A 72,089-nucleotide genomic window follows, 5' to 3' on the forward strand; every position below is an offset into this window, starting at 1 on the left:
ATAGTAATGAAATCTCGTCTCCTATTTCCTGCCTGAGAGGTTATAAAGTCATCTGTCATTCCCTGGGATGAGCTCCTAGGTCCCTAACAAGTGCAGGAATGCATTAAAAGACGCTATCAAGAAAACAGTTCTGAAGAGAAAACAGTTCTGGCAGCCTGAGAAATTGGATTTCTTTTTTTCTTTCATCTTCTTCTCCCCCCGCCCCCCATTCATTCAGTAAAACTTCATTGACTTCTTCAATGGTCCAGTCACTGGGAGTACAAAAATGAGTAAGATAGAGGGGTTTCTTCGGAGAGAATTTCCCAAAGAGTGGGAGAGAAAAACAGATACTCATCTTAATAAATTGGGGTATATTAAGATGCTGTAGGTACTATGATAAATGTTCTTACAGAATAGTCAAAGTGATTCGGTGGAGTATAATTAACACTATTAGCTTTGTTTCCTTAAAACAAGAAATGGGCAGTATATGAAAATGAAGAATTCAGCACATCTACAGAAGTTGGGGAATTCAGATGTCTTTAGAGAACAAAGTTATCAGGACTTCTGTTTCCAATGACTCCTTGATCACCGAGGATCTCAATTCTTGGAACGGAGCAAAGTTTGCTTCAACTGTAAATCAGCACAGAGTAGAAGGTATCCCATGAGGTATTTAGTTTACAAGTGCCAAGAGAAACTGACAATCCAGAATTCATTCTCCATTAAGGAAAAAAAAAAAAAACCAACTCTGAGTTCATTCTGATAAGCTGGACATGATGGCTGCCAGTCTTACTGCAATACTCTGATGGTATACCTGGCATTTGAGAGCCAGGTTTGTAGAGCTGGGGAATATGGAGTGATGAGCTACTTTGGCGTTGCAGGAAGATTAAGTGCTTGTTATTTTTCACATCCATAGAGTGATAAGGCTGGAGTCAGAATTGAAACTGAAACCACTTTGCAAGTGTCTATCCCTGAGCCCTGAGTGGGTGGACACAATAGCCTCATTGATTTAACAATCTGGGGAGATACTGGGTTTGCCTAATCGTGGGAGAAGGGGAGCTTACCTAATGGGTAACTGGTTTTGTTTTGCAGCATGGAGGCACACACATTCTGGCGAGAACAGTTTCTGTTCTGCCTGGGGAATCTTTGGGTGGCTCCTTGCTGGATCCAGTCACCCAACACCAGAGGCCAGGGGGAGTAGCTATTCTATTTTTAACTCCAGCTAAGACAAAACTTTGGCTGAAATAAAACAACTGCGTGGATGACTTCACCAAATAAGCCCTCGTAAGAGGTAGTATCAGCATCTTGCATTACTTTTCATCTCACCTGGTCCATCCCAGACCTGCACCTATACGGCTAGAAATTCCCAAGTTCAGTTGCCCCGATGTTTGTTTTCTATCCACTGCCCTCCTCAGGATTGTAGGGCAGCAACCGTGACCACTGGGTCGGCAGCAGAAGCTTCCTGATCCTCTGAATCAAAATCACAACTTGAAGCTGCACTCTGGCTGCAATGTAAGCATTGCCCCTAGTTCTTCCAATGGTTCTGTAAGCATCTAGTTCTAGGGACTTACCCTACTCTGCTTGACATTCCTAGAGCAACCTCTGCTTTTCTGACTTGAGCTCTATCTGACTACAGATGTTGTCAGCAGATTGTCCATGTCGTGAGTTGAAATGGTAGGTGGGTTGCATCTAGAAGCTAAGGCCTCAAAAGCAGCAGAATGAAATCACACTTTTGTATTTAAAAATGAAAAAGTCTCCACTGTCAATATTTTGCCCTGTCTTTTCTAATCTTAGAGAATGAAGCTTGGTTTATTTTCATGTCGCCTTTCTTGCCATCCTATCACCTCACATTCTCTTCCCTCTACCCCAGAGTAACCACAGCACTGAGCTTGTTTGCCTTCTTCTCAGCCCAATTCTACAGCTACACTTCATGTATTATACAAACAGCATCATGTAGACACTTCCTCCACCTCGCGATTTCCCCCTCAGCAGCACACGTTTGATCCGGGTGAATGTGTGTAGATCCAGGTCAAGGGCTTAACTGCCTCAGTGTTTTCTTGTGATTATTCCATACATTACTCATACGTTCCTATAGTGGAGAACATTTAGGCTGTTTGCAATTTCCTGCCCCAATGTTTATTGTATCATTAAAACAACAGTAAAAGGAGTTCTTGTGCAACAGAATGCCGGTTGAGCACTGAATTTTAGAAAAGCTAAGCTATGAGGCACACTTTTTAAAAATCCCACTCTCAGTATTTTTTCTCATCAGACATTGGTTTAATAGTGACACGGTCACATACTCTAAAAACTGGGAGGCATCTACTTTTAAGTGATCACCCAAAACAGTGTAAGTGAAGAGGTTTTTCTTCGTTTCTAATCATGCCCTCCTTTTGACTCTCTGAAGTCACAGAGCCAGAAAAGGATCATTCGCATGAATATTTATTTGTGAGTTTTGGATATTTAAATTGTACTAATGCAATACTTGCTTTTCTAGTATATGCTTGGACCCACATCAAAAGCCAGTGGTATTCAACTCTGCCTTCTTTGGGCATTGCTCCTATATACTTTTTACTTAGGCTCAATGCCAACTTTCTAAAAGTTATTTGGAAGGCATGTGTGTGCACACAGATGTGCAAGAGTGGGAGGAGGAGGTAGGTGGGTTGGAGACAGATCTTCCATTTGCTGGTTCACTCCTGAAAGTTTTGCAACAGCCAGGACTGGACCAGGTCAAAGCCAGCATCTGTGAATGGAAGCTGGGTCTCCCATACGGATGGTAGGAACACAGTGAGGTGAGTGTTAACTGCTGCCTCCCAAGGACCGTGTTAGCAGGAAGTTGCAGTTGGGAGCCAGAGCCCAGTGTGGAACCCAGGCCCTCTGGCATGGGGTACAACTGTTTCAAAGCTAGGCTAAGGTCAGCTCATCACTCCCTTAGCGATTTGGCCTCTAACCTGTGTGGCCAATGTTGTAGATGCTGTCCAGTGTAGACGCAAACAGGAGTATTGGGTTGCATTCCCGGGGGCACGCTCTGTGCAGAGATGTGCCTTTGCAGAGCGAAGATTCTGATCAGCATGAACATGAGTCATGGTAGTGGATTTGCCTCCGCTCCTGCTGAGTCACTGGAACAGAAATCGTTTGCAAAGTGCCTGGCAGATCACCAAATGCTCTGGCTTGGACTACTGAGAACTGACATTTTGTAAAGTGGGAAGAAAATGGCCCTATCTGAGTGTCTCTCTGGAAGTTGTGCATCAGCCGTCTACAGGAGTCTGTGCAGTTACTGCTCCCTGGCCTAGGAACACCCACTCGAAAGTCACCCCTGTGACTGGCGCGTCCTGGTGATTCATCTTGCACAACTCAGCTCCAACCTGAAGCATGTCCTGAGGCACTGGCTGCTACTGGCCAGCTCAGAGACCATGGCTGCTGGCCACCACTGCTACCAATGACCTAGCCCAGGACACTGCGATCCCTGTCCACTTTCTCTCCAATGACCTAGCCCAGGACACTGCGATCCCTGTCCACTTTCTCTCCAATGACTTAGCCCAGGACACTGCGATCCCTGTCCACTTTCTCTCCAATGACTTAGCCCAGGACACTGCGATCCCCTGTCCACTTTCTTTCCCACTGTCCAGTGCAGTCACCTTCTGTACTTAGCACTTGGCACATAGCAGGGCTCAGTTAATGTTTTTAAGAAGATGCTTTCCTGCTTAAAGAAGCACTAAAAATGTTGATAATTCTAACCACATTACAAGTTACAACTTGCTGAGCACTTGTTTTATGTTTAGCATGGACATAAGTGCTATGAAGGCATCACACCATTCAATTCTCCCATCATTTCTGCTCCCATCATGCAGCAGAAAAGACTGGAGTTCCCCCGCCCCTTTTTTTTTTCCGAGTAGAGAACTATAGCACAGAGAAGTCAAGAAATGTGTGCTTAGCCACACAGCTGTGCAGTGAGGGGTTAGGTATTGTACTGAAGGAAATGAACACCAGGGGCTGTGTGCTTAAGCACTGGGCTGCAGAATCTTCAGTGTTTCCTTCAGGAACAGATGCCAAAGAACATTCATATGGGTTAGGAAAACGAAGTGTGCATGGAGAAATCAAAGCTGTAGTGACAAAATGAAAATATCTCAAGATGAAAAGTTACATCTGAATGAGGTAAAGCTGTTTCTGTTAGCTAGGAAAGACATCTGTGATGCACAGTTAAGGAACAAAGTTGTAGGTTAACCACGTGCTATGACTCCTTATGGATACTTCAGAAATAAGCATCTAGATAAAGACCTGGCTAATCCCAAGTAACTGCAAACTGTGTGTAACAGGTTAATTTAGTGTTGGCTTGCTCAAAATAACATCATATTCCAGAAAGAACTATAACAGAAAACCCCCTCTCCATGATGTTCGTAACAGCAGCATTTTCCAAATTGTCCAACACAGAGAACAGGTGTCATCGTATCATACCAGATTACCTCCACCTGAGGGAACTTGAAGATATATCTTCAAGCTCAATAGTCTATAGTCTTTGACAGTATCTAATATTCCATTGATTCCATCAGTGAAGCAAAGCATTGAACAACAAGCCTGATTCTGCTACCTTGAAGGACATGCTGGGTGATCAGGTCTCCAGCTGCCATTGAAGAATTTAGCTTTAGATATTCAGATAAGACAATTTTGTTTACCAAGATGTTGAACCCTGCTATTTCTACCTGCCTGGACAATTTGTACAAACGATGTAATTTGTGGTAGACACATTCATCTCCTGACATCCTAAGAGATTGGTTCTAGGACCTCGATGGATACCAAGACCTGTGGATCCTCAAGTGTTTTACAGGAGGTGGTGCAGTATTTGCATTGTAACCTACAAATTCTCCCATATATATACTTAAAATCACCTCTAGAATGCTTACATTGCCTGCAATGTAAGGCCATACTAAAAGTTGTTAATGCTGTGCTTGGAGGAGGATGACCAGGAAAAATGTCTGTGGCTATTCAGTGTACACACAGCACCGTGTTTGTGTGCATTTTTGATGGCTAGTTCAAGCTATCCATGTGGAAGCTATTCTATAGAGCGCTGATCGAATTTCTTCCTTGCAACCTGGAATGCCAGAAAGTTGTGGCTTCATCACACAAATCCACACAGTGCTAACACGGCAAGGTCCAATGGTAATCCTGCACAACGGCTGGTGTGGTGGCACAGTGCATGAAGCCACTGCCAGCAAGGCCATGATCCCATGTGAATGTCAATTTATGTCCTGGCTGCTCCACTTTCGAACCAGTTCCCTGCTAATGCATGTGGGAAAACAGCAGAAGATGGTCCAAGTGCTTGGGTCCCTGCCACTCATGTGGGACACCCAGATGGAGTTTCTGGCTCCTGGCTTTGGGCTGCCCTAGCCCTACCTGTTGCAGACCCTGGGGGAATTGAACTAGCAAATGGGAGATCTCTCTCCCCCTTCCTTTCCCTCTCTTTTTTGTCACTCTCTCAAATAAATGAATCTTAAAGAAAAAAGACAAAGAAAATCCTGTACCATAAGCCTTGAGCAGATTTGCTTGGGCAGAAGCCCTGCATTTTCGTGGAAGTACAGCGTGTTCTGCATGACCACCCCACTGCAGCTCCACAGGGAACACTCTGGAAGCATGTGCCTAAGTTTTTCCAGATTTGGCCTTGATGTGTTTTTGTGTCTTGTGTGAATCCTGGTGCTTTGAGAAACCATGGCTGTGGTAGCCCTGACTCCAACCTCTGGGGCCCTTGCAGTGTGTCCTGAGCACGCGGGTGGTCCCAGGGCATCCGCACGTGGGTGGTCCCAGGGCATCCACAATACTTCCCAGTGTGGTACTCATGCCAAGAGCTCAGACTCAATCTTCTTTACCTCCCTGTCTCCCCTTGGCAAGCTCCATCCTCATCCTCTCTACCTTCCCAAGCATATGGAACGCATTTCTTCCAGTTGTTTGAATATCTGTTTACTCATTCGATCATCCGTGTCATTTCCGGGACTGGGTCCCCTCAACAATTTCTTGCCTCCTCATTAGGGACTGGATTTTTCTGCTTCTTGGAGTTTTGATTGGAAGCCAGATGTGGTCTTTTTTCTTTTTTAACTTTGTTCTGCATTAGATATTGCAATATTCCTTTAAATGTTCCTGAGCTGCTCTTCATTTTACAGTTACGTGATCTGGAAACAATTCAGTCTTTGAGTCTTTTAAAGCTTTGTTGGGCTTGGCCAGAGCAGGCCTTAGGCCCGCGTCTGAGGGTGCTCTGCCCCCGGTGCCTGTATGCTCCGAGTCTTTCTGCTCTAGTCTGTGGAAACACAAACTGCATCCAGCTCTGTGAGAGGCCGTGGGATGGTCCTGCCTCTTTGTTTCATGTGATCCAAGACCTGGCATAGGAAGATCACTAAGGTGCTCTCTGGGACTCTCCAGAAGTTTCTAATTGTACAACTCCCTCTCCAGGCAGCTCTCTTTTCCGTGGCACTCTGTCTATGGCTGCCTGTTGCCTTGGGCTCCCCAAATTCTTAACTGTGTCACCCATACTCATGGAGACTCCAGGTTTGATCTGAGTTACACCTCATTGTGCTGCGGTCTCAGAAGGGGCAGGGAGTTAGGGGACCCACAGGGTTCACCTGCTTATCTCTCTTATTGTCCTCCACTGCCTGCTATCCTCTGTCGAGAGCCCACCGATTCATGGATTTCATTTTTGTCTGTCTAGGGTGGGAGGGTTTTTCCATCATGGTCAGAAATGAACATCCATGCTTCAGTCTGTCAAGCATTAACAAACTTTTCCTCACTGAGGACAGTGCCTGATACAGAGGAATAGTTAGACTTCATCTGAGTAGTAGCTAAATGGGCAACTGGTCTCTTCTATGAAGCTAAAGATACCTTCCGGAGTGGGTGCTGTGGTGTGGTGGATAAAGCTGCCACCTTCATGCTGTTCTAATCCAGCTCTCTGCTAATGGCCTGGGGAAACAGCAGAGTATGGCCCAAGTGCTTGGGCCCCCTGCACCCAAGTAGGAGATGCAGAGGAAGCTCCTGGCTTTGGACTGGCCCAGAAATGGCTATTACAGCCATTTGGAGAATAAATCAGTGGATGGACGTACCCTTGTATCTCTCTCTCTCTCTCTCTCTCTGTCTGTCTCTCTCCTTCCCTCCCTTTCTAACTTTCCTTTTCAACTAAATAAATAAATCTGTTAAAAATCTTCATTATTCAGATTGCATCCTTGTTACTAAAATTCAATAGGAATGTAGTGGGTGAGTCACAGTGCCATATAGGACTGCTTGGGTTTAACCTCCAGCTCTCAACCCTTAGTGGATGCCTGAAACTGCAGTTGGTATTCACCCCAGCGTGTCATGCTTTCCCTTGTACATGTATGTCAGTAATGTGTTATAATTAGCTGCAGTAAAAGATGAACAGTAATAAAATAGGCCATTGCAACAGTACATCACAATTTCTCTGAATCTCAGGACTGAATCCACCCTTAGCTAGTGTGAGCTGATACAGTGCCTGAGAGATAAGACAAAGTGACAGGAATACTGTAGCCATGGTGTGTGTAATAGTGGTGTGTGTGAAGCTGTGGTGTGTGTAGCTGTGGTGTGTGTAGTTGTGGTGTTTGAGGGTGACTTCAACATAAGCACTGCAACACTACTACAACTGATGTAAGACAAAGCCAGTTCTAAGTGCCTCTTAGGTCAGTTTGATGAACACCAGGCAGAAGGTGCGTATGCTATGCCACGGTGAAGCCAAGGGAAGTTAGTTTTCATCTTTGAAAGACATTCAGTTTCTATTCAGCAACTGTTTTTTTTTTTTTTTTTGGTAACTTAAGTATCCACCAGTCAAACAAACCTTACATGGCTTCTTCTATAAATACTCAGAAAGTTCTTATTTTCCAAGGGTCTCTGAAAACTTTCCTACTCTTGCAAAGTTCTTTGAAGTTTTCTTTTGGCTCCAGCAAGTGTGTACAGATAGCCTGAGATGGAAATTTTCTTTCCCTGTGCAAATTAGCTGTACAACCTCAAAACGAGGACAAAGGAAGTACTTCAAGTTCACTGCTGGAGCACGTTCCCTGCAGGAACAACGCCAAGCTACAGGTTCAGGAAACTTGGTCAGCGCTCATTTATTCTCCTCAGCTAGTGTGGAGCTCTTAAGAATTTTTAAAAAAATGATTTTAAAAGGTTCATGCAAAATGGGAAGGATATGAATAAATGGACAAATCACCTGTCAATGCAACACTAGAACTCTCATTAGTGTTTTTGTTCTGAATTCTTCTGTATTTTTTTTTAAGATTTATTTTTTATTGCAAAGTCAGATATATATATATATTTATACATATATATATATATATATATATATATATATATATAGAGAGAGAGAGAGAGAGAGAGAGAGAGAGGCAGGGAGACAGAGAGGAAGATCTTCTGTCCAATGATTTGCTCCCCAAGTGACCACAATGGCTGGAGCTGCACCAGTCAGAAGCCAGGAGCCCCGGCCTTCCTCCAGGTCTCCCAGGTGGGTGCAGGGTCCCAAGGCTTTGGGCCTTCCTCGACTGCTTTCCCAGGCCACAAGCAGGGATGTGGATGGGAAGCAGGACTGTGGTGATTAGAACCAGCGCCCATATGGGATCCTGGCACATTTAAGGTGAGGACTTCAGCCGCTAGACCATTGCGCTGGGCCCTGTATCTGTTTTCACTCACAGACTTGTAGATATATCTACATCTGTTTGTCTCTACAGCCACAACAGCATTTTGAGATACTAATCCATCTTCTTATTGTGAACTTTGTTGAATACCAAAAGGGTCTTTAAAAAGTTCTTGGAATAATGCATATTATGAAAGCACTATGCTTGAATTTTAAAACATTTTTGCAAATGATTTAATATTTTAATGTTTCCACAAACTTTTCGAGTTCTTTTGTAGCTCTCTGAAATATCCTGAATGAGCCTTCACACACTGAACTCACTCATGCACCAAACATTTGATTGAAGAATCAACAATGTTAGGAACTGGCGTGTCTCTTCTCTGTATATGCACCTTGAGAAGACACAAGCACCCAGCACTTTCCACCTCCAGGACTTGGGAAAGGGAGGTTTCAGATTACACAAGCCAAGAGTTTTACTTTCTGATGGAGATCCAAGAGCAAGACTGGAAATCTGGAAGCACAGGAATGCATTTGAACCGATGTTTCTAGCCCTAAGACTAGAACAGCATTCCTGGTTACGGAATGAGAAGAGAAAGCATATGGGACTCAGACACTGAGGGTCTCACAGAGGGTTTACTGGCGCTGCCCAGCTGACCCCTGGCCCTTTCACTAACATGCATGCAGGCTTCTGCTCTTCCCATAACCATGGTTATCAAGCTTGTCTGTGCACAACCTTTGAGTGGAGATCTCATTGAGAGATGCCTAGAACTCACTACTGGATGGGCCTGGCCCTATGAATGTTGACCCACATTTCATATTATTAGTTTGCAACCAGTGTGGCATTCAGCACTCTGCCAGTGGCCTATAAACTGTCCTGTTTTCTGAAGACCAAGAATCTCAGCAGTGCTGTCCAAGTCACCCAGCACAATCCATTTGGAATGGGTGGATGGGAAAGGAGCTACTCAAGCTATTAAGCTTGTCTCTTGGCCCTTCATTCAGCAGACCAGACTCTTTCACCTTACTGTGCTTGCATTAAAGTCAAGGCCAGGGAAAGCAGTCTGTACCAACCAAGACTAACCCATTGATTTTATCAGGAATGCAACTTCTAGGAGGATAAGGATCTCCCAGGGAAGAGGCAACTCCTAGGTCCATGTCTCCTCACCCTCCTGAAAAGGCAGCTGGTGCAACGGGAACACCATTAGTCTCTTTCCTGCCCAGCACCAGGAGCTGCATGGTTTTGGGACCCCAACAGATGCTGTCACGGGCTAGATTGTGTCCTTTGATTAGAGGGTCCCCTGGGTCAGGCTGTGGAAACTTTTAGAGTTTCATTTCAATTATTAAAGCATAGCAAATATGTAGAGAACATTCAGTTTAAAAAAGCCTGTAAAAGCCACTGCTATTACGGACTAAAAAAAATTTTTTTTATCTCTCTTGAGGAGCCAATCTGAGGCAAGAATCCCAAGTGTTAGAATCCATTCGGATAATGTATAAGGCATGGATCAGCCACATTTAGAATGTGGGCTGCTAAGGGCAGCATCTGCTATCACTGATAAAGGGGCAGATCCTTTTGTTTATAGTGGCTGCTGCCTGGGATCCAAGTAGAGTCTCCAGGTCCAATGGGAGAACATGGGCAAAGGTGAAAGCAGTATGGATAAGCATAAAACTGAGAATTTGAGACTGTCCTCATCCTAAGAACACACATGCATATGCATGAACACTCACAATCCTTGCAATGTAAATGTGGAGAAGTTATCTGAACTACCCAGTACACTTTTATATATAAAAAAGTCATGTATCAAAGTTCTGCTTCTTGGTAAGGTGCACTTCGCATATGTAAAAGCATAGAATCATAACCAAATACTGGCCAAGTGAAGTTCCACATGAACCTGTCCAGTTCACAGTGAGTACTGCCACTTGTACTCATCACTGCGACCGGCCAAGGAGCCTACACCTGTCTGCTGGCAGCAAACTGACATTGCCCACCTTTGAACTTGACACAAGTGGACCCACACTGTCAGCCCTTTTCGGTATCTGGTCTCTTCTGTGTGTCCTGACTTTCCCACATGTTTACATGTGGCTGTTCATTTCATTTATCCAATGTCAATGTCCCCTCATATCAAAACACAACAGGCTCCCCGTTCTGTTGTCAGAACACTTCCTCTGCATTTAATGCTTGGCTATTGCTAAAAAGCACTGCCATGAAATGTTCATATGCTTCAAGAATAATCTTCCCTTTATTTATCATAGCAAGAATGTGACTGTTTTTATTCAAGAAGAAAGTGTTGAATGTATGGCAAAATAGTTTCTTGGGACTCTAAGTTGTATTTCAGTAGTAACATTTCTTAGAACAACAAAGCACTGGGGTGGAAATGGACATGAAGTGGGGTGGATATTGGCCAGACATGGGAGATCTGCAGAGGAAGGTCAGCCAAGGCCATAGGACAAGGTGCTGGGACACAGAGAAGGGTACTAAAGACTGGAGAAAAGCAAAACTATCCCAAGCGCTGCTGTCCTGGACAGGTCTGACTTGGCAAAAAGTGCTCCAGGGAAGCACGCGCGTAGCACCTGACCTAGAACCATACTTCTTCAGAGTGCAGAAAAGAAGGCAGAAGGGACCATTTCCTGGTCTCTGAGCATAGACAGCATGCTCTTGTCTGGACCTTGGCCAGTGAGGCAAAGGAAGATGACAAAACTATCTGGAGACTTAACACTTACAAAAAAAGAAAAGAAAGTCTGGCCAAGTTGGTGTTAACTGTGACCTTTCCTGAAAGAAACAAGATTGCACTGTGACTTATTCAAAGCCAGCAATAGAAACTACATTTACACAGTTTTTACTGGATTTTTTTTTTTTTTTAGAAATGTATTTATCTGAGAGAGACACACACAGAGGTGTTCCAGCTGATGGTTTCCTCACCACATGCTCACAAAAGTCAGAGCTGGGCCATGCTGAAGCCAGAAGCCCAGAACTCACTGCAGGCCTCCCAGCTGCTGACACAGACATACTCACCTGAACCATCACACTAATGGGAAGTGGGAGATGGCAGCCAAGACGGGACTCACACACAAGCACAAATGGGAGGTGAGCTTCCCAAGCAGCACTGGTTTCTAATTTTTTTTTAATTTAATAGATAACTAACATTAATTATTAGAATTGTACAGTGCTCTCACATTTTGAGAAGTTTAAAGATTTTTCAAAACATTTAAATTCTTTTTAAATATGGCATTCCTTATATGCCTATTTAGAAAACAATTTCTGAACAGTCTCTCTAAAGTCACTGGGGTTATCTGTTACTCATTCCTTAGGTAACTTGCTTGCAGTGTTTGACAATAACGATAAACACAAAAAATTGATAAGATGATGTTTGTTTGCAGTTACCATTTAAATCACATGAGTATATTGACCAAGATCAATCACAAATATCAACTTTCAGGTATTTGAGGAATCTTCATACTGTCAGATATGAAGATACAAGGCAGTTTGCATCTCTACTTCCAAAATAAAGATGGAGTCCCAATGAAACTGTTGGATATATCTTGACAATAAGATGCTGGACTCTCTGCCATTGTCCATACCTATAATGTCAGGACACACTCAAATAGCAAAATGATGGACTTAAAACTATACCATCGTAATAATATGCGGGAAAACAGTGAGGGGGAGAGGATAAAGGGAGGGGAGAGGGAAATCCCAGAGCCTATGGAACTGACCCATTAAAGCAAATTTTTTTGGATGATAGCCATTTTAGCTGGGGTGAGGTAAATCTTCACTATTGTTTTTACTTGCATTTGCCTGATGGGTAGTGATCCTAGCCTCTGTTCAAAGGATAAGGCACAAATGGCCAATAGATACATGAAGAGACACTCAAAAGCACTAACCACCATTCAAAAATCAGGATGGGAGTATCCTCAGCACTGTGGATAGCATCACCCTGTGATATGGCTGGGTCTGTATTCCTAGTTTACTTCATTTATGCATTTATTTGAAAGGCAGAGTTACATAGAGAGGGAGAGAGACAAAGAAAAGTCTTTCATTTGTTGATTCACTCCTCAAATGATCACATCAAAACCAGGAGCCAGGAGCTTCTTCCAGGTCTCCCATGTGTGCACAGGGACCCAAGCACTTGGGCTGTCCTTTGCTACATTCCTTGGTCCCAAGTAGGGAGCTGGAGGGGATGGGGAATAACCAGGATTCAACCTAGGATCAATATTGTGATGTCAGCACAACAGGCGATAGCTTAACTGGTACACCACAGTGTCAGCCCCCTAATATTTTAGGACAGTGGATTCATACATAGGTGACCAACATGGCTTAAAATATCTCTTTTCTGTTCACACATTTGCACAAAGATAATTTGAAAAGTTTTTGAAAAAAATGAAAATATGCAAACTTTCCATGAAATTTGTGAGTCCTATACCAAATTGAAAATCAATTTTCTAGATTTCTCTGTAAAGACTATCAAGCACCAATTTTCTTTTAAATTCATCTGTTTAGCAGCATTTTCCTTTGTGGTCTTTGGAAACAACTGATTGTAGATGTTAAAGGGAAACAAAATAATTTAGAAGGCAGCACAGAACAGCATGAGGATAAAACAGGAAAGAAATCAAAGAAGTGATTCCTTGAAGTCTGTGTAAAACTTCAGGCTTAAAATTGTTGTCAGAAAGTGCACATTTGATAGCTATGGGTTAAGTGAGTAATTGGCAGAGTTTGATTAGAATCAACAGAGAAATGTGTTGAGATCAAAATACCACCACAAGGTGATCCCAAAACCATGTGAGGTTTAAAACTCTCCACAAGCTTTAATTTTCCCCTTCTCAGTAATTATATTTTTCATAATTGTCAGAGATGATTAATCTTAAAGTTCTAAGGCTACAAATCAACTTTCATGAAGGGAAAAAAAAAAGAAATTAAATTGCATGATTTAGCACAACGCTGACTGCCACTGTATGAACCCATGTGGTTACTCTAAGAGCTCATGGAAAAAATGGAATTGAGACATGTTTATTTTATTATATAGATGCCAGCAGGAAGTAAAGCCTGCTATACTCAGCCTGTGATGCTGGCATTCCATGTGGGCACCGGTTTGAGTCCTGGCTGATCTATTTCTGATTCTATGGGAGACCTAGAGAAAGCTCCCGACTTACGCCTTCACACTGGCCCAGCTCTAGTGGTTGTGGCCATCTGGAGAGTGAATCAGCGGATAGAAGAACTTTCTCCCCATCTATGTCTCCCTCCTTCTCTCTGTGTGTAACTCTTTCCAGTAAAAGATAATAATAAAAAAAGAACAATATCTTCAAAAAAATATTTTGGTATTATTTAAAAAACCCATGGTTTTCTCATAATACATTTTTGAACTTTTGTTTATTTGAAAGCCAGAAAAACAGAGATCAATCTTCCATTTGCTGGTCCAGTCCCCGAATGCCTACAACAGCCAGAGGCTGGGTTGGGTAAAGCCAGGAGACAGGAAATCTATCCATGTAGCTTCCCAGTGTGGAGATTAGCAGGAAACTGGAGCTAGGAGTTAGGAATAGAGAGTCAGCACTTGAGTCCAGGCCCTCCCATGGGAGATGTGGGTGCCCTAGTGACATCTTAACTGTTAGACCAAATGCCTACCCCATAGGCTTTGAGAAGATCCCTGATATGCATGGGGTTTCAAAAAGGGTTTTGAGGTTCTTGTGTATTATCTATGGACTTGATATGCTTTTGAAAATGGTTCTGGAGAAAATAAAGTCCATCCTTTGGAACAAAATCAGCACACTTTAGGATAGATCCTCTGTTAATATCACCCAGAGAGAATCAGTAATAAAATTCAAGAGGTAGAGACAATTGGCAGAACTCCCCGGGTCTTCCCAGTCCCTGGCTGGGTGACTGCCTTAGGATCCTGCCCACTCTCTTGAATATCACAAGCCTACGAAACAGCTGTTCACAATTACGCTAATTGCCCTTTCTCAACAGCATGCTGAGGCCCAGGAGCTCCATGCTTACAGATAGGAGTGCTGTCAAGTGCTGTGGGCCCTCAGAAGGTGCGTTCATAGGAGTTACTCATCCAGTCGGGTAAAGCATCTGTCAAGATGAAAGTTCTCAAAGCAGTAACTACAGCTGCATAATTCTCTCATCTTTCTCTCCTTGCTTGAGGGCATTTGCTCATTATCTGGGTAGGATTTTTTTGAAAGGCACAGTGACAGAGAGAGGGAGACAGATAATCCATCTGCTGGTTCAATCCCTGTATGGTTCTGCCAATACCTAGGGCTAGGATAGGCCCACGCCAGGTCCCTGGAACTCTATTTGGGTCTCCCATATGAATGGCAGGGACCCAAACACTTGGACCAAATCTGCTGCCTTTCCAGAAGCCTTAGCGGGAGCTGATCAGAAGTGGGCCATCCAGAAGTTGAACTGGTGGGATGACAGCACATAGTATGGCTTAACAGGCTGTCCACAACCACAGTTCCCTCCTTGGATTTTGACACATCTATTTCCAACGCACCACCAGAAAAGAATAAAAAGGATGCAAGTTTACTAACTGGGCCTTTAGGAAAGAATAGTTCACAGTCATGGCTTAAGCTCCCAGGTATCGAGGCCACCAAAGTCTATCAATGAGAACTCTACCCATTTCATTCCTTGACCAAGATATTTCGTTGGGACACAGATAGTCTGCTGAGCTAAATAAGACTTCGAAAATCAAGAACTTTAACTTGCTGAACAATCCTTAAACTTGTTACTATTTATGAAAAACAAAATTTAGCCAAAAACCAGGTTCATTGCAAACTTCCAAGTCAATCAAAACAAAAGCTTGCTAACAAAGTGTGTAAAGTTCCTGGAAGAGCTACTTAAAAAAAATTTTTTTTTTCTTGGAACCATAAAATATTTTTTTTGACTTGAGAAAGGAATGTATAGCCAGTACAGTCTTGCCAACTTTGCTATTGTCCCCATGCTGTACAATAGTATGAACATCACTCACTCTGCTTAACTGAAAATTGGTAGCCTAACAACAACGTCTTCGAAGTGATATTGTTACCAGAAATTTACAGCTTACTCAGATGGTTAAACACTAGTGCCTCTCCAGCTTGGACTTGGGAGAGTGCCAAGAGTAGTGGAATTTACCCCCTGAAAGAACTCCAGCACTGATACTGATCTGAAAACTTGGATTACACTTCAAAGCTCACTGGCAATTAACCAAAAAATATTTTTATCATTAGAACAGCATTTATACTTAATATTTTTTTACTATTTCCTGCTAAAATCATTGTGTGTATGTGTTATGAGTATAGAGAATTTAAACTACTAACATTTTGCTAGCTCTGTCACTGTTTTTCAAGTAAATGAATACATTACAAAAAAAAAAAAAGATGGGGGCGCAGCACAGTAGCTTAGTGGCTAAAGTCCTCACCTTGGACACACTGGGGTCCCACAGGGCATCAGTTTGTGTGCCTGCTACTCCACTCCCCATCCAGCTCCCTGCTTGTGGCCTGGGAAAACAGTTGAGGATGGCTCAAAGCTTCGGGACCCTGCACCTGTGTGGGAGACCTGGAAGAAACTCCTAGCTTTGGATCAGCTCAGCTCCAGCTATTTTGGCCACTTGGGGAGAGAATCAGTGGATGGAAGATCTTTCTGTCTCTTTCTCTCCGTAAATCTGACTTTTCAATAAAAATGAAAAAAAAATGTTCTGTTTTGGTACAGATTAAATCACTGCCTACAATCCCTTTGTAGTGTAGATTTGAGTCCCAGTCTCTCTGCTTCCTATCTAGCTCCTTGCTGTTGAGCTGCACGAAGAGCATAGGAAGGCCCAAGGACTCGGGGCGACCGCCACCCACATGCGATACACCGTGATACCTGGGCAGAGTTCTGAGCTCCCAGGTCTGACCTGGCCCAGCTCTAAACACTGTGAGGCAGTGAATGGAAGCTCTCCCTCCATGTCACTCTAAATAACGAAATCTTTTAAAAATGTTTACATTTTGGATTTTTCTTGTTTTTTGTAATTCCTCCATCTATAGATGAATTCATTTTCCTAGAGTGAATTTTATTTAATAATTCTCATTCAAATCAATTAATAATCCTCACAGTCACTGTAAGGTGTTTATCGACAACTGCTACTCCACCAACTTGAAGAAGACAATAATGAAGTAGAAAATTTCTGATACCAATAAAGTTCTCTATAAAGCTACAGAAATGTAAACATCAACCTTATAACTTTCACCCATGCAAACTTAGGAAAATAAAACATTCCCAACCCACCTTGTTTTTCATAATTCCTGGACAGTCCAGCGTGTATGTCAGCATCGGGGCAGTTAAGGATTTATCCCAGCAGAGATGAGGTTGTTTTCCTTCTGTCTCTGCCGTTTGAGAGGGGAGAGTCCAGGATCGTGCTTCGTGGTTCATGGTGGTGTAATTACCTCTTCCAGCAATGAGCACCTCTGCCTCCCTTTCTGGCAAGGACAAAGTGTTATTTGTTTTCCAATAACATGCTTCTCAAGAGTAAGCAATACCTGGCCCTTCCTTACTTTTGATCATTTCCTGTGGACGAAATGACAGTGCAGAGGAGCTTGAAGAAGATACTAATGGTTGCAGCATCAGGGAATTAGAGTCCTAGATGGAATTTTCCTAAAACACAATCTCCAAATACAGGGAAAACCCTTTGAGCTGAGACGTGTTTTGGAGCTAGGAAACCTCTGCTTACGTGAGAGAACTAACTGGAACCACCTGAACCTTGTGTAGCACAGATTTCGCGTGTTTGTCTTAACAATCTTGGAGGGAGAGAGCTTGGGGTGAGATGGCTTATTGGCCGCGGTCACCGGAGCCCTTTTAGTTGGATGTTTATATTCCCAATGTGAACATGGTAATCAACATAAATGCACACAGCTGGAAGAAATTATAAACCGTGAAGTAAATTAACTTTTATTATACATTTTTATGTTCCCTTCTAGTCTCTTTCAAACATCAATGACTTCTCAGTTTCTATAGTAACAATGAAAGAGAACATTCTACACAATTTGGTCCACATGTGAGGCAAAGGTAGCACCGGCTGGTGCAAAGTAGCATAAAGTGTGCTGATGGACAGTTTTCTGAAAATGCACAGGTCTGCTCCTGGTGTCCAAAGAATGAGGGAATAATGTGACTGGTGAGGCCTAACACCTGGAAAATATTTATTCTGTGTCATGACTCTAGAGTTCATATGAATCCTTTTCAAATCAAATCAAAAATATACCGAGAGTATTGTGTCAAGCACCAGGTGTCTACTCAGTTGCTTTAGCCTACAACTTCCCTTTTCATCTTGGAAATACAGCCATTTAAACACTATGAAGTGTATAGTTCAATGGCACCAATGTTGTGCAAGAATCACCACCTCCCACTTCTAGAATGTTTTCATCATCCCAAATTAGAACTTTGTATCTGTTATTCAGTATCTTCCCATTCTCTTCCCCTCCCACACCTCTGGAAAACTCAATCATACTTTCCATCCCTATGAATTTTCCTATGGTTGTTCTTTTTGGGTTTATCTCATCTAGAAGGTTTTCAAGATTTATCCATGCTACAACAGGTATCAGAATCTCATTCTTTATTATGTTTAAATAATAGTCCTTCATGTTAAAAACTCCGTCATTTGTGCACGGATCCTGGACTGTTTCCACTTTTTGGTTATTGTAAATAATGCTCTAATGAACAGTAGTCTATAAAAGCATGTTTGAATTCCTTCATATTTTTGAAAAATAAAGAATGATTAATTCTTGACATTTGCACGTAATATATTAACAAAACTGAATGGCTTTCTTTTCATTATTGCCATGGATGAGTATAGGGCTTATTTTATTTTTTATTTTTTTAAAAATTGATATTAGGTGGACAATTCTGACTTTCCTTTTCCTTGTATCCTGAGATAGTATGTACCCCCATCTCACTGTAGATGCTGCATCAAAGCACACAATGTGTGGGCATATTTCCTGAAACTCTGAAGCAATCGGACCTTCTCATTACCAACAAGGTCCACATCAGTAATGGGCATATTTAATTTCCTTCCAACTTCTATTCTGTTAATAGGTACAGAACAAGACAGCTATAGAGTAAAGAGAGATATATAGTAAGGGAAAAAAGGTGGTTTCATCACATTAAAACATTTTTGTTCCCTCAGCATTTTCTACTCATAGGATTTTGAACATAATGACACTAACTAGCTTAAGATATTTTTGGCTAAACTTCATTTAAAAATTCCCAACTGGTTACGCCATAAACATTTGACCCGTTATTTTTTCAGTTTCAGAGGAAGCTGAGTTTGCTCACATATCAAGGAAATAGATTCCAAGGACGGAGAACCAGATAGATCACAAGAATTGCAATTCCCAACATGCAATGTTTTTGAAAAATGAATTTGCAGGAACAGTGAAAGTTGTAGTCTTAACAGTCAGGCAGGATGTAAAACATGTAAGTCACTTGGGGTACTTCTTGTGAGTGAAACCAAGACCAAGCTTGTTTTGCTTTTGATCTCTGTTGTTGTTCTTAACTGCTTAGAAAACAATTATTTTGATTTTTCTATAACTTAAGAAATGATTACAATGACATTCCAAGGAACTTTGCTTGCTGCTGGCTTCCTCTTGTCTGATGATGTGGGCTGATATGCCAAGCATCCTTGTTTTCTCTACTCATGGATATTATTGTCCTGAACAAAAAGGCCAAATGGTAATTCATAGTGAAACGTAACTCAGACTTGAAACATGTTGTAACTGATACAGACATACGAGTTAGAGGTATTTAGAGTCTTTAAGCTTGAAGGAAGACCCAGAAGGAGCAGGCCCTGATATATTCATGGATGGGGGCAATCACAGCAGGAAGGAAATTTTGTCTGGGATACCTGAATTTCTGCTAAAAAAATTCTGCAATATAAACACTTGTTCAAGTTACAGTTCTAATGATGATTTATGATGTTTCTTTGATTCCTGAGCAGCTTAGCTATTTCATTAGCTGGCCATGGAACTGTTCCTTCTGGTCTTGAATACAAAGACTGAATTAGTCTCAAGGTAACCACTTTATTCATCCACTTCTAATATTATAATTTATTTTATTATTGAGTTTTTGAAAAACAGAGATATGGAAGACGGGCTACAGGCACAGAAAGATCTTCCATGCATTAGTTCCCTCTCCAAATACAACAGCCTGAACTGGCCCAGGCTGAAGCCAGGAACCGGGGACCTCAGCCCAGATCTACCATGTGTGTGGCAGGGTCCCAGCTTGAGCCACTACCTGCTGCTGCCCAGGGTGCACATTAACAGGAAGCTGGAATCTAAAGGGCAATGAGCACTTGAACCCAGGCACTCTGCTATGAGATGCAGGCATTTCGCAAAGTATTTCAATAACTGTACCAAATACCTTCACCATTTCTAAATGTTCACACTCTTTCATTTCCTGCTTGGGATACTTGATTGGTGTCTAATCATTCTTTTTTTTTCCTTCAAATAGCTAAGATATGGCCCCAGGCCAGAGAGAAACCAAGTAGCACATTTAAAATGTAACAGGCAGAAGGAAAACTCTAGTCGCAGTGGGCAACCAGCCTGACTCTCTCATCAAGTCCTTAGCTCACTGTCTCGGCCCATGAAGCTGTGTTCCCCACATCCTGCATGGAAGCACAACTGGTGACAGCACCTGCTCCAGCCCATCGTGTTCTCTAAACCACACAAAGCCTTTTCCCAGCATGGCAGAGGGCCTACTACAGGTCTGTTTATACTGCCCATGTAACCGCAGTCTGGGTGAGGATGGGAAGATGGGAACAAACTCTGAAAGGCTGCTGTTGGGAAATTTTTTTTTTTTTTTTTTAATTTCAACCAACTGGAAATTGCCATACCAGTAGCATGGAGGTTAGAAGAATATGCCACAAAGTAGAGGAGAAAATACCCCGCCCCTGGGAAATGGAACCATTTACTGCTATAGGAATGTTTCATAATTAATGCTAGTTAAAAGTATTAGTGTCACGTTTTGCCCTTCATTAACAAAGACTAGCCTCAGGAGAAATATTCTTATCAGGGTGCCAAGAAAGGGTCAATGGAGGGCTAGGAGATCCTGGGTTGTGACACCGAGTTTAGGCCATCCAGAGGAGACACATACAGACAACAGCCCAGTCCATGGGAGGACGCCACTGCCTGTGCTCCTAAGCCCAGGCACAGAAGTGACTCTTGTGTATAAACATTACAAAAATTGAATTTAATATATTGTGTTTGTTACTTTGGTGCTTTCTATTGCTTCTAAAGCAATTGAATATGTGACAAGATCCAGACACGTGTGGAGGTTCCAATAAGACAGGGTGGCCAAAACTGATCCAAAACAAGTATGGTTAGAAAACAGTATCATATGTTTTCCTTATCTGTGATAACAAATACAAAGAGTACAAAAACACGTCATCTATATGAACGCAACTGATATCCTCAGGTTTGATCACTATTTACAGCTTCTGTCTAAACTCCTGAGGAATACTAGGTTACCTGCTATTTGTTAATTTCCTATTTTGTGATGTGTTGATATCTTTAACTTAATGGAGTGTCAAGGATGTGATTGTGAAGTAAAATCAAAATATGCCATTATAAAAATTAGAGGGGAAAAGATATACAGGGCCTGGTGTAATGGCCCAATGGCTAAATCCTCCTCTTGCAAGTGCTACAATCCCATACAGGCACCAGTTTGTGTCCCGGCTGCTCCATTTCCCAACCAGCTCCCTGTTTGTGACCTGGGAAAGCAGTGGAGGATGGCTCAAAGCCTTGGGACCCTGAAACGATTTGAGGACCCAGAGGAAGCTCCTGGCTTCAGATCAGCTCAGCTCTGACTGTTAAGGCCATTTGGGGATGGAGGATTTTTCTCTCTGTAAATCTGATCTACCTTTCCAATAAAATAAATAAATCTGTAAAATATATATATATATGGAAGGAGTAGGGTGTGTGGGGGAATATAGGCAAGAGAGAGGATACAGTGGGAAGTATTGTTAGGTTTCTTAATCAGAATCATAAAATGTGTGACGTTCACTCACTTTATATAGATTCAAATACCAAGGACTCTGCCACAGAGAGGCTCTGTGAGCACACTGCTCATAGAACCCGTAGAGTCAAGCTAACAGCCACAGAAGAACAATGGGGGCTACAAACCTTTGTCAAAGTGGCAGGCTTCAGTAGTCAGAGATGATTCCAGAGATTTTTTCCAACCTAAACAATTAAAGCATTTTAAAGGCAGATGTAGCACTTCTGGGGAATTTCCTCCAGGCTACAGACTGGCAGGTGGAAGCTGTAGCAGAGCTGATGTCCGTGAACTGTCCAGATCCCATCCTTTGCATTTCACTGCGAGTCACTAAGGCCGTTTCTCTAGTGGTGACTTGGGGAAATGGATCACTGAACTCAGCACCTCTGGGAGTGGGAGTTGTATTTGTGGAAACTGGATTTTCCAGCTCTTTCCAGATAAAAACACCTTGGGTTTTTAGTTTTGGTTGCATAGGTAATGGCTGGTCAATTTTAGTAAAAAATTCTCCTAGAAATGTGTTTTGTTTTTTAAACACTTATTTTCCATTGTATTTGAAAGGCAGAAGAACAGATAAAGAACTGAAGATATCTTCCATATGCTGGTTTCACATCCCAATGCCTGCAACAGCAAGGGTTGGGCCAAACAGAAGCCAGGAGTTCACCAAGAACTCCATCCAAGACTCCCAAGGCCTTGAGTCAGCACTGCCACTTGCTAGGTTCTGACTACCATGGAGTTGGATCAGACAGGATCATACAAGCCACTACCTAGGATCCATGACCAGAAACAATACCTTGTCAGCAGCTCCTAAGACAAGAGCATAAACACAGTCACTTAACATACAGAGAAACACTTTCACTGGGCTCCTCTTGGTTATTTAACACACCATTATCACTACAAAAAGGATGAAACAGCATAAGGAGTAACTGTTCCGCTCTCACTGAAAAGGACAAAACAGGGTGCCTCTACTCCCTCGAACATCCACAAACTCCTTAGCGAGAGCATTTATTTGCATAACTCATAAAATATTGCTCATAGGAATTAAAATGTATCGGTAGAGTTGCAGAGGCTTTTTTTGTTTTGTTCTAGGATTTGAAGAGATTTCATTGCAATGATTCATTATCCATCAAGGATAGAGGATCTGGGATAGAAAGTAAAGATGTGATATTTGATATTTTTTAAACCTGTCTTACAATGTCTATCAGTCAACAACAAGTTAAAGAGTGATGGTTCTAAAGGCAACATAAATATTTGTCATAAAATTTGGGACTACAGAATATAAGAACAGTCCATGTTACGATGGTTTTTGAAGACCTTCTTGTAACTACTTTAGTCGATTTGTATTTTTTTAGCATGGATAGTACATTGATGATAGTGTTACTTACATTTAGAGATTGGAGTTGACTGTCTATTGCTTGGTAACTTAGAATTTCTCTTTTTTCCATTCCCTGAAAATAGAATTTTAAAAAGCGGGGTGAGCTGGAAAAGGAACTTGAAGTTCAACATTCCAAGAACTGATTTTTCAGTGCAAACAAACCTTAAGGTAAGCTAATAACAATAGGATTTTTCTTTCATTTAAAATAGAAACGGAGACACGTCGGGTCGCTTAAAACTATTTGAAAAGTAGTATTTGTCATTAAGTCCGAGGTGTCAATGAATTAATAAGAAATATACAAAATATAAGTAATCTAAATTTTGAGAGAAGTGAAATTCTGTCTTTTGCAACAAAACAGATGTAACTGGAGATCATTATGTTAGTGAAGGGCGTTAACCCTCTCTTGTAGGTGTCCTTCAGAAAACACCTTTTCTGATTTGTGGTAACTAATGCACAGAGTACCAAAAAATGTGCATAGAAATGAAATTGACAGTTTGAGATCCTTCTCTATATTTTAGGTAACGGTGGTTTCTGCACTCATTTCTTGCTTGAATTCTCTCTTTAGTGTTATTCCTTATTTGTTATTATTTAGTGTGTTCTTAATTTGTTATCATAAAGAAATTTGAAAGCATCTTGTAAAAACTGAAAGAAAAATAAAGAAAACACAGGAGGGAGGGTGTGAGGAAGGGTGTGGTGGGAAGTGTCAGTATACCCATTAAACTGTATATTGGAAATGCAAAAAAAAAAAGTTATTGAAAAGAACAAGCAGAAAAAGGAAAGAAGGAGGGGGCAAGTGCGGTTAGCTTCTTAGACTTGATCTGGGACATGAAGTCTGTTTTCTTCACATTAAGAAACACTTTTTTAAATCCATCTTGGAATATATGCTTTCACAAACAGGGGTTCATAGAATAATTTAACCAGCTTCTTGATGTCCTCAAATTCTTCCTATGTCCACGCCTGCCACTGTAACAAGGCGGTTAGCTCAGGAGGGGCACACGTTCATCAACTCCAGGGCAAGATGCCAGCCGTGCTGGCTTAGGTAAGGCTGAGGTGACTGAAGTGACAGACTCACACAGGCCGATGGTCACAGTATCCACCGGATACCAAAACCCATAGAGCCTCGATGCGGAACTTCAAAAACTTAATGAAAAACAGAATTAAAAGATAAATTTGCTATAAAGCCAGGTTCTTAAAATCCATGGATACAGGTTTATAATGGTATAAAATTTGCATATAAAGCACACACACACAGCACTGTATACTTTGATTTTTAAAACATATTTTCTATTCAAAAAGGCAGAGAGCTAGACAGACCAAGGGAGATGTCCCATCTATTGAGCCACTTCCCAGAGGCCTGTAATAGCCAGGAGGGAAGCCAAGGGTGAGGCAAGACCTCAATTCCTGTCTTCCAATAAACCTGTCAGGCTGTGCAATAGCAAAAAGCCGGAATTAGGAGCAGAGAAGGAAACAAACCCAGCCACCCTGACAGGAGACAGGGGGTGTTCCACCCACAGGATACACTCAGCCACACCGTTTATTCTTTGCGTATTTTCAATTGGTAGTAGATTGAACCTGTAGACGCGCAGCCTTGTGACCTGCAGGGATTTGGGTTAGAGGCTGGTTAAGAAAAACTTCCCGTTTACACATAATCTTTTCCCTATGCAGACTTGGAAGGATTATCATATTCACTGCCACTATTGGATCACAAATAAATGATACTCTAAAGCTGTAGATGGAGATGAGACCCTCAGAGAAAATGAACAAATATGCGACATTTTTGGCTTAGCAGTGATTTTTCTTAGCCACCTCCAGTTTCTGAGTCTAATGAGCTAGGATGTTTTCTCTCTTTTCCCTCCCCATTGCTATATACACTTTCTGAATAGTGATGAGTGTGGTATGTTAGGATTCCAAGGGATTTTCCTTACCATTGGCAGTGGCTCAGGTATAGGAAGGGTGTCACTCAATGCTTTTCATCTCCCAGACAAGACTGGTTGGCAGGAGTCAGGCCCTGTACATATTTCATGGATGTCCTTCCATGCCAGCCCGACTGAGGATGAAGAGCTGAAATGGCACCCTGACAGCCTGTGTTTCACACAAAATCCCGTGGAGCCAAAAGCATTAACAGAAAATTCCCAGCCTTAGGTTCAGGGATTTCAACAGGCCCATCGCTAGTAGTAGGGTTTGTGTGTTTTGATTTTGGCCAGGTGACTATAACTTCTTGGGTTATTTGGGCCTAAGATAATGGGTACCAACTAACTTTAGTCTGAATACTCTGACTCCCTGAAATACCATGTATGTAAAATATTTATATTATAAATAAATAAGTTGCAAGAATAAATGGATCATTGATTACATTTATTTTATAATTAAATGGTAATTTAACATAATGGTAATTTTTAACAACAAAAGTTGTTGTAATGATGTTACCTACTTAAGACTGTGTTTTTTGGGACCACTGCCTCCGAATTCATCCTTTTGCAGTTAAAGAAAGCTTTGTTTCAACCGTAAAAGGAGACACACGAGTGGGACTCACTTGTCTGTTCTTTAGAATAAGAGATCTTGTAGAAACGTGAGAATCAGAACCAGCTTCCAAGCCCCTGGCTTTGTCCTGACCAAGTCCCTACTCTTGTAGGAATTTGAGGAGTAAATCAGTGATGGGAGATCTTGATTTCAATCTCTTGCTCTCCCTCTAGTTCAACCTTTCAAATAAAAATAAAAATACACAAGTAAAAGAAAAATTTGCTTTTTTATCCATATAAATTCAAGTCACATACAGACTACTATCACCACATACATGTACACATAAACATTAACATTATGCCTGCTCACAGAAATGTGACAGATACTGCACATTTCTACTTTGATATGCTAAACTTTGCAATACTGGCATAGGAAAAACAGAACATTTTCATCCCAAGATTAAGTCAGATCAGTTGGAACTGCGATGGGTAATTGCCAACTATCTGACTTAAATGAAATCCCACAAATGTGGTCTTACAATAAACCTTATGTTGAAGACAACTTAAAGGGTCCACTTCTGCATTAGATTTTCTATGTTGTGGCTTCATTTATTCCATTTTAACGGGTTGATCTTTATGTTCTGACTTTGCAACACTTAGAAACCAAGAGGCGTTACTGTTAGCACACAAGAGGGCAACAGCTGCAACATCCACAATGAAAACAAATCCCACTGCAGTGCACAGTAGGGATCACAAATGACAGGAAAAGTGCATTAACAAGTGTGCAAACAGAGGGCGCAAAACATTGAACCTAACCATATTATTGGCTTAAAGCAGTGTCTGCTTTCAGTCAAGTCTCTGCCATGTAATCCGAGTTCCAGGAGACTCACAAGGTTGTTTATAGCCTGCACAATAGTTTTGGCAAACAGGAAGCACACGGTTTCCAGGCCCCGGGGCACACCCATCCGTTTGGCTGAGGGTCTATACCTTCAGCAGAGTGAGTTCCTCATGTTACACTCCGTACCATGCCTTTGAGGCCTCTGCAATTCCAGGTACTCTCTACACACACTCTAACAATCTCTGCCTTGTTGATTTTTTACATTTGCATGGTAAAAAAAAATTTGGAACATAAGGAAAAAAAATGAAGAATATAACCAAGTCTGTACACCTATCGCCTGGATTCAACCACAAGTATTATGTCATATTTGCATCACTTATAGGTAAAACATTTTAGCATGAATCTCCTAGGAACAACCAATAGGACCAAAACACAGTTAAGAGCGACTCAATGTCTTACACTCATTCTATATTCAGATATATCTAGCTGTCTTGAAAATATCCTAGTTATGGTTCTTGTATCTTATTCAATGAAGCTAAACCTTAAATGACAGCAATGCTGTGTGGGCCATCTGGCTCCAACATCATGATCCAATTTAACAATGGCTTAAATGAGATTATTTTCATCTCACTTAATAATTTGGAGTTTTGCCAGCATGGGACACCTAGTTGGGCTCTTCTGGACTCCACACGTGACTTAATCTGAAATATGGCAGCGATAGCTTCTGCCATCAAGGCCTAGGGAAGGGATGGCGGTTGGTGTACCGTTCTTGAAGGACACGACCCAAATGTTGCATGCCTGGTTTCTGTTTGCATTCTGTTGTAAAGAATGTTGACACACGATCCCACTGGCTGCAGTAGAGGCCGAGGGAAACAGTCTTCATGGTGGCCATGTGGTCAGGCTTCCCTGCTTCTGTTGGCTCTGTGCTTGTAGTAACAATAGTTCGGAAGCTGCATGGAGTCATCACTGTCACGAGGTACTCCTGCAAATGATAGAACTATGACATGCCATATTAAAAACGAATCCCCAGCTCATTCTAATGCAATGAGAGGCTTTTAAAAATAAGACATTTGCTTGAAAGACAGCATGAGGAGAGAGAGAGAGAGAGAGAGAGAGAGAGAGAGAGAGTTAGAGAACAACAGATTTTCCATCCACTGGTTCATCCCTCAGACATCGGCCAGGAACCAGGTACACCACTCCAGTCTCCCACAAGGGTCACGGGCACCCACATATTGGAGGTCATATTCTGATTCCTTCCCAGGGGCATCAGCATATTTGGAACACCAGTAGATCAGCAGGGACCCAAACCAGGCATGTGATACAGAAAGCAAGCCTTGCTAGCAGTTGCATAATCTACTGTGCGACAACACCAACCACAGGGATAGGCTATTATCTAGGGTAAAACTATTTTTTTCTGCTACAATATAAAGCCTCATATCATTAAAATTCATTTTGAGTTCATCCCTTTTTCTTTCCAGGCTTTCTTTATTCTTCTTCTCAGGATATTAACCATCAGGGCTCACAGCTGGAATCATGCTTTCTTCTCTTTACAACTTTACTTCGTTGTTACCACGTTTTGAAAATGAACTTGTTAGTATGTTCCTAAGTTCCTATTGGACAGCATGTTGGAAACCATAACACAACTTTGTAAATCCCACTCAGACTAAGACAAGGAACACTGTGCTTTCCAAGCACTTTTCATAGATCCTCCAAGAACCCCCTCTTTTTTCTCCTAGGTTTAGCAACTACTCTGACCTTTGACACCACGGTTTAGTTCTGTATGCTTTTGAATTTATATACAGAGTCATTACTACACATTCCTTTTTGTCTGACATCTTTCTCAGCGTCACGCTTCTGAGGTTCACTGGCAGTATTATATATAACAGCAGCTTATTCTTTTTGTTGTTGTTGCTTATGGGATTATATGAATATATCAATTTATCTATCCATTACATTTTTGATGAACAATTGGGATGCCTTTGTTTTTGGCTAGTAGAAGTACAGTTGCTATGACTGCTACTCTATGTCTTTCAGTGCACACATGCATATATTTGTAGGGCCTAGAAATGCAAGATTGTAGAATAATGGGTGGTGCATATATACCTTTTTCTTGTTTTATTGCACTTGGACTTCTAGTACATGGCTGAATAAAGGTCATCCTAAACAGTATTCTTGCGTTTCTCTGGACATTAAGAGAAGAAATTTCACTATATTGACATTTAGTATGATAGCAAGTGTTAGAATAGTGTTTGAGATATCATCTGTTACACTGAGGAAATTCTAATCCATTTGTCACGTGTTCTCCTTTAATGTGGAAGAGTACTGAATTTTATCAGATACTTTTTCTATACCTATTAACATTGTTATGTAACTATCCTTTTTATTTTATTAAGGTAGTATATTATCATGTATTTTTGATCCTAGAACAATGCACATGCTTGATTTATCAAGTCTAATGTAAACTACTTTTGCAACTTCAGAAAAACAGAAAAAGTAGAGTATTTTAACTCCAGTGCCCCTTTCCCAATATTTGGGCCGTAGGGATTATCGTGTGTCTTACAAAAATACACTTTATACCTAACCCTTGGAACCTAGGACAATGACATTATTTGGCAACAGGGTCTTTACAAGTGTAATCAAGTTAAAACAGATCCATATTAGATTAACATGAGCCCTAATTTAGTGACTATTATCATAATGAAGAGAGAAAAACCTGGGTATGGACACATCCTTCATAAGGCAAAATGAAGACAGAAGCAGAGATTAGAACAAGGCATGCACATGCCAAAGAATGTCAAGGAATGCTGGCAGCCATGGGAAGCTAGGAAGGGCAAGATACTTCATTTCATTGATTTGGACTTCATCCTAACGACACTGGGGGAGATTTCTGCTTAATCGTGAAAACAACAATGACATGGCAAAAGATGATTATTTACATCATGAACATTTTGAGATAAGACACACGTACGGCACCCAAGTAGATTTATAAGCAATTGGTATCATCAACCAGTAATTCAGAATTGACACTTGGTCTGAGATACATATTTTGGAATCTTTTCTACTCCATTTCTTTTATTGCTTTCAGAGTTTTCTTCCAAATACTAATCTAACATGGAATACCTGTTTAAAAATCATTGGTATCCCCTTCCTTACCCACACGATCCAGTTGAAACTTTCACCTATTAGTGAGAAAAATATCTGTAAAATCTAGCTCCTACCAAACTTTCTAGACTCACACTCAATATATATTCATAAATGTCAACTGGGCAGAATTTATCACTGTTCTCTAACAGAAAGCTCCTTCTCATGACCTTGGGCTTATAACACACGCTGTTTCTTAGAATCAGAATGATTTGGTTATCCTTCTTTGTACCTCAAAAATTTCTCTCCATTCTTTGAGATCTTAGTCAAATGTTATCTGAAACACATTAATTCTTAGCATGTAAATATACACGTATGTTCAGATGTTTGCATGTATGTTCACACAGATTCCTTAGTTTCTCTGCAATAAGTCTTTCAACTTACTCGAGGCTGGATCGGGCCTGGTTGATCGAGACTTGCCCATTCCACTCAAACTTCTTCCAGAAGTTGATGCATCATGTGGGTTAATCAGGGGACAGTAGGGATGTGCAGGGATCGAAGGACTGTTGCACCAAGGACTGCGGTTGGGGAAAAGGGTTGGCGGGAGTTCCTTTTCTCTGTTAAAAAAAAAAAAAAAACCCAAAACCCAAGTTGAGCTCAAAAGCCATTTCATATAATTAAAATAGTGTTGAAGTCACAACTGAATCCAAAGTGTGTTTCAAGACAAAGAGAAGATGGCTCTGCTAGCCCTGTAAGCAGAGCTTGTACCACAATGTCGGAAGCATTTGCCGACAAAGAAGTAACACATTTGGTACCTTGGTCAACAGCTAGCACCAGTTCAAGATGTAATCCTCTGCCACTGTGGCCAAGCACTGCTAAGGACCCAGGGACAACGTCACTTCATCTCCCTGAGCAGTCTTGTTTCTGATAGTGATGCCAGGAGAAGCTGAAGTGACTCAGCAGGGTGGGGGAGAGGGGTTTCTCAGTATTTCCCAGCAAGATCACCAGCCTTCACTGACCCATGAATGTGTGTTGCTCACTCTATGTTTCCACGCTTTTCACATGGGTTTTATTCCATATAGTGTGCTTAAACCACAGTTCATTTTCTCATCACACATTTGTCTACCACCCAGTTATTCCCACAAGCTCAGTTATTGTGGGAAAGATTCAGGAAAACCAACCAAACAGACCTTTACCTCTTAAGAACAGGTTGATCTTGTTCTACCTCTAATGTTGAGATCTCTTTCGTAGGCTGGTCAGGTTTATCTTCAGCTACTGAAGTTTCAGATGTTGTCCATCGAAACATGTGACTTCGGGATGTTGGAGCTACTACTGAACGTCTGTCAAATTCAATGTCAGTCTCTAATTTTTCCCATGCTTGCTTCCAGTGGATAGGAGTGTACCAGGCAACAGCCTAATGAAAAGGATTCATTAATGTCAATGTTATTAGGGTTAGAATGTTTAAAAAAACAGCATGAATTAATTGCAATAACATTTATTTTTAAACTTTGTATTTACATACTCAAAAGGCAGAAAAAAAGAGAGAGAGAGAGCAAGAGAGAGAGACAGAGAGATAATGTCTATTCTCTGACTCATTTCTCCAGTACCTACAACATCTAGACTTGGGTTAAGCCAAAGTCAAAAGCCAGAAATGTAATCCAGGCCTTTCATGTGAGTGGCAAGAACTTGGGTACTTGAACCATCATCTGCTGCCTCCCAGGGTGTGTATTTGCAGGAGGCTGATATATTTAACAAAATCAGTGTCGAGGCCAATGTCAAGGGGAATTCCCCTGTGATGCCTTCTAGGAGTTTTATGGCCTTTCACTTGGATCTTGCATCCATTTTCTTGTTTGTTTTAAATATACATTTATTTATTTGAAAATCAGAGCTACAGAGAGAAAGAATCTTCTATCTGCTGGTTCACTCCATGATGGCAGAGCTGGACCAGCACTGGGCCCATGCAGGAGCATCTGGGATATGAAGCGGAACCCATACAGGATGCCAGTATCGCAGGTAGCGAGTTTACCTTTTCACTCATTTTGAATTGATGTTTGTGTACAAAGTAAGTTAGAGGTACAAGAGACTTTACCAAAATCTTTGCCACTTGGATTAGTGAACCATAGGGTGAGGGTATTGGACAACGTAGGAATTACGTCTTTATTCAACAGAGGAAAATTAAACCATCAAACTATGTCCAAACATGCTAGCTATTCTGCTCATCTTTTAGTTGATAAAATTAAGGGTTTGAATTTTGTGCTGTAACCATTGAAAACCTGATCTGTTTGCCTTGACAAATGAAACAGTCATAAACAAGTGCAGCTGCGAGAAGTCTTCATAAAAAGTTCATTTTCATGAAGAACAGCATCGAAGTCCTGCTTTGGTGCAGGCCATTACTTAGGAATTCTCTCTTCTTTGGGTAGTTCAAACTCAGCCATTTCTATTAAAAAACAGGTTCATCGTTTAAGTGAGATCTTCCTTTGGTTGTACACCTTTCCTGGACAAGAATACTTTTGTCCATGTAGGGTAGGTATATAAGAGTATTTGATGACAATGATTAAAAAATATGATAAAATATAGTCTCACTTCCCAGTGTTCGACCTTATAAATCTTGTAGACTATTTTTAGCACAACAGAAAAATTCCTGGATGATTTTATTTTAGCTTTGTTATTTACTTGATCCTGTAACCTAGAGCAAGCCATTGAACTTTCCAAGATCCATTTTCCTCCTTTGTAAAATTTCTAAACACTACTGGGAATCCAATAAAAGAATGCAAACAGAAATAACCCTTTAGTGAGCTCCTAAATCCAGGAGTGATCTATGTTCCTAATCTGGATCTTGAATAGCAAACAAGCCATTGAAGGAGTGCCAGGCACTGAATAAATAAAAGCTAGCTGTTAGCTTTGGACATACGAGGAAGATTCTACAAATTTTATAGGACAACACTGTGATTGCTGGGGAAAAAAAATCTATCCCTGTTTTAAAAACCCACAGGCTCCTGAATTGTAGTGATCATATTAGGAACTATAAAATGTTATGAAATATGGGATTAAATGTTTACCTTTAGCGCAAAATATTTTAAACTTCATGTATTGGAGGAGTTTCCAGAGAGTTCATGTACAATTCATATCCTAACAAACCATGCATAGATTTCAATTTTTGCATGATAATATTTATTCTTTAATCTTATTTTTTCTGTGAAATTTTTGACATTCCTGTGTAACATAATTTCACAGCAAATATAGTCCTTTAAAATAAGGACTCCAAAATCATTCAGCAAATTACTGGACTGTAGGGAATAAGTATGATATCTTAAACCAAGCTATCTCCCAAAACTTAGTACCAGGCCAAGAACAGAGAATAAATTTAATAAACGGGTGAGAAGTAAGTAGATGAATAGTAAAAGGTTTGTATTTAGTACTTTCCTTACCCCATTCTTCAGGCTACATATTACAAATACAATCTGTATTTAGGAGTAGCTTTTCAGAAGTATAGAAAATCAAAATTATTTGCCAAACGTGTTACTCTTTGGCACTTTGACACTGCTGATATACCTGATGTGTTATGACATTTAGTGCTGTTTCTATTCACGCTTTTAAGGATGGAAAAATCAATTAAAGCAAGAGGATCACAAAGAATGCCCTCTACTGGGTTAAATGTTCTTGTTAAGCACCAGACACTAACCTCACCGTTAGGTTTGCACAGGATGGTTGTACAGTCTGGACTTGTTCTGAATCTGTTCTGTTCTTTCCAGAGAAAATTGGATGGCGGCTGGTGTTTTGCTTCTGATGCTGCTGCCCATACCTGTAAGAAAACACCAACGCAAGTGACAAACGCCACTGGAAGTCAATGTAGGTTTCGGAAATGTCATTGGGTGATGGCAACAAAGTCTTTCTGAACAGATGAGCTTTTAAAATATAACAACTGCATGCTATATCATGTCAGGTGATGCAACACCTAGTAGGTACTGCATATGGCACAGAACAAGAGGGGGACCTTCTAGTATCAACCCAATATCTTTTTTTTAAGCAAATAATCTTTTCCTTTGCCATTTAAGAGCTATATTAGTTTGGTTTGAAATAACTGTTTCAAAGGCAGATGCGTGTACATACATGTATTCACAGTTACAGAAAGAAAGAAAGAGAAAGAGAATCTTCCATCTGCTGCCTCACTTCCCTAAATGCCTACAAAAGTGGTCCAAGGCTGGATCTCTATGAAGCGAGAAACCTGGAACCCATCCAGGTCTCCTCTGTTGGTGGCTTAGAGTACATAAGCCATTACTTTCTGCTTCTTGGGCTGTACATTCGCAGGAAGCTGGGTTGGAAGAGGAAGTGGGACTTGAACCCAGCAACTCTAGCATAGGTTGTGAGTGTCCTGGGGACTTCATTTTGAAGCATGTATCATAAAAACAAAGGCTCCTGCACAAAATTACATAAAGCAGAACAAACTTATGGGTGCAAATCAACCTCTAGAAGGTGAAGAATGTGATATAATTCACTACAGCAATAGGCAAGTCCCGTTTTATGTATCAATGTGTGGTGACGGGTTGACCAGAGCTGAGCCACACACACAAGTCCCATTTTTTTTTTTTTTGCACCAATGTGTAGCTGACAGGTTGACTGAGGCTGAGCTACAGGTCGTCAATATAAATTGGGTTTCTCCTCTACGATCTCAGTCGGTAGTACTTCTGCCTTATACTCACAGTGACTGTGGAACCGGCCTGCATTACGACGTTTGGAACGAATCGGTACAGGGAGAGTGCTTGTCCATTCACATTTTGTTGGAGAATATGATTTCCAATTTCCAGTTCTTTGTCAAGGGAAGCATTCACGAGCCTTACAAATAAACCTTTGACATTCACTTCGGCTATTTTAACATCACCAAGAGAACTAGAAAATAAAATGCAAAGATTATGAAGCATCTTCAGAGAAGAGTGTCTTCGACTCAGGTTCGGAACTGAAGAATAAATATGTTTTGGAAGATGTACTGGACAACAGATTTTTTTTGTATTTTATAACCACCTAAGCCAAACGGGCTGATCTCCTAGCTCTGCTTGTTGCTGCAAATAAAATTATCCATTTCACATAACATAATAAAGGCAAATTGCCAAGTGCTTTAGGTATTCAAGGTAAAATGCCATACGGAGGTGCGATTTCAACCATGTAAACTTTCCACTGCTCCACATAAAACCCCTGAGATGTAAAGTCTCAAAGGCAGATAAAGTGATGCCACTGGATTTACTTGTGAAAAAGTGACTGTGGAAATGAGAACCTGAACACCTCACATAAACATTAAGATTGTATTTTGTTTTTACCTTCCAACTTGTGTTGATAGTCTATGCGTTCCACAGAACATTTATACAACTGCATTGTCTTAGAGTGTGGGTCACCGCCTATTAGCAGACTATGAAGTCCCTTTGGTGGGCTAGAATCAGCATTTTAAAAATACAATATATTTTCAGCGATAGTATTAACTAGTAGACCATATGCCAGGCACTTAAAAAATACATACGAGGGTCCCTAATCAAGGTAGTGGAAGGTGAGTATTATGAAAGAACCTTAAATGGATTTCAAATTTGTTTTGCACCAAAATAAAACCTTTCAATTTTGGGCCTGTTCATCTATCTCTACCTATGCCTATATTTGTACAATTTCTTACCCACAATTCTAACATTCAAAAAGCTTTGAGAAAACAAACACAAATCTTCATGTGTTTCAAGCAAAATTTAACCCCAAATTGAGGAGACTGACAGTCTTTGTTCATGGTTTGTTTGAACACACATCTTATTGTGGAAAGAGTAATGTTTGATCTTTTTTTATTCTTCTCTATGCCCTTGGGGTGTCAAAAGTTTCCCAGGCATCGCATCAGTTTCCTAACATTTTTCAAAGACTTCCTTTGGAAATGTACTTATCTTCAAATATTCTGATGACAGCACTGTGGACTCTATTCTTGCCAAACTATGCATATTTCTCATTGAAATACTTCTACATAACTCTTATTGAAGGTCACAGTAAAAAACCAATGCGAAGAACACTGCACTCTCATTTATTTCTCATAACAATGCAGACATGCTATCTCTAGTCTTCTCTTATGGATACACTTAGATTTGGCGAGATTGCATTATTCACCCGTTGGTCCAGCCTGGGCGGTCTCGTCTCTGATCCTTTGCACAGTATCTGTGACCTAGTTCTGTTGATTTTACCTTTTTCAGTGTCTTCTAGGCACGTCATCATCTCTCCACTACAATGGCTGCTATCTTTCTTAGACTCTCATCGTCAGTGGGACATGGCATCCACACTCCAATGGGTTTTTTTGAGTCCTGCCCCCTCCTAACCACTCTTCATTTCGTTTCCAGAGCAATCTTTGTACAATCCAGATATGACATTGCCATAAGTGCTATTCTTTCTTCTTATTTGCCACAATGTTAACATCACGTCAAAGTTTCAGGCTTCCAAACTTTTTTTAAAAGATTTATTTATTTATTGGAAAGTCAAATATACAGAGAGGAGGAGAGACAGAGAGGAAGATCTTCCGTCCAATGATTCACTCCCCAAGTGAACCCAACGGCCAATGCTGTGCTGATCCGAAGCCAGGATCCAGGAACTTCTTTCAGGTATCCCACATGGGTGCAGGGTCCCAAGGCTTTGGGCCGTCCTCGACTGCTTTCCCAGGCCACAAGCAGGGAGCTGGATGGGAAGTGGAACAGTGAGGACATGAACTGGCACCCATATGGGATCCCGGAGTGCATGCAAGGCACCGCCCTGTATGAGAATCTCTATTTCATAAATGTCTACTTCCAAATAATTGATAGCACAATTTCCTTTTTAGAATTATTGTCATGATTTTTATTAAATTGTCAATGAAACATTTTATTTTTCTAGAGTATTCCTGAAACACTTCTATGGCATGCTCATCTTACTGAATTTCTTCTGCAATATATTTTTATTGTTTGAAATATTAAGTTTTTGATTTTTACATTTATGTTCTCTGTTTAGGGGGGGATAATCATTATTAGTTTTTAAATAAACAAGGCCCTGGGACAATTCTGTGGTCCTTTTGTTACCATACACATAAGTGAATATTTACAGTGGCTTTTCAGCAATCTTTGAATATTCAAGTGACTTATTTATTCACCAAGCTTATTTTTTTAATTTAATGCCCATAAATGGAATCTATTTCCTTGTTGGAAAGGAAAAAGACCATGACTGTATTGACCGTATCAGGGTACTTCACTCATCTTCCGTTTGATAGGACCAAAAGCTACAGGAAAGCAGTCTACACAATGCAGGGAAATTCAGAGGCAGGCTGCTAATCTATCACATGGCCTTTAGCAACTATCTTTTCCTCTTCCCTTCAAGTCTTCTTATTTATCTTTAATAGGAAAGTAAGTTGAGTCCTCTGCTTCCATTTTGACAGACTGAGAGTGGAAACTGATTCTCCAGTCTTCCTGTCTGTAGCCTCAGTGTGGGCTTGATGAGTAAAGAGATTGAAAAGGCACATGCCTATGGAACTCAAAAAAAAAAAAATTCCTTTCCAGTATTTACACGGATCTGCGTAGTTGCTGAGTGCTGCTTAATCACTCTGTGCTGTCTGCTCAGGCTGCTCTAGAGTTCCCTGACATTATCCTTGGAGTTTCCATTCTTCCCAACTGTTTCTAAAATTCTCTGGATAGGTTGACATCTATGTTCGCATGGGCTAGTTAGGAGGCGCAGGATTTAGGACTACTTAAGAATGAACTTGGAAGGGAACTTGATCAAGTCTGTTGGTTCTACAAGGGAGGAGCTTTCACACCCAGCGTTTTCGTGATAGCTTGCTAATGTGATAGACAGTCAAATTTATCCCCACTACCACAAACTTCTGAATCATCCAGGGAGAGCAGGGAGGGAGGGAAAGAAAAAGAGGAGCTTACGGGAAAGAAAGGGAGCAGATTTACAGCTTTTGAAACTGCTCGATCTGAAGCTCTTTGTGTGGCTATTTACCTGGGAGGTCTTTGCAGTCCAGAATAGAACTCACTTACTCCCATGCTGACTGCACTCTGGTTGGATTAGAGGTAGAGGGGCAGACAGCTGAGAAGGCAGCCTTCTAAACACTGTTTCGTCTCCCTGGAGGCGTCTGCAACTAAACTTGAAATCCAGATAGTCTCAGACCCAGCGAGCAGGATCATGCATAACCAGTCAACCCGAAAATGGTTCTCCCCTCTTTTCCATTTGCCTACAAGTTGCCTTGATTCTTTTGGTGGTAGGAAAGAAAAACAAAACAAAACAACAACAACAACAAAAAAACACAGTGTGGCTTGAAAACACACTGAGAGTCAGCTTCTGTTTCTGCGTAAGATGGGACAGCAGAAAATGGACTTAGCATCCTACTTGAAGCCACTGAAAAGTAGGAAGCACATGGGATGTTCTCACGGAAGCTCTTGGACATCAGTCAGTGATGAACAGGGATCTGTGACAGAGAGGGAACACAGGTAATGAATCTGGAAGTTTCTGCACCTTCTTTGTTGAAATCATTTCTAGATGTGACTATGGAGAGAGGAGCAGGACGAGGCTCAGGGTACCCTGACTTGAAGAGGTGGAGCCTGGGGAGAGCAGGGGGCTGGAGGCCAAGGGCAGAGCAGCAGGAAAGGGCTTGCTCTGGAACCTGTCAAGGGTTCTCCGAGATAGGATGATAGTGGAATAACATCTGAATTCAGGGCATACTCAAGGAAAAAATACCAGTGGAAAGTGCCATACCCATTGAAAAGTATCTTTTCAAAACAAAAGAAAGGTCACAGCGCAGTACCCTAGTGGCTAAAGTCCTCGCCTTACATGCCCAGGATCCCATATGGTTCATATGGCACTGGTTCATATCTTGGTTGCTCCACTTCCCCTCCATCTCCCTGTTTATGGCTTGGGAAAGCAGTAGAGGATGGCCCAAAGCCTTGGGACCCTGCACCTGCATGGGAGACCTGGAGGAGGCTCGTAGCTCCTGGCTTCAGATGAGCTTAGCTCTAGCTGCTGCGGCCACTTGGGGAGTGAACCAATAGATGAAAGATCTTTCTGTCTTTGTTTCTCTCTGTATATCTGCTTTTTCAATAAAAATAAATTAAATAAGAAATTAGAGAAACAACAAAAGAAAGCCTTTAAAAAAATACACAAATTTAAGGAAGACTTAACCACAAACAGATCCACCTTACAAGAAATGTTCAAGGAAGTTTTTCACAGATCTTGGGTGGAAATACAACCTGTAACAGAAAAATAAAGAGCCACAAATCCTACTGGGGAAAATATATTGTGTAAGATTTTTTTTCTCATTATTTATATTTTCAGAAACTAGCTACACAAAAACAAGACTCTGTGTGTGTGTGTAAAACAAAGTGTGTAGTAAAGGCCAGAAGGCAAGAAACAGACATGAAAGTATTCTTTCTTCAGAGTCTTATACTGCTTGTGAACTGGAATAATACTGCTTGTAGACAGTCTGTCGTAGGTTTAACATACATATTACAAACTTGGACGCAATCAGTAAAACAATAGAATAACAGCTTATAAATCGGTAAAGGAAATAAAGTAGAATTTTAATAACACTTCAAAAAAAAGCAGAAAATAGGAAATTGAACAATTGAAACAAACAGAAAGTGATAAGATAGTGCACTTTAGCTATCTTATTGGTCACTCTGTGCATGGTACATGCTTGCAATGAAAGAAAAAAGACTGGATTTGAACTGTAATACTGCAGTAAGGTGGAGAAATCCACCATGGGGGAAGGGTACAGGGAGGAGTTGGGGGAACCTCAGAGCCTATGAAACGATGTCATAAAATGAAATGCAATAAATAAGTAACTAACTAACTAAATAAATAAATGGCTTAAATACCCCAAGGAAGATAGAGATATCATATTGGTCAGAAGAGCAAGTTTCACCTATATATATATTCCACATAACACATTTTCCAAATATAAAGACCAAACAGTTTGAAAGGATAGAACAAAAGTTGCTAGCACTAGGAAAAAGAAACCAGCAGGTATAATATTAAAGCAAGATAGATTTTAGGAAAATAATACTCATTAGGAAAAAGAAGGCATTGTACGATGATATGAGGTTTAAATTATGAGGAGGATCTAAAATTTCTAAAATTTTTTGAGTCTGATAATAAGCTTCAAATTACGTGAATCAAAGTTTACAAAACTGGAAGGGAGAAATGAACACATTCATAATTAAGGAGCATGTTAATCCCTTCTCTCAATAACAGAGAGAAAAGTAGACAATCAGCAAAAAATGGCAGTAGCCAAAAATAACATCAGCCGAAGTAATTCACCTGATTAACCTTTATAAAACACCCCACTCGACTGCAGGATATACATCCTTCTCAAGGGCACCTGGAACAACTGCTAGGATAGGAAATGTCTTGCCTATAACACAGATCTCAAAAAACTTAAAAGGACTGAAGTCACATAAAACATGTTAAATTATACTACAGTGTAATTTAATTAGAAATTAATAATGATACCTGAAAAATCACTGTGACTGGAAAAAAAAATCTACACAATATCTGTGAACTAAAAAAGTAGACTTTGCAATTAATCAATGATCAAAAATGAAAAGGGAAGTTATTTAATGCAGGATAAAAATAAAAACACGACATATCAGAATTTGTAATACGATGCTGAGCTGTATTTTTTGGGGGAAAATTCATAACACTAAGTAGCTATGCTACGAAAAGTATCAAACCAATGGTCTGAGAAAAATATGGAAACAAAGAAAATCTGAAGTAGACAGAAAAAAAGAGAAAGAAGCTGAGAAGGGAAATCCGTGAGTCAGAAAACAAACAAAAAGTGAAAATCAATAGATCTGACTCTTTAAGAAACTCAACAAAGTTTCTAAATTCCAAGTAGGACCAATCAGGAGAAGGGAAGGCACACGTGCAGCCTCAGGACTGAGTAAGGTGACATCAGCTCAGAGTACAAAATGCTTAAAAGTACTCAGGGACTGTGATGAACAACCTGGATGAAAGGGACGACTTCCTTGGAAGACACAGACCACTCAACTTCACTCACGTAGAGACAAGTAGCCAGAACGGCTTGATATCTCTTTAAAAACAGAATTTTTAATTAGAGAGTTTTCCCACAAAGAATCTCCATGCCCAGGTGACTTCATCGATCAATTCCGTAAGATATATAAGGAAAAAAAAATAGTTTTATACAAACCAAGTGAAAAACAAGGGACTTATGAGGAGGGCATTACCCTATATTGCAGAAGACAAAAAACTACAGGAAAAGAAAACCATGACCAATGTCCTTATACAAACATACATATAATCATTTGAGACAAAATTTTAGCCAAGTTTCAACAAATGTTAAATGAATACTGTAGCTAAATAGGTTTATTTTAGAGTATAAGGGTTTCTTTCACAATAAATAAATCATATAATCACAACAGATGAATAAAAAGCAGTTCATAAAACTCAATATGTTTAGCATGCATTGTTAAAGATGGGCTGTTCTGGATAAAAATTCTGTCATTCTCTTATTTTAAACTTTTCGTTGCCCCTTGTGAAGTCCAAATTCTTGCACTTGAAATTCCAGGCTCATTGTGACGGGGCTTTGAGCCTGTCACTTCCTCTCACTTACTACCCTGTTAAAATTCTCCACACCGCTCAGAGTGGCAACACTGGACAATTCTTCACCTTGTCTATGGGGTCTTGCCCTAGATTTGTGGCTATCAACCTTGGATGTTCATTGAAATCACTATCAGATTGCTAGAAAACAAAGTATATGCATCCAGGCTTGCCTCTAGATATTCAGATATTCAGTCTCAGTGTAAGATGGCATCAGGACAGTCAAATCTCTCTTTGTGATGCCACTGGGGTAGGGGGCGGGCAGGATTGAAAACCTATGATCTAACATATTCTCACAGACTCTAAAATCACACAACACAAGCTCACCCAACCTTCAAAACTGAGGATAGCTGCAGCCACTTCACAAAATTGGTCTAGATCCTTCCTTGCTAGAAGCTGGTTCTTGCTCCTTTTGATACCTTGTTGTTTTCACATGCCTTTCCCTTCATTCTCACTGGTAAATCTTTCCTGATATGAATGTAAATTCTTAATACCACATTCATGAGCTTTTTTCCTTAATTTTCCCCAAGTAGCTTCTCATTTTTTTATAATGGTAGGTATTGAATGAATCATTAGAGGAAGTGTGACAGTTGAGCCAACACTTAGGCTCAATTATTGGGGCACAAGTGACTAATTTTAGGAAGCATGGATTATAAGAAAAAAATTTCCTTCAAGGTCCACTGCAATGGCTCAGTAGCTAAATCCTCGCCTTGCATGTGCCAGGACCCCATATGTGTGCCAGTTCATGTTCCAGCTGTTCCACTTCCCATCCAGCTCCCTGTTTGTTGCCTGGGAAAGCAGTAGAGGATGGATAAAAGCCTCGGAATTGTATCCACATGGGAGACCCGGAAGAAGTTCCTGGCTTTGGATTGGCTCAGCTCCAGCTGTTGTGGACACTTGGGGAATGAACCAACAAACAGAAGACCTTTCTCTTTGTCCCGTTCTCCCTGTAAATCTGCCTTTCTAACATAAATAAGTCTTTAAAAAAAAACTTTTAAAAAGAATGCTTTTCTATTAAAAAAAATTCCCATCAGATTTGACTCTCAACTTTGGCTCACAACTTCCTTTAGCCTTCTCACAGTCTATATCACACATCTTTACTGTTCAAATTTCACAATTCAGTCTACTGATCATGTATTAAGTAATGCAAGGTAAAGGACATTGATAGATAAACTAGCTCTTTTATTTAATCCTAGTACCAACTTTCTTATTTTTGCCATAGACACAAACAGCCATAGAATGAAAGAAGGACGGTAACATTTTTCGCCTCTCTCCTACATCTTTGTCTCAAGAAATTACTAAAGAAAAATATATTAAATCTTTTTTTTAAAAAAGAGGCCCATAAGTAATTGAGTGGAATAGGTTTGTGGGATTATATAGCACTGTTTTCTCTGGCATATTTGGGGAATTAAAATTACATGCTTATTTCCCTAGAAAATTCTAGCAGCTGCCTTTCACTGCTGAGAATCCCAGTTCCTGGACAATGGCATTGTTAGCATTTTGATACAATCATAGATCTAACTGCAGATTAGACTTCTATTTTCTATTCATTTATTGGTCCTACCCAAACAGAAGCTATTCCGTAGTCCAAATACAGTGCGTACCTGGATGTAGCTTGGCCAACTTCTTCAAGAATCGTGGAGAAGTGTTTGTAAATTTTCTGGACATGGCCTGATTGTGAAATAAATTTCTTTGGTTTATTAAACAAAGAAAGGAAATAATCCTCTCCTTCTCCAATCACAGAAGTTGTATGATCCAGGCTCGGGGTCTGTTTCTTTGGACCTAAGAAGCAGCTGATTTCTTTGGATTCATCTAAAGGAAGAAACAAAAAATAGTTCAGTAAATAAAAGGACAAAAAACCCAAAGCCAGAATCCTTATAACCCAAAGCTTCTACGAAACTGCATTTACCTCCGCTTCTTTCACTACTGAAGCTTAAGGCAAAGCCTACAAAAAACAGCCAATGAATATTTTTTTTGTGGCATTCCAAATTCCTGCAGATTACTTCAGCTGTTTTTAAACTGTCAGTTATGTCATTAGCATCATGACAGATTATCGAATTGTACTAGAAGTGTCATTCATTTTTGAGTAGGTGGAACACTGGAGTCTGCCACTTTGGCTTTGTAATAAATACAGCTTTATTCTCTTTCCTATTTACCATTCATTCAAAATTGCTATTCATCAGTTTAAACTGCAGAGAAATCCTGTCTACTCACGGTCAGCACTTACTGTATAGTTAATGGCTTACACTTCCTCTGTCAACAGACTGCATATTAGAAAGGTTAAAAATGCTTAATCACATTCTAAGATCTACTTGGTAAGTTCTCTCTATAACATTCAAAATTCTAGCTACAATATTCAAATGAAAAATAAATTTCACATTGGTACACCAAAATAATTATTCTGGATGAATTTAATGATGAAATTACAGATGAATTTATCTGTAGAGCAAAAGTTATCCTATAGAGATGCATCAAGGTGAAGAGATAAGAGTCACGTGCCTTGCCTTTAGGCAGACCAGCAATTGTGTGCCAGCTTTGTCATTTACTAGGCCAAGTGATTTCAACTTATTTTTTTAAAAAGATTTTTTTTTTTATTGGAAAGTTGGATAGACGGAGAGGAGGACAGACAGAGAGAAAGATCTTCCATCCATTGATTCACTCCCCAAGTGGTCGCGACGGCTAGAACTGAGCTGATCCAGGTCTCCCACATGGGTGCAGTGTCCCAAGGCTTTGGGCCATCCTTGACTGCTTCTCCAGGCTACAAGCAGGGAGCTGGATGGGAAGTGGAGCTGCCGGGACATGAACTGGTGCCATATGGGATATTGGCATAGTCTCTCTCTCTCTTTTTTTTTAAAGATTTATTTTTATTTTTATTGGAAAGGCAGATATACAGAGAGGAGAGACAGAGAGGAAGATCTTTCATCCAATGATTCACTCCCCAAGTGAGTGCAATGGTCTATGCCATTCTGAAGCCAGGAGCCTCTTTCAGGTCTCCCACGTGGCTTTGGGCCGTCATCGACTGCTTTCCCAGGCCACAAACAGGGAGCTGGATGGGAAGCGGGGCTGCCGGGTTTAGAACCGGCGCCCATATGGGATCCCAGGCATGCAAGGTGAGGACCTTAACCACTGTGCCACTGCGCCGGGCCCATGGGCATAATCTCTCTTACAGTTCCTGGCTCCAGATGTTACCACTGGCTCCAACACAAGCTCTTGCCATTGTCTTCTGAGACCCTCATGTGAGACCAAACCAATATGGCTGCTTGATCTTGACTTTGAAACTTCAAAGTCTCTACAATGGCACTAAGAACACCTCTGTCTCCTTCATGAATAGCTTTTCTCTGGGATTTCACTGTAGTTTGAAAACAAGGCTAACATGCCAAGGTTAAGTTTTCCTAAATACAACTTCCTTATATGAGGAGATAGGAAGGCTGGAAATAACGTAAATAGCTCCCAGCACAGGGTTTAATATTTATCCAGTATCAACAAGTGACAGTTATTATAGTGTAAAGGTTTTAGCTAATGTGATTTTGGTTATAAAACTCGCAAAAAAAAAAAAACAAGCTATAGTGGACTTTATATTCTTACTTGAGAGTACTTCAGAAAGTTCGTGGAAATAGATTAAAAGGTAAGTTTATTTGGATGCAGAATTTTTAAAATCCAGAAATAATTTTTTATAATGGACATTTCCTGTAATTTTTCAGGTTATTCCCCGACTAGGGGCATGAATACCTCCCAAAAGAAAGAAGACATGGGCGTGGCTCCCCACTGTCTTTTCATTGAGAACAATCAGTGGCAATGAAGCAAACACAGGACCCAGCAGACTCCGACAACTGTCTACAAAAGCTAGAGCTGCCTAGCATCATGACAGACAGCACCCCCAGCCCCTCTCTCACGGTGCAAGCTGACACCACTGCCTTTGCTTGCCCCTCCACCAGCAGGCGTTTCTACCAGGTAACCCAGTCACAGATCACATGCCATGGTGACATCATGCCAAATGTTGAATTTTTGCTAAATGTCAGTGTGAATACAGGAAGGCACTAACAGAGCATTTCTCTAAGTTATACAAACCATGAAACAGGGATTACGACTACAAACATAGCTTATGACAAAAGCGTCTCTAACACTGTGTCCAAGGTTTAGGAAATGACTGGAGGCAGCCTGAAATACGGATGAGAAATAGGCTGTAAATGTCCATAAAATGGACGTGGAAAATGGGAGCATCAGAGTCACGAAGTGTTGGTGCTACCAGTTTGGAAACTTGCTACTTGATTGGCAATTGCAATACACATCACCACATCTAGTCTATCCTAGATGAAGCTTCCAGGTTACGTTGGGACTGACAACAAAATTTATCATGTGCTAATCATTGTGCTGACTGATCTGCCAACCTATTTTACTTAATCCTTTGCCCTGTGAAGTTGGTATTTAAAGTCACATCTTACACACATGGAAACAGAAACCCAGAATTTTATCCTGATGCTGTAGGAGGTAGCTGCAAAATCTGTGATGGCAGGGACTGCAGTATTTTCCAGAAACCATGAACACTTAACCTTCAAAGTTTCCTTAACACAGCTAGGAAAAATACACTCCAAGGTGGTATTGCTGAATGCATTGTTGACAACACTAAAACTGCATTTTCATGCTACAGCTGTTTCCATTTTCCTTACCGCTTCCACCTTTTCTATCACTTGTTTATATATTTTGCCTTTTTTTCTATTATCAATCTATTCCTTATTTGTACCATAAACGTCCTAAGGACACAGAGCACAGGAGCAACATCCCAAGTTAGCACTACACGTCGGAATGTAAAATTCTCTAGCAATTCTAGAACACAGTAGCAGTCAATCCATGGACCATCTTCATGGCTTTAGGCATCTCAGTGTTGAGGATGGAGACATTTGGGCACCTGAATGTGTGTACCCTGAATTATAAGGGTCAGTAGTGATCTTAGTCAAGTTCATCTACGTAGGATATTTGAAAGCTGGCATTCTAGGAGATAAGCAATTAAACACCGTTTGGTCTATGAGGCAATAGAGCAACTATTGAGATTCTCCTATATATGTTTTAAAGATAATGTAAAGAAATTTGATGCATATTTTGCTTACCAAAGTATCTGTCTTCCGGGAGACAGCTCACGGTGGATTTGGAAGTCAGCGGTCCTATTGTCGAGACGGTTATTTCACTGATGTCAGTACTGGACAGATAGTGACTGAGGGTTATCTCACGTGAGAAGGATACTGAGAGTGGCAGGGCTGTGGCATTTGAATACGTCGCCTTTGGGAAAAAATGTACCGAAGAATGCTGTTTTGTTGGCGGAGCTCTCAGTTTGTCATCTCCTCTGTGTACCAATGGATGATAGCAGACAAAGAGAAAAAATCAAAGTCACTGTCAGAACAAGAAGCGTGGGCCATTATACGCTCCGCATTCTGTTTTTCAAGGGTCGCACGCATCTAACACAAGCACAACAACACATGGCATTTCTAGCAATAGAAATAGTTTACCATCATGCTTTCATGTTGTTCTACTTGAAAGAAAGTTCTTACTATCGATGGTTTTCAAAAGCTATGAAGTCAGGGTGAGGGGCATGCCAATCTGCTGTCTGCAGTGCTGGCAATCTGTATGGATGATAATTCATACCCTGGCTGCTCTGCTTCCAATCCACTTCTTGTTTGTGAGCTGGGAAGGCAGTGCAGGATGGCCAAAGACCTTGGACTTCTGCAAAAATGTGGGAGACCCAAAAGAAGCTCCTGGCTTCTGGCATCAGATCAACTCAGCTCTGGCCATTTGAGCCATTTGGGGAGTGGACCAGCAGAATGAAGATCTGTCTGTGTGTGTCTTGTTGTCTCTGTAAATCTGTCTTTGCAATAAAATGTAATTTTTAAAAAAGATATGAAGACAGAAAAAAAATGTTAAAAAAATGTAAAAAAATCACTTTAATGATACTATTTCCTTCTAGGCCCTTTATATGCATTTTTTAAACTCAAGGTAGGGAGTCTATAAACTATTTATACTCCACTTTGTTAAATATGATTGGTTAAACCATATTTCCTGTTTCCATTAACATGAAAAAATTAGAATTCCTGCTTAACATAACTGCTATATATTCTTTCTTTCCATCCTTGTTGCTGCTTAACTAATTTGTCTATATTCATAACAACTCTAATGAATGTCTGCTTTCAGGTGAACCACTTGTGACGAGGTGTGCATGTGGGTTGCAGAGAAGAAAGACAATTTTCAAGGACTACTTTCATCAAAAATCTATCCAGAGAGAGAGAACGAGCTTTATAGTCACAACCAGACTGCTCTACATGAATTTTTTGGAAAGTGCATATGTCACAGGTCTGGCTTCTTTACATTAGATGGTGGTGACCTTGAAGAGCCCATTATGGTGAGGCTAGCACTTAGCAAGCCTGAGCACTTACTATGCAGCCATGCGATACCTTCCAAACTATGATCATGAAGTTAGTGGGAATAGACCATGGAGGAAGATTATCAAATAATGAACATCCCCCTCTGTCCAGCCCAGTGGCGGGATCCTAAGGCATGACGCTGACCCCGGCTGGAACAAGAAGGGAGAGCACTCTCCTCTCAACAGGTCTCACATCTGGGTTGCATTACGGCCCAGCTATAGCTTTTTAGCATTTCATGTTATAACCTCTCATTTTATTTCCCTCCCCAGTGGAACAATAGCATTCCCCAATAATGTCAAGTCCACAAGGATTCCCAGCAAGCCTTCATAAATGCTATGATCAGAGAAATTGGGTCCAGAGACAGAGTGTTCTTATTTTTGTGGCAGAATCAGAAATTTCTGCGGTCTGGACATGTCAGCTGAGCTGATGTATGCCAGGAGATACAGCCCTCGCCTGCCCCCATTTCCTCTCGCCTGCCCATTTGACTCCATTGGTAGGGCAGCACTTGTTTTGAGTGCTTGGTTAGCTCGGATTTTCTCGGTATTCTGCACTCTCTGAAATAAATCAGAATGAAACCAGGGACCATTACAGATGCTTGATTCCAGCATTCTCATGTTACTTGGGACGCCACTACATTGGTGATTCTGACAACAATCATTTTTCAGAAGACTTTGAAACACAGCAAACAGAAAAAAACATGGGCTTAGGCTGAATAGCAAACAGCCAAAATCAAGGTCCAAAGTAACAATAACTTCACATTGTGTATACACAACTGTCAGGGTCTCTGGAAACCCAATGCCAGTGCTTTAGCTGATAGTATGATTTACAGTAGTAATAAAAATAGAGTTGTGATTTTTTTAATAGAATATTCTCACAGACATTTCCTAAACCAACACTCTAGTAATTTTTTGTTTCAGTCCTTAGGTTGATAAAGTTGCTGGAAGACAGTTTTCTGTTCCACAGGAGTATAAACAGACAAGGGCTAAATATCATAATCAAATCATAAGATGTCAGCTTTATTCTTTTTTGACTCTATATCTTTCATGCTCCTTTGGGGCAGTTGTCTTTCTCCTTTTTACTTGTTGAGCATTATGGTTAGTGATGCGTTAAGCCTGTGACCATAAATTGAAATGCTATTGTAAAAATTAAAGGGAAAGAAAAGATGTAAGGAGGGGAGGTTGAGAGAGGGAGGTTGGAAGAAGGTATGGTAATCTTAGAATCATGTCTAAGAAATACATAATATCTGATCTCTTCACATTAATAAATATTTCCTCAATACACAATTAAATTAGAACTAATATTTAAAACTTATATTAAAGAGGATGAAGATTTCTAACGATTGCCTTAACATCGCAATGGAAATTTTGGAAACTCAAAAAAAAAATAATAAAATTCAGGTGTTTTGTGTGAGAGGGACGTCTGGGAGAATTTTCATATTACTCAAAGACAGGAACCTCATCCAACAGTAGTTGGGGGAAGGAGAATTCTCTGCTACTGCTCACTGTTTTCTAGAAATGTACGTGGGATTGATTCTCATTACATAGTGCTTCACCAGCTCTCTTAGCACAAGCGTGGGTTTCACCTTTCTCTCTCTGCAACCAGACCCACATTTCCACTCAGTCACACCCTCCTTACAGCTCCGGGTTCGTCGCTGGTTTCTCCGTTTCCTGCTTGTGGGTGTCACTCCGCAGGGTCTCCGAAGCTTCCTGAACATCTTGTGTGTCATTCATCTTGGTGAGAAGAGAAGTCTCATTTGCTTCCTAGGAAAGCAGAAAGGACAGCAACAAAATGCAGCTGAAGTTCAAGCCAGAATTTTCTTTTTACCCAGCTGTTTACCTCACCTGTTACCCAACTGCCGTCATGCACCTAGCAGATCGAATGACGTTTTTATCAAGCTGGTTACAGACCCAAAGTTCTCATGGGAATGTGTAGCTCGTGACATAGCAATATGGATACAGGCTAAGGATGCCAGACAAACCACGGTGAAAAGGTGTAGCATTTACTGGAAGCAGCTCAAGAGACAGGGCAGTAACCCAGCCAAGTGACCTTTATGATGACAGTGCTCCCACCTGGCCATGCTGTCTGGTGGAACACCATGAGGTCATGTTTCCATGGTTATGAAGTTCCACTCTCTGAACAATTACTGAGTTAATGCTGCACCTGCGATGTGGCTCCCAGACAACAAATAATGGACTTGCTGTGGGAAGAGCTCTAACTCTCAACACACAGCCTTGACATCAAATTGTTAGCTATTTGCTTTTGGATTGCCAGTGGTCAATGCTAGCATGCGAATACTGAGGGTATGAGTCACAGTTGGTTTTTCTTTCTCTCTCTGTTTCCTTTTCATTATCTTTCATTCAACAAATGTGCTGCACACATGGTAACAGCCAGGCAGCACGAGTAGAAAAGACATTATTTTGAAGCAGAAAGAAGCCTGTTGATGGAAATAGTACAATGACAAGAAGCCTAAGCTCATCTCCTAGCTATTTCAGAGACATTACATAAAGGAAATCACTTAGTTCAACTTCTAATCTGTAGAAAAGACCCATAATATTCTGTGATAATGGTGATATGAGAATTAAATTAACATATAAAAGTATGTTCTGCATAGTAATGAGATCTGTTAATGATGATTACTGTGGACACTGACACGTATTTTAGTGAGCATCTATTATACACCAGGAACTGAGTAAGCGCTATGAATAAAAACGTCCTGCTTTCAGGAAGAGTGATGAAATTTCTTCTAATCCAGATTGAAAAATGGAGTGATGCACTCAAATACAGAGGACAACAAACCAAGTACCTGCTCTGATAACTCAGAAGAAAAAGACAGGAAGTATGCCACTTTAGAAAGCAATCATGGTAGAGGGTGGTAAACCTTACACTATATTTTTTCCATCTCAAGCATGAAATAGAGTTCTTATTAGCATGATAGGCCAATTATGAAAAGTAGCATTCTACTAATATTTACAAAATAATTCAAACTGAATTGACCATTCCCTACCACTATCAAAATTGCCCTATAAAAATATAGATGATTTTCTAAGGGCTAACCACTTTTTTCCACCTGACTTCCATCTTTTAGCATCAAGTTATTACGATAACATTTGTTTTATCAGTGAACCCCCATTCACAGTTTAGAGAAACAGAATATGATCACAGAAAGAAAACGTTCAAAACCTTTAAATGTCCGCATGTTTCAATATTCATTCTCCCTCCAGGATATTTTTCTTATTGCCCCTCTTCTGCCCCTACCCCCAAACTGAAGGCATAGATACAACAAAAACCAATTTCCTGTTTCACAGCTGCTCAAGCCAACCCAGTGTTTCTTCACAGGGGAGAAAGTGAACAGACTAGAGTAGCCCAGGGCTTGGGTGGGGCCCTCGGGGCACTTAGGGAACAGGAGCCAGAGACGCTAGACTTTCCATCAGGTAGCAGATAATCCTACTTGGCAGGGAAGTTTCCCTTATACCCTGTAACTTGTCAGACATTCACCCAGGTGGAAAATAGATTACCATTTTCTGAATCTATAGCCAAGCTCCACATCACGTAGAGTACAAATCAGTGTGTGTTTTGTTCCCCTAGAAAGTATTTATTGTGTAAATTGAGGGGAGATTGCACATTGATTTGTTCAGACCCTTTCCAAGAATTGTTGATCAGTTTGGGAAAACTACATCAAAGGCAATGCCACTTGGTAATACTCGCAGGTTGATGTCATTTACTGAATATAAGTAGTAACAGTAATGACAACCTGACAACAGCCACAAAATCACTCTGAGTGTGCCGAATCCTCAAACTCACTTATAACACAGAGAAGAGTAGAGCACATCAGCTCACAGATGAAGAAATGCTCTAATTTGTGGATATCACATATTCTAATTCAAGCAAACTAAAAAATTTAGGAGCCATTAGAGATATACGGGCACTGAATATTAATAATATTAAGGAATCGTTTCAGTTGTGACATGGTGTTATGTATTTTTTAAATGCATTTCTTACATTTTTGAGCTCCATAATGGAAGATTTATACATGAAAGATACAATGTCTCGATTTACTTCAGATTCATATTGACAGGGTAGGCAACTGGTACGGTAGTTACGATGCTTGGTTGAGACACTCACATCCCACAAAGGAGTGGCAGTGAGGATGGCTCATGGCCCAAGTCTCTGCCCCCCACATCGGAGACCTTGATTGAGTATGGCTCCCAGCATGGGAATGGCCCTGCCCCAGCCATTGTGGGCACCTCGGGAATGACCCAACAGATGGGAGCATTCTCTTCCTCTCTCTGGCTCTCTATATGTGAGAAAAATAAAAATGAAAAAGAAAAAAATGTAGAGGATAGAGAGTAGATGAGGATGTAGATGAAAAATACGGGTCATGACTTGTAATTGTTGACACTCGATAGATACCACCAGGAGATTCTAAGGTGATTCCCTGCGCATCATGTCAAGTTGATGCTGTATCTGTGGACATTCTCAGTTTGGGACACGTAGACTTGAAACACTGGTTATTTTATCATTTTGCTCTCTCCAGCTCATGATGGACAGGGTCCAGTGACAGTGGATGGGGTTAAGTACAAGGAGCATGGCCAAGAGCTGCAACAGCCTCCATTCTACTGCTCTGATCTCGGCTCTACCAGATGGGAATTGCCCCATTTCTCCATTGAGGAAATAGGAATTCAGAGTGACGGTAACTCCTCTAAGACTACGTGGCCAGCAAACAGCAGAGCCAGGGTTCAGTTCACCCATCTGATACAAAGACCCCTTCACTTCACTCTCTGCTGCTTTCCTTCTTGCCTGATGTCATCCTTATTCCTGCGACAACTGCCTGGACATTAATCCAGCCCTGTGCCAGCTCTCTCCCATTCTTTCTTCCCACCCTGGTCTCAGATCACTCTCTCTTCCCCATGCGGGTTGCCTTGTCCTCACCCTGTTCTCTCTGGCCTAACCCCTGTTGAGCAAATACCAGAGTTTCACATAGGGAATTGAAGTTTCCCAGAGTAGATACAGGAGAAAATCAGACAATGAAAAGTAGATTTCAGGCTGTGAACTTTTTACCTTGATTACAAAATTTAAAATAATAATAAAAAGTGGCAAAATTCCACATTCTGCAATCTAAAAAAAAAAAAACAGGCAAAATTAAAAATATATGCAATTTTGAAAGAGCTGAAAAACACAAAGAACTGGCTTTATACAGCCTAGCTCTCATCTCCACATATGGAGAACATTTGCACGGCAGGGGATTTATTAAATTGGTAATATAAATAATACGTCTTGCTTGAATGAAGGCAGTCTGTATATATAAAGAGAATTTTCCTCCCCTACCCCAGGCCATGAGTAATGCACAGTTGAGGATTGCAATGTAAAACATTATGACATGTTTCATTATCTAAGACTCAAGAGTTTGGAATGCAATTGCAGCAATACAATTTCAAAGTTACATCTCCCAGAGATAGTATGAATTCTAATGACGAGACATCTTGCTAGTCTAAAAACTCTACTGGGTCCATTCATGTCCTTCATGGTGATCAACATGCAAATAACACAGGCTCAACCTCAGACACAGGGTCATGTTGAGGTCCTGCTGGAGGTATCTAAAGAGAGCTGAAAAGGCTCGTTTGTTGCAAGAGTCAGGTCACAGATAGTTCGTGCAAATAATCTCTATAGAGTAGAGAGGCCTAATACTGGAGGCAAAACATCACTGCAAACCTGGGTTAGCATTTGTGATGGATGCTTGTCAGACACCCATTTGAATCCTCTGACAATCACATCCAATCCAGCAACGGTTTCCGCGTGCTCACTGCTATAGAGTTCCTTGGCTCATAGGTCACCTGCATTTTCGGCATGGCCCATTCTTGTGAATCTTTTCTGTTCATACACTTTAGAAGGACATAATAATTTTTTTTTTCTAACACAGGGTACTTCAAACTTATTCAGGGGTTAGAGAGCCAGTGCATTTGTTCTTACTGGTGGACTCCTCATGCTCTCTATAGGGTAATTAAAACAGTACAAATAAAAATTTTAATTTGGGCCCAATGCGACAGCCTAGTAGCTAAAGTCCTGTCCTTGCATGCATTGGGATCCCATATGGGCGCCGGTTCTAATCCCAGTGGCCCTGTTTCCCATCCAGTTCCCTGCCTGTAGCCTGGGAAATCAGTTGAGGATGGCTCAAAGCTTGGGTTCCTACATCTACCTGGGAGACCTGGATGAAGCTCCAGGCTCCCGGCTTCGGAATGGCTAAGTTCCAGTCATTGCAGCCACTTGGGGAGTGAATCAACGGACAGAACACTTCTGTCTCTCCTCCTCTCTGTATATCTGGCTTTCCAATTAAAAAAATAATAAATCTTTAAAAAAAATATTTTCGGGCCTGGCGGCATGGCCTAGCAGCTAAAGTGCTCGCCTTTAATGCGCCGGGATCCCATATGGGTGCTGGTTCTAATCCTGGCAGGTTCACTTCCCATCCAGCTCCCTGCTTGTGGCCTGGGAAAGCAGTCAAGGACGGCCCAAAGCTTTGGGACCCTGCACCCGTGTGGGATACCCAGAAGAGGTTCCTGGTTCCCGGCTTCGGATTGGTGCAGCACTGGCCATTGCAGTCACTTGGGGAGTGAATCAGACGGAAGATCTTCCTCTCTGTCTCTCCTCCTCTCTGTATACCTGACTTTGTAATAAAAATAAATAAAAGCTTACGAATATATATTTTCATTTGGGCTCCCCTGCCGGGCCACTGCTCCTACTGGCAAGCGTGAGAACTGGGATCGGAGGTATAGAATAGGCTGGGCAGGGCAAACACTTGTTGGCCCGCAAGTGAACTGAGTTAGGGGGTATAGAACAGGCTGGGTAAACTGACTAGCTGGGTCCCAGTTCTCATTCTGGTACTCACCAGTGGGAGTTATAACCCATCAGAGAGGTGCCCACAGTATCCTGGCTGGGCCCACTCTCGGTCCTGGATCTTACACTCTACAGGGGTTCTGCAATCTAACTTGACAGGATTTGCCTCCCCCACAGCACTTGCCAGTTAATGCTGCAGCAAAGCCCAACTAGCCTGCCCTTATTCTGGCTTATGCATTCACCAGTGGGTACAGTCAGTTAACCCAGCCTGTTCTATATCCCAGTTCACTTGCAGGCCAACAGGTTTGGGTTGGGACACAGCATCCATTGGTTTACGTAAGAGATGGGGTTAGAAACAGAAATGGCCCAGCAATTGCAACTGCCAGCATGTGCATAGGCTGATGTGGGTGACAGATTGAGCCAGACCCCAAACTGTCAAGCACACATGATGCAAGTCTGGGATTACTTCAGACAAAGTTTCTTTGGGAAACAGTCCTCACCCCCACCCCTAGCCGAACTGCTGGGCCTAGAGCTCCAACCATGGAGGGAATCACAGGATCTGTGGTCTGCCCACGGAGTGCATGTGTCAGAACTGGGCCTCCTCAGTGGCTTGGACAGAGTAGCGTATGGCATACCCAGATACACATGGAGGATATGGTGGCCCATTTGGGGCCTGCAGAAGATATCAGGTACCATAGCAGAGGAAGGAGGGCAGAACAAACTGGTCAACTACCCCAGTCAAGCATTGGCAGCAGATATCTGGGCGAATGGAGAATCTAAGGTGGATGATGTCAGCCAAAGGACATTGGAAGGATTTCCTCATCCTTGGATTGGCAAGCTCAACAGCATTTCAGAACTAAACCACTTCAGCAGAACCCAAAGAGCATGCTCCACACTGGGGACTCTGGGATGACATTGGGTGGCTGTTCCCCATCCCTGGGTACTGAGGCAGTTGGAAGGCTGGGTGCAGCTTCTTCCCTTATCTCCTCCCCCTTTTTCCAGGTACAGGAAGAAGAAAAAGAAAAAATGGAAACAATGGTATCACCTACTTTCCCCTAATCCTTGACCCTTCCCATCCTAATGAACTATGTAAACATTATCAAAAACAAAATTAAAAAAAAGCATCTTCATTCAATCTATGTGCTATTTACATACTTTTACAAACAAAAAGACATCTACCTTTATTATTAACACAATCAGATGAATTCATAATCATCAGCCCAACAATTGGTAAACTCGCAACAACCACTGAACCGAGAGCAAATGGTTGGTTTTGTATTTTCCTTTGGATATGAATTTGTAATTTCATTTTCTGCTGTCAGAAGCTGGAGACTTGTACACAAAAACTTGTACCTAGAGCCAAGGACTTAATAAAAACTTCTTGGGGAGAAATTTGAATTGAGAAAATTCTATCCATTAACTTTTCCTCCCTGCTAGCCAAATGCAATCATTATTCAACATTACAGCTGAATAGTGACTCTGTGGAAGAGGAACTCTGACATCCCACAGGGTCACTGGTTGAAATACACACACACACTTTTAAATCTACATGAGAGGCACTGGATTAAAGGCTCAAACAGGAGCCCTGACAATGGCCTGGAGTCCAAACAAGGCCAAGGGGAACTGCATTCAGGCCAGCCTCTACTCCCTTTCTCTTGATCCCTGGTTACCTGTCCCATCAGAGATAGACGACTGTCCACTTTGTCACTGATGATAATGACAGGTGCTGTTGATGGGCACGGTTCATCAAAAGCAGATCCTTACTTTAGACAAATCCCATGATAGTCTTCACTACAGGAAGCTGCCGTAGGGATCTGATCCATTTAAAGTGTAAACAAGCTGAAGTTGGAAACAATGGCTTCTCCAAGTGCAAATGAGCAAACAGAAGAAATTGGGAGGCTTGGAGCCTACAGAGGCTCCTGAGGTTTGAGTCATTCTAACTTTTGTAGAATGACTTTCCCAAAGGGAGACCACCAGGGGTGGCAATTTGGTGTCTAAAATTACACGGAGCGCCTTACTTGAGACCATGGGTGTGAGAAAGCAGAGGAAAACCAGACATTTGGGACACAATGAGAAAATTCAGGCAGACTTACACTCCTGGACTCTCCCAAAGACCTCAAGCTGGGTCTGGACGAATCTGTAGAAGAAAGACAAGCTAGATGTTCCATTGTTTGAAGCTTTCTCTATCCTTCACCCTGCTTTTGCTCTGCGCTTGTTTCTTCCTTGGTCTTCTGAGGAAATGACAATTCCCACCCCTCATCAGATTTTTCCCATTTTGTTGCAATAGTGTAGTCTTTCATAAGGAATCATTATTCTATCAGTCTCTTATTTAAGTATATCCCAACATTGTTGGCACAGACAATGTCAGACAGTCCAGCATCCCATTGTCTACACATGTCCAACAGTTTCATTGGAAATCCGTCTTTTGTCTGGAAGCAGGGATGCATGTTCCATTATACCCCCATATCTGTATATGATAGACCACAGTACTCCACCTCTATACATTTCCATAAGTGGGAAGTCATGAAGCAAGGCCAACAACTGGTATGAGTTAGAACAGCCACAACAACAACAACATCAGCAACAAATTACAGCACCATGAAAAAATCCGCTGCTGAGTAACCAACACATGGATGACAGAAAGGAAACACGAAAGCCTCTTCGGAAAAATGATGCCATTGTATACTCCATGAGTCCATAATGAATTCAACAAGAGAAAAGAGATTATTTGGAATAAATCAAACTGAAATAAAATCAAAACACATGGGATACAGCCAAAAAAGCAGGCAAGCAAACAAAAAAACAGTATGGATTGGATTATTGAAGTTACACTTTCCATGTTGATTTCCTTATATAAGAGAGAACATATGGTATTTATTCTTTTGTGATTGACTCATTTCACTAAGCATAATGGACTCTAGTTGGGACTACCTGGTTGTAAATGGCCCAATTTCATTCTTTTTAATAGCTGAATAATATTTCATGGAGTAGATGTACCACAGTTTCTTTAACCACTCTTCTTTGGATGCCCATCTGGATTGTTTCCACGTCTTTGTTATTGCAGATTGCACTGCTGCAAATGTAGGATTACAGACAACTCTAAATTGGTGAATGGATTGTAGTAGGACTGCAACTGTTAGCTGCATTGTTGATTAGGCTTCCTGTTGATGCTGTTTTCTCTGTCTCTCATTTCGCATAACGCTCCATAGCACGCATTTACAAATGGAGCCAAGCATGCCCTCAGAAGAAGTCAGGTCACTGCCGGGAGCTCAGTGTTGACTGCAGGCAGTCCATACTCAACCTGTAGAGAGAGGAGCACCACCATCGCCAAGGCCAAGGACGGCACCCTGCCACACACACACGCGTCTGTCACATATGTTCCTTGCTTTCGATGTATGTCCTTTATGGGACATCGGTATCTCTGAATGTAAAACAGAAACAGAATGTGAAGAGAATTACAGGCTCTGAGGTGTCAAGAGCTAGATGAAGCTGCGGAAGGAATTGCTTTTGCAAACAGGTGGGGCAGGGGTATGTCGCAAAGGACAGACAGAGTTTCAAAAACCAGAGAAGGGGACTGAAGGTGTTGGTTGCAGCTGCATTCCTTCATGTATGTATCGGCTTGTCAAATATACATAGTAGGAGACTGAAGTGGCTGTGCACTGTTCAATGTACTCAACTAGGATGTATCAAAATGCTTGGGCACTGGTATGCAGGCATCTATCTGTTCCTAGTAGATCAGTACTGAGACGCATTGCAAAATGATAGCAAGAGAAACCCTGGTAGCCCAATCCATTCTGGATGGGGGTTCTAACAGTGATCTTTTTAAAAATATCTCAACAGTGAGAGCACTGATTTGCATATTAAGAGGAAAGTATGTGCCTGTTGCAGTAGCCTAGTGGCTACTGCATGTGCTGGGATTCCACATGGGTGCCAGTTTTAATCCCGACAGCCCCGCTTCTCATCCAGCTCCCTGCTTATGGCCTGGCAAAGCAGTCGAGGATGGCCCAAAGCTTTGGGACCCTGAACCCGTGTGGGAGACCCGGAAGAAGCTCCCGGGTTCCTGGCTTCGGATCAGTGCAGCTCTGACTGTTGCGGCCACTTGGGGAGTGAATTAATGGACAGAAGATCTTTCTTTCTCTTCTCTGTATATCTGACTTTCTAATAAAAACTAAAAGTATTAGCTCACTTTAAGTAAAATTCATTCTCCCTCATGGCATGAATTTGCTCCCAGCTTCTCTGCTTGGATCTCTCCTGAGGACAGTTCATTTTCATCCACCATCTAAGTTGCCACCAACTGTGCTTCACTCACAGTACCTGCCTGAACTGGGCTTGATTTTGCCCTACCCCAGTCTGCATAGTCTGAGACCATTTCCTGATTCCGGTTCAGACCTTTTCTATTAGCACAGCTCCACTAGGAACATTTATGGTTAAGCTCCTTAGGACACAAACTCTGCCCTCCCTTCCCCGGGTTAATTTCTTCTCCTGTTATCACTTTCTCCCAGACACCCAACCCCCTAAATCACTTTCTTTTTGTCAGATTCTGTGCTTTTCTTATGTAAACTCCTCACCATGTTACTGTATTCTATCTCCAGGACAACTTCCATCTGTCCCTGTGTTTCCAAGTGCAAAGAAAATATTTCATTTTGGCTTTCTTGTTGTGTGTCTTGACCCACCCCGTGCTGCTGAGCTCTAAGCAAATTCATTCAGAACATTTCTTTGTAACCCTTCCCTTCCAATTCTTGCTTTGTTTTGGCTATTCCCACTCGAGACTGACACCTTTGCCTATGAAGATTCAGCCCCAAACAACATACTCATTTCTCAAGTCTCACTTTTTCCTGCTGTACAATGGAGCTAATTAATGCCTATTTCATAGATGAAAGAAATAACATGATGTGAGTAAAACTTCTAAGTGGTTGCTGTTATTTCTACTGCTTTATTATCATCACCTTGCATCTCTTTCCTAGAGTGTTTTCTGATTCTCTCCAAATGAAAAACAATTCCTTTCTCTGCTGCATTCCCATGCCTGCCCTCTCCCTATTATCTCCTTACATCATGGTCATTTTTGCACAAGCCGCTTCCAAACATTGTAAATGCTACATACTCCAGCAGCCAGGGTAGACACTATGTACAATTTGCAAGCGGAAAGAGCCAAATCACTACCGCAATAATTACGGCTCTATTGCCATCTTCACTCACACGTTGTGTCTTGATGGAATTACCGATGAGCAAATCCCATTACACCTACAAATTACACGGTGAGTGATTCATCTGGAGGGTGACGACCCACTCCTTTGCAGAGGAGGCGGCAGGCAAAGACCTGAAGAGGGAGAGGTATGGCAGCTGCTTTCTCCTTGGTCAATCCTTTCAATCCTCACGTCCAGTTTCACCCATTCTCTCTGTTGCGACAGGCACTATTATCAACTACCAAGAACAAAAGCTCAAAACAGAATGCAGTAAAAGCAGAGATCTCCTCCTGTATGGTATAAGGCACAACACGCATTTCTAAAGCTTTGTTGTGGTGGTACTGGGAGGGGAGACAAGTGAAAACCCTCTCCAGGGATTTTGAACCACAAGCCATTCTTTATGCAGGTGCAAACGCTGATGGTACAACATTAGGGTGATGAATCAATTTCAGGATCAGAATTTAATTTAAAGTGGTTTAGGGTGGTAGTGGCCCTCTGTAACTGCTGGATACAAATCTTCTGCGAGATTCATTGCAGTAAGTTCCTTCAATGAAGGATAGAAGTAATCTGCAAATAACGGGAAAGATAAAAAAAAAAAATAAAACCAAACCTGTATTCCTTTGATGTTTTACTCAGGGCCAATTTCAGGGATCAATGAGGAAGACACTCCTGAGATCAGGAAACAGGGTCTGAGTGGATGGATCATTTCAGGATTCTGTCCTGGTCCCCTTATCCTGTCCTATTAAGCACATGGTAGGGGAGTATGCAGGTTCAACCGGACATGATGAAAACCAAGTTCTCTAAGCCCAATGGAATGACTCCTTCTGCCTGTTAGCTTCTTGACTTTCCCCACAGAAGCCTTCTGCCCGTGGTCACCTGCATTACTGTCTCCCTACTTCGTTTTCTCCTTACCCTCAAGCCACTAAGTATGAGAAGAAGGAACTATTCATCTGGACATTTTCAAGATGGACACATGTATTCTTGTGTCTGCATGCATGTGCGCGCACACACACACACACACACACACACACACCTGGGAAGGTTGGCCAATAATGTTTACATTACTATAAATTAACCTTAACCACTAAAATGTAGTGTTCTTGCTTGGAGTTCAAGTCACAGCAAACATTTTGGGTGCGTGTAATGGCTCAGGTGTGGGCACAGTCCTGCAGTGTGAAAGCTTTGAGTTTCTCAAGGCAAGGAGAACAGGCACCAGGAGGTGAGAACACACCCAAATTAAAGGACTCATCAACCTAGTAGATTTACCCTGCTTGGGTCCTGGGGGCGGGTGGGCAACTAACTGAATAAAAATAGAAAATGTTTTCAATGCGACTTGAGGTACTGATCACACAGAACATGGATTTGTGTATCTGTTTAATGCAAAAGCATGCAGTGAGGGAGCTGCTTCATGCTACTCCATTCATTAAAATCAAGATTCACTGCCGCTAGTGTAGACAAGTGCAAATTCTGCTTCTGATGATAAATCAGTGTTTGACATTTCTCCCAGTTGGCACTGGCCAACTCAGTACTGGAGTTTTATGTGCAGTCCGTTACTATCCGACAGCATGAATCTTGGGATTCACAAAAATAAAATAATGAAAACAGTCTTCAAAGTCCTTTGAGACATTCGCAAGTCAAGCTTACCTATATATAATCCATACCGGTAAGAACTAACATCACTCTTATCAATAAGTAAAGCCCAGATAAGTGAAATTGAGTTTTTGAATATATATATATATTCAATATATATATATATATATATGCTATATATATATAGCATACATATTGCTTTGTAACTATGGTAAATGATGTACAATTTGTCTCAAACCATAAAACAAAACCAACTGACAGGATGCAGGAAGACCTGGCTGGTATTCCCATTCTTTGGACAAGTGAAAACATAGTGAGGAAAGACAGCATCGTGTTCAAAGTGCTTACCTAATAAAAGTGACTTTCAAACTTACCCTAAAGAGTGGTTATGCATTTCCATTGCTGAGCATTTCCTCCCTAAGCTGTGAAGTTGCCCATTAAATGTGTGTGTGTGTGTGTGTGTGTGTGTGGGTGATGAAATAACAGAATTGTATAATGTAATAGAGTTGAGACTGCTAATCATCTTTGGTGTGTCCAACAGCCTGACTGACTTCTCCCTTTCGGTGTTCAGCATGACATGCTGCTCTCAAATCTGCTCTCATTATCTTACTCATTTTCCAAGCACAATGGAGATGCTTTCTCTTCATGCTAGTACTCATTAAAAAAACCAATCACATTGCTCAAGCAAGAGCTCTGGGTTCATTCTTGATTACTCTTTTCTCCTCTTTCAATCTACCCAGTAGGCCATTTATAAATGTTACATATGAAAATGTCTCTTGAATCTATCCCTTCTCTTTGCAAAAGAGTACAACTACAGGCCATTCCTCTGGACTATCCAAAGAACCTCTAAAACTTTTCTCTTTCCACACATTCTCTAACATAATATCAAAAGCATCACAAGCATAGATGAAATAGTATGGGTTCTCTGATGTGTAGACAAGAAAGCAAAAACACCTAAGCTTAACCTGAGCCCTTCATGACCTGGCTTAAGGTGAGTCTCATTATTTCCAGCCATTTCTCTTAGTGAGCTCCGTAACTACAGCAGGCAAATAGACATTCCCCAATGCTATTCAGCCTTTGTTTAATTTACTTCTTTCCTCTGTTTTAAATGCTGGTCCTCTTCCATCCAGTGGAAAATCCCCGCCCATCCACAAGGTTCACATGCTATGTCACCTCTATTGTGTAGCTTTTTATGTTCATCTCCAACCCTTCCTTCCAGCCCCTCCCCATCTGTGTTCCCATGCACCTCTCTCTTAGTACTGATTCCTCTGTCAGTATTATCCAACTTGCACCTTGTCTGTACAAACTGTACAAGTGTACTTCAAAAGGTTTATAGAAAACTGGAATTGGAAGATGCTTATTTTGATGTGAAACTTCAAAACAATTCTTCCCCCCCCCCAGAAACACATTTCCATGAATTTCTGAAGATTCCTCATATACGCAGTTGAAAAGGTTTTGCATCAAAGCAAACTTTTCATTGCATCTCCCTAAAGATCTTCTGATTGCCGTTCTTTACAGTTAGTGTTGATACTGATGGACTGGTGCTTGTTTGAGATGGTTATTATATACTGTGAAGGACATTCCTGATTCTAACTATGATTTCAGGCTGTCTCTACTATGATGCCATGAGATCTGGAGCAAAGACTGCAAGTCTTATTCCTCCTCCTCTCCTAGGGACTAGCATTATGCCTATATGGAGGCAAGCCAGACGAAATGAAAAAAAAAAAAAACAGATATCACATCTTTCTAATTCTTTGTAAGCAGAATCACTCTTGTGCAAACGATTATGTTTTAAAAGATTCCCTGATCCATTCCAAAAGGTTCATCAAGCTAGCTGATGCTTGAAGCTACATTACGGAGTTGATAAATTCAGGGGTCAGACACAACAGGTGTTTTGGCTAATCCCATGACTTCTTTGAAACTGGATGGACCAAGCTCATGCTCAGGTATCAGGTAAACTTGAACTTAAACGGGGAGCACTCTCTTAAAACTTTGGTAGGTTGCTTAATGTCTCTGTAATCTATTTCTTCTTCCAGAAGGGGGAAATAAATACTTTCCTTTTAGGGCTACTATGAGAACTGAGTGAGATCATGTACTGAAGGGTAAGGGAGATAGTGTTGCTTCCATGAACAGTAAGCATTGGCCTAATTAGAAATAACTAGTTTTAAATGAGCCTTCTATTTGCAACAGCCACCTCTCCAATCACAAAAAGATGAGGTGTATATTCCCTGGCAACACCCTGCGGAAGTGCATGGCAGCATTACAGCGAGTTACAGACCTATTAGCTGTGAGTCATCTCCGACCGTGGAGCTGAGAGATGAGCGTGTATGTCCCACGCTATGTGCTGGGATGAGTGAACAGCCCCAGACACTGCTTTCTTTGCCAAAACAGGAACTACTGTGGATGTATTTCTGGAAGCATCAGATTTACATGCTGGATCTGTTTTAAACTAAGGCATCTATTTTGCTGATGAAATATGAAAACAACAACAAAGTAATGCAGTTGGTAGGTCAACTGTCAAGACTGGTACCATTATTGTTATCTTATTCTGAATCCCCCAAAAGCTATGAGGACTTGGAAAAGTTATTACAAGACAAACAGAAGTTGAGCGTCTTTAAATCATACAATTTGGTTACAAAGGCAAAAAAGAATTGCAAATGTATTCCTCCTTTGACTAAACTCTAGGCCTGCAACCAGAACATGGAAAATGGGTATCTGGGAATAATAAATACCATAAATGATTTAATCTGAGCCATAAAATAAAATTGCTTTTATTTTTACTGTGCTTCTTTTAGTCATGTAATTGTACTTCATCCTTATCCAGGTGAGAGGATAAAAGGCTGGTCCTATGAAACCCACAGCCAGCAAACATGGATTATTTCCTTATTGCAGAAGAGGAAGCTTATTTGATGACCCCATGTGGATTTGCAGTATTGAACAAGAATGCACAAAAGAGAATTCCACGCATGAGCTTCTTCCCTTCTAAGTTCTTTTGCTTTACATTTTGCTAAGTTCATTTGCTTTGCATTTTATACACCTCTGAGTGGCCATCTGTATCAGCAGACAGCAGTCAAGATGACCTGTAACGCTTACTTCCAAGCTCACCATCCTAAGATTTAACAGTTCAATCAGGTACGGTCATGCTCGTTCGTCACACAAATGCACACAAAGGTACAGGTTCCCTTAGATACGCATGTTCTTCAATTGGTGACCATTCTCAGAGGCTTACTAAGAATCAACTCAGATTCTCTAACGAGAAAGTTACTATCAGTTTTGGAAAATGGCAGGAACCAAAGGCCTATGTTTCAGTAAGAAACAGAAAAGAGCCAAAGGAAGAGCTGCACAGTTCAGCGAGATTTCCTGAGATCACTGCTTCTTGCTTCTTGCCACAGCGTAGGTCCTGTGACTCGGAAGCTCTAGCCAAAGGAATGCATGTGATTGGCAGAGAAGGCCTGGGTGACTTGCCCTCTAGATTTTGGACTAAGAACCTAAGATGTTGTGGTCTAACTATCGGAAATCTTCAAATACATGTGAGACTTGGAAATTTCTTCAAACTCAGAACTGAAGTAGATCCTGCGTATCCACATAGCATTATGAAGACATAAGTGAGTCTTAGAAAAAGCAATGATAGGCCCCCCACATCAGGGTTAATTAACAGGTTATTAACAGGTCCTGCCTTCAAGAGACGGAGAAAATAAAGTAGCTCCAAAAAGCACAAGTAAAGGAGCCTCCCTGAATGGTCAGCAAAGGTTAAGGTTTATTAAAGCGTGGAAAAAGAGTTTCACCACCAACTGCCTTTCTCTTCAGTGGGCACGATTCCCCTACAGACAAGCTCTCAAGGAGTTTACTCTAAGGGCCATTAGAACGGATAACTGAGTTCAGCAAGTATGAAGAAGATAGGATCTGTAATGAAGGAGCCCAGACTGAGCCCATTGGACAAGAAGCGAGGGGCTCACACCTGTGTTCAGCTCTGGCTTTGGCTGCTGAGTTCAGCTTCTCATCACTGCAGACTCTGCAAGGCAGTGGTGACAACTCGAGTAACTGAGTTCCTGGCAATCACACGGGAAGTCCTACTTTGTGACTCTGGCTCCTGGCTTGGGCTTCAGCACAGTCCCTGTCTTCTGTGGACATCTGTGGAATGAATCAGCAGATGGGAGCGCTCTCTCTCTCTCTCTCTCTCTCTCTCTCTCTCTCTCTCTCTCTCCCTTTCTCTCCATGTCTCAGATAAATCCTAAAAAGTTTTCACAATATCAACATTATTCCTATATGCTCTGGTGAACATTCTGAAAATTACATTTTTAAAAATTCCACATATAATAACATAAAAATGAATAATAGTCTTGCAACAAACAAAAGCTCAGGACCAGATGGCTTCACTGATGAATTCTACCAAACTTTTAACAAAAACTAACACCAACTCTTCTCAAACTATTCCAAACAATGGATAGGGAGGGAAGCCTTCCAAATGTTTTCTTAGGCCAGCATTATCTTAACTGCAAACCCAGACAAGGATACAACAAACTGAGAAATGCACTCCACCATATCCCTGATAAAAAGAGATACAGAAATCCTCAACAAAATATTAGTGGACAGAATCCAACAATACATCCAAAAAATCATCCATTCTGACAAAGTGAAATTTATTGCAGGGATTTGGGGATAGTTGAACATCTGCAAACCAACAAATATATTTTATCATGCCAACAGAATGATGGTTCAAAATAATATGATTATCTCAATAGATGCAAAGAAAGTATTTGATAAACTATCATAGCCTTTCATGAGTAAAAAAAAAAATTCCTTAAATGAATTAGATATAGAAGGAACATATCTCAACACAATAAAAGTTATATATGATAAGTCCATAGTCAACATCATATTGAATAGGGGAAAGCTGGAAGCATTTCCACTAAGATCTGGAACCAGACAGGAGATTATTCTCACCAAGCTGCTTAAAAATAATTAAAACTAATTCTTCAAGTTTTATCTAGATCCAATAGGCAAGATCAAGAAATAAAGTACAAACACCATAAAGAAGGAAATTAAAATATTCCTGTTTGCAAATGACATGACTGTTAGTATAGGTGAACTAAAAGACTAAGAGGCTATTACAACTACTTAGATAATTCAGCAAAGTTGTGTGATACAAAATCAATACTCAACAATTGGTAGCATTTTTATACACTACTAATGGTCTTGCTAAGAAAAAATTATAGGAACAATTGCATTAATACTATCTACAAAATTGAGCACATTGGGGGGAAATTTAACCAAGAACATGAAAGACTTTCACAACAAAAATTATAAAGCACAAAAGAAAAAGATAAGACACATACAAAATGGAAAAAATTCATGTTTAAAATATCCATACTACCCAAAGCCATTTACTGACTTAATGCAATCCCCCTCAAAATGCCAACAGCATTCTTTACAGATCTAGAAAAAACAGTCCTAAAATCCATATGGAGACACTAAAGACTCTGAATAGCCAAAGCAAACTTGAATAATGAAAACAAAGCTGCAGGCAACACCACGCTAGATTTCAAGACATTCTACATGACCATTTATTATCAAAAAATAGACACAAAGACTAACGGCACAGAACAGAAGCCCCAGAAACTGATTCACACATCTATACCTGACCTTTCAGTGACAAATGTGCTAAAGCCATTCCCTGGGGGGAAGGGAGTCCCTTCAGCAGTGTTGGGAAAATCAGATTGTCATATGTGAAACTCTGGAACAAGACCTCAACCTGGACCCTACACAAAAATCAACTTGAAATAGATCAAGGATCTCAATGTAAAGGCTGAAACAAACTATAGAGGCAAACATTGTGCAAAACCTGCAAGACCTTGGCATGGGTAATGGCATTTTGGATTAGACTGGCAATAAAGTAAAAATCATGGGTCGGCACACTGGCCTAGGGGGTAGAGCTACCACCTGGTTCATTCCTAAAATGGCTTCAAAGACCAGGGCGGGGCCAGGCCAAAACCAGGAGCCAGGAGTTTCTTCCTTGTCTCCCATGTGGGTGTAGGGCCCAAGCATTCAGGCCAAGCTGTGCTGCTTTTCCAGGCACATTTGTAGGGAGCTGGATTGAAAGTATAACAACCAGGCCTTGAACCAGCACCCATATGGGCACTGCAGGTGGTGGCTTACCCCTGGATTCCATGTCGGGGAGAAACCATATTTTTTTTTAAAGAAAAATTCATAGGAAAGATTTTTGGGTAAGCACACAAAATGATGAATAGGTGAGGTAATGCCCATGTTAAGAAGCTCAAATAAGTCTTCCTACAGTGTGTCCACATTTCAAAACATAAATATAATACATATTTAGTCAATTTAAAAAGTGCACATGTGAGTCAGTACAGGGCACTGGCAGAGATGCAGATCCCCAGAACCCTGCACGAGAGCTCCAAAGTTTGGGAGAAGACTTCAGGCCTGTGAAAGCAGACTGGAGCTCAATCCAGAAGCAGAGTCTTGCTCGCTCAAAGGCTACTGACAGGTGAGGACACGTCAAGGTTCTTATTTCTGGCTTTGCCTATGGGTGAGCAGCAGGGAGACTACTTCCACGCCTGACCCCCAACCCGGTAACCTATTTTTGCTTTTTGGCTGAATTGATAAATTCATCATGAAGAGAGAGGGGGCACAGTCAAAACAAGATCTTACTAAACAGAAAAAGTTTTCACTAGTCTCATACATTTCTGGCGGCAGCTAGTGGGAGGCTTCCCCATAAAGCTACACATCTGAAATTAAGAAATAAAATACAGTGACTCCCCTAAGCTTGGCACTTAAATAATTCTCTGCATCAATATTCTTTAAACACACAGTACTATGGGAAAGTGATTGTACTCAATTTCCATAATTATTTTAATAGTTCCTGTAACTTATTGAATTTCAGAGTTAGAGTCTAGTTTAAAAGGTTGACTTTACAACACACACTGGGAAATCTTATGCTATAATATGTATACTAAGTTATTTAAGTAATACCATAAAATATTTAAAATATCTGTCAGTAAATACAAGAATACAGATTTAATCTATCCCCTTTGCATTCCCAGGCTCCAATTCATGACCAAGTCTTCTAGCAATTCTCAAGCCTTCTCAAGCCTTGATTTTTGTATCTTCTTACTTGCTAGGATTCAACTCTGAATATTTCCATCCCAATCATCTCAGCCCGGCTCTGCTGGCAGAGGGAGCAACCTGAACAGAGACTTGACTCAGAGCCTGGAGACTGGCAGCTCAGGTCAGGGTTGAGGAGCAAAGAGGGTGACCGGAGGGCAATGAGAGCTGAGGGAGACAGCCAGACTTGGGATATTATCAGTCCTGGGCAAGGACTTCAGCTTTTTAGAGAGACGGAGAATCATCCGGGACCTTGAGCTAAGGAGTGACAGGATGTTTCTGAGGACCGTTTTGGCTCTGGCATTGAAATCAGGCTGTAGGAGGGCAGCAACAGGTGCAGGTATCAGAGTGGAGGAGATTGTTGCCCTCAGTCAGGGACAGATGACGGCAGCAGGCTCCAGAGTGGAGCTGACCGGGTGATGAGCTGCGTTCAGAGGCTGAACAAAATCTGAAGACAAAGCTGGTAGAAGTTGCTGGTAGATTAGGTACAAGAGAAAAAGAGAAGATGACTCCAGGGGGTTAGGCCTGAGAAGCCAAAGAACCTGAGCTGCCCGTTCACATACACTCTGTAAACGCAGCATGGTTCTGATCTTTCTCCCTAGAAATGACTGGAAGATACCTATGATAGAGGCATGCAAGGCTGAACATCTCCCTTCCCAGCTAGGGAGCCTTGTTACCATCCCTAACTCCTGAACCTGCTCATTGAGCTATCCCAGGCTGACTCCCACCTACAAATCTAGTGTTGGTCAGCAAAACTCCTCTATGGTGTTTCACGTTGTTGAAAAGTCATATCTAAAACACAATATTTTAACATTCATAAGGATATTTAATAGATCTGATCAGTTGTACAGCATTTGGGTTGTCAGACATAATCAGAACACCACGTCCTACAGCTTGCAAATAGGTAAAAACGCAATGTTTTAACTAAGAGAGAAAAAAAATCTTGTACTTTGTAACATCTTATTTTCCATTTGCAAAAAAGGATTAATTTAAAATACAACTGATGGTTGAAGATTAGTTGGGAACTTGAGGAACATAAAACTGTAACTTCAAAGTTAACCATATCATCAAGTCGTATTTGCATTTGTTTTCTTTGGGATACCTGGAAAATGTTTATTTTGATCCTAGACCATGATCTAAGGCTTAGTCAGTAAGGAATATTTTTCTTTAGTTGAAAAATACAAAAGTGGTGCTAGACAGGATTCTAAAATATTACATTGGCATCCGGTTTCCAGACGTTTTTGTATCACAAAGAAATACTAGCTGACATACTTTCCAAGTTAAATGGATTATACCTGCTGAAAGCATTACCAGTTTTCATGAAGTTGCAGATTCTTAAAAAAGAAGAAAGAAAAAAGCTTCTGACCTTGAGAACCACCGCCAGATGGCACAGAGCACAATGAGCATGAGGAACAACTTGTGCCAAAACAAGCACCTGAGTCTCCGTTGGGTCTTGTGTCTTTCCGTTGTGTCTTTCGTGTCTCTGTAAAGCAGTCACAGTCTTGGATGCAGACATTCTTTCTAAAAAGCTAATCCTCAACAGCTTCCCTGCCAGTCTAGATTCACTGGCATTTTCCAAAATCTGGCAGTATCCTTGGGTCCTGCTTGTTAAGACTTGCAAAATACTGTGGACTTGCAGCTGCAACCTGGAGCTGAAGTTGGTTATAGGAAATTAGCAATTACAAAGTGTTCCTTCTGCCAAAAAAAATCACACGCTGCCACCATTACTTTGCACTGTGATGAAACAGGTCATTTTAATCCTTTGTAGAGGGCAGAGCAATGTGTACTTGACCGACCAAAAGAGAAAAATGCTTCTTAACTCCAGGGTGATGTTTTGTGCTACCACATGTAGGCTTATGTACCTAATAAGAAAACTAATCTCTTTCCCCTAAGTGAAACCTTTTAAAGTAAGTTTGAAATGCAATTAGCAAAACCCACTCCATTTAAATAAGATATTTTGTAAATTTGCCCAAGTTTAATATCAGCACACTGCACCAAACAGGGTTTCCAGTAGCCTGGTGAAAACGGATTTGAAGCAATCAGACAGGAAATGGTGTTTATTGGAACTTTAAGATGTTGCCTCATTGTTGTTTTCCATTGATAGGAAGAGATAAGGTTATTTACTTTTGTGCCATTGATTGGTGTAAGTTACTACAACTCCACAGATGGTTGGGACTTCAGGTGTTGGCTGGTTCAGCTTTGCTCTTTCAGAGGCAGACACTAGGCGCAGGATGAGCTCACCTTGCTCTTGTTCATCCGTCCGTTTGCCCTTGGTTGTCTGTCTTGAACAGCAGGAAAAGGCCCTTTGGAGACGGATGCCTCCCTTCCGGTTTGAAGCATTTGCAAGAATCAATGAACAAATAGCAGAGATGCAAGAAGACTTTCTATAGTGAAATACTATCTTGATATTATTTCGTTTCCCTTCATCTGTCGGATGATAGTGACGCCCGTGTCTACCTAAGTCGGAAATGAAAAGCTCTCCTCACAGCCCCTGGATCACAAGTCTCACCAACCTGTTTCCCTAAGCTCTCCAATCTGTTGTGAAATTCCCCTTACTACCTTGGACTCTATCAGTGTTAACCGCTTCCTTCTCAAGGTGCATTTCAGCTCATCTCGCTTTTATTATTGTCCTTCCACTCGATCACTCTCTCTCTACACTTCCTGTAAATGGGAAGAAACTATGTATTCTTTGTTCTTCCTGTTTTTATGATCAGAGGAGGGAAGATGGCTGGCCTCTCAATAAATGTTGAAAAACATCTATGGCTTTTGGCAGAAAAGTTGGCTATTTACAACATACATGATTTTTTAAAAAAATGTTTCCATGAATCCAGAAGTTACAAGACACATATTTAGGCAACTGAAGAGAAAATAATCTAAAAGAATGTGTCATGCCTCAGAGGCAGTAGATGTGAAGTGTGGGTGTATGAACGTTAATTACTGATTATACTAAACATGAAATGTTGAAGAGTAAAGTAGCAATGGAACAAAAATAAATCTGCTACCACAATGGCTAAGTAGCAATTTAATCAAATCTCCTGACTCATCAGGAATGAGGATTAGAAATTGAGCAAAATCTAAGTGGATTACAAATAACTGTTTAGATAAAAATAAATAAAGCTTTAAAAAGTAAAAAGAAAAACCAGTTTAACAAGTTGCAAAGTTCATTTAAAAATAACTTAGCACGGAGCCTGGCGCGGTAGCCTAGTGGCTAAAGTCCTCACCTTGCACGTGCCAGGACTCTGTAACGGCACTGGTTTATGTCCCAGCAGCTGCGCTTCCAATCCAGCTCATTACTTGTGGTCTGGGAAAGCAGTGGAGAGCCCAAGGCCTTGGGATCCTATACCCGTGTGGATGACCCAGAAGAGGCTCCGGACTCCTGATTTCGGATTGGCGCAGCTCCAGCCTTTGCAGCCACTTGAGGAGTCAATCATTGGACAGAAGATTTTCCTCTCTCTCCCTCTCTCTCTCCTCCTCTCTGTATATCTGACTTTCCAATGAAAAATTTAAATTTCTTTTTAAAAACTTACAAAGAAACAGATTCCTGCAAATAAAATAAAGTAACTTTGCTGCCTCTCTCCTGCTGAGAAGAGTGAAATCATTGGAATTTCATCATAGCAGGTTGAATAGGGATTTTCTAATAGTCCAAAGATAACTCCTGCTACATGGAGCTGAGGCTCTTCTGGGTGAGAAAAGAAACAATGCAAGGCAGAACAGCAAGTGAGTAAAAATGGATAATGAAACACTAAAGTTTTGGAGAACAACCCATCTACTCATGGTAGTGTTTGGGCTGGAGAAGAGGGACATTTTTCTAAAAAACAAACAACAACAACAAAAAACTGTGTATGAGCTGACCATGGAAAAAGGGGGGAAGATTGACAAGGAGATATCGTATGCCAAGGAACTAGCAGATAGAGGGAAGATATGAAGACGGAGAAGGAAAGCAGAAAACTGGCTTGATCTCACACACTGCGCTAGCAAAGAGTGAGGCCAGCTAGCAAGGACACAGACAACGAAATTCACGTGGCTTAAAAAGAATGACAATGATCAC

General features: G+C 41.1%; 1 protein-coding gene across 1 annotated transcript; it reads right to left on the reverse strand.

Moving 5' to 3' along the window:
- Positions 1–26,599: 26,599 nt before the first annotated feature.
- On the reverse strand, positions 26,600–49,426 carry LMNTD1 (lamin tail domain containing 1). The gene is made up of 9 exons (XM_040987416.1): positions 49,188–49,426; positions 48,957–49,081; positions 46,017–46,264; positions 42,516–42,723; positions 34,023–34,209; positions 33,005–33,124; positions 30,519–30,736; positions 29,767–29,939; positions 26,600–27,223 (listed from the first exon to the last, which is right to left on the reverse strand). Exons 2-9 carry the CDS (start codon positions 49,049–49,051, stop codon positions 27,138–27,140), a joined length of 1,335 nt encoding a protein of 444 aa, XP_040843350.1. The 5' UTR covers positions 49,052–49,081; positions 49,188–49,426; the 3' UTR covers positions 26,600–27,137.
- Between the last annotated feature and the right edge of the window lie 22,663 nt (positions 49,427–72,089).

The sequence above is a fragment of the Ochotona curzoniae genome, unplaced genomic scaffold, assembly GCF_017591425.1.
Source record: "Ochotona curzoniae isolate NIBS_2020 unplaced genomic scaffold, NIBS_Ocur_1.0 contig_4645, whole genome shotgun sequence".
NCBI lineage: Eukaryota > Metazoa > Chordata > Mammalia > Lagomorpha > Ochotonidae > Ochotona > Ochotona curzoniae.

Coding starts and splice junctions, on each gene's coding strand:
- LMNTD1 (XM_040987416.1), bottom strand. CDS start 49,051: ATGAATGACACACAAGATGTTCAGGAAGCTTCGGAGACCCTGCGGAGT. Junction 42,724..46,016: donor CCCGGAAGACAGATACTTTG/GTAAGCAAAATA, acceptor TTCTTCCTTTAG/ATGAATCCAAAGAAATCAGC. Junction 33,125..34,022: donor AGGCCGGTTCCACAGTCACT/GTGAGTATAAGG, acceptor GTTTTCTTACAG/GTATGGGCAGCAGCATCAGA.